The 72089-nt window shown below is 35.2% G+C and overlaps 2 protein-coding genes across 2 annotated transcripts; both read right to left on the bottom strand.

The window, feature by feature from the left end:
- Positions 1-13195: 13195 nt before the first annotated feature.
- On the bottom strand, positions 13196-19408 carry LOC114309603 (superoxide dismutase [Mn], mitochondrial). Its single transcript, XM_028255380.2, has 6 exons — positions 18893-19408; positions 16729-16775; positions 16509-16634; positions 16338-16394; positions 15728-15805; positions 13196-13556 (listed from the first exon to the last, which is right to left on the bottom strand). The coding sequence occupies exons 1-6, from the start codon at positions 19182-19184 to the stop codon at positions 13464-13466; spliced, it is 693 nt and encodes a 230-aa protein (XP_028111181.1). The 5' UTR covers positions 19185-19408; the 3' UTR covers positions 13196-13463.
- A 4576-nt stretch (positions 19409-23984) lies between these two features.
- On the bottom strand, positions 23985-33056 carry LOC114309601 (UDP-xylose transporter 2). The gene is made up of 8 exons (XM_028255378.2): positions 32652-33056; positions 32207-32370; positions 29094-29278; positions 28914-28981; positions 25616-25748; positions 25172-25333; positions 24800-25072; positions 23985-24504 (listed from the first exon to the last, which is right to left on the bottom strand). The coding sequence occupies exons 2-8, from the start codon at positions 32325-32327 to the stop codon at positions 24364-24366; spliced, it is 1083 nt and encodes a 360-aa protein (XP_028111179.1). The 5' UTR covers positions 32328-32370; positions 32652-33056; the 3' UTR covers positions 23985-24363.
- Positions 33057-72089: the final 39033 nt, after the last annotated feature.

Here is a 72089-nt window from a genome sequence, read left to right as displayed (position 1 = left end):
GCTGAAGCTCCTAGAAGTGTCTCAATATATTTCCACATATCCGTTGATTCATAGGGACTAGTCATCCATGCTTTTACTGCATCTTTTTCCCATCTTTCTATTACTTCCTGCCATATCTGAGGGTCGAATCTAGCTAAATCTAAAAGGGTTCCTTGATTATGGACTGGCTGTAATTGTATACTCATATCTAGTTGTCTACGCTTTCCATGAAACTTATAGCTTTTATTTGGGTTTGCGTGACTACGTCCTGAACTGGCTAACGGTCTTCTTCCTCCTACTGCATACTGCGTTGGTTCTATTGGATCTTCTACAGTTGGTTGCGGATTATTGGTTCCTGAGTTTCTGTATTCATATAAAAAGTATCTTCTAGGTTAGATTGTTTTGGTATTCTAAATATTTTGCTAGGATGTATATTATCTTCTATGATATCATCTACATATTCCGTATGAAATTCCTGATCCAAAAATGACACTGCTTCGTCATGGGTATCTCCTCTGGCTAAGTATTCATAATATCTAGCATCTAGTATTTTATTCATGTCTTCTAGGGTAAATTTTTCTAATTCTATCTCATCAATATTATATATCTTATTTTGTGATATAGTTTTTTCTTCTGTCATTACATAAAGCTGATTTATTTCACTACGATTCTCTTGATTTTCTTCCCTATCTATACTACTAAATTCATCATCTTCAGATTTTTCTGGTGCTACATAAGTGTACTGAGTAAATCTTACTGCATAATTTCCATCTGCTGTTTGGTATAATAAATTATCTTGAGGGGCTAATCTCTTTTGTCCTAGAAAATCTCCTAGTTTCCAATCTAGTGCTGCATTATCTTCAGAATTAAATTTTTTTGCTGGTAATGCTTTTATTCCTTTTGCGCCTAATAATTTAACTATCTGATCATTTGTAAGTCTATAGTGAGTATTGCTTTCTGAGACTGTTAAACCTAAAAATCCTATGCAAACTAATAAATTCTTTTCTCCCTTTTTTATTTTATATCCTCTACTCTTTATTCATATTTTTATCTTTTTATGAAAGGTCGAAGTTGGTAGTAAAAAATCTGGTGTAAAATAAACTATTCCTCCTTTTGAATTCATATCTAGTTCATAACTACCTAAAATACTCTGTCCGACATCATTGAACCTATCATCATAGAGACATACAAACACTTTAGTTCCTAAATTTTCTCTGGTTAAAGCCTTAACTCCTACCACTACTAATCCTAAATGAGTCATTTTAAGGTATTCATTTACTGCATATTTATAGCTTTCTCTTTCTATTAAATTTAGCTCTATTTTCTCATCTTCTTGAGTCACACTAATCATTTGTTCACCATAGTGTTTAAATAGATATTGTTTTTTATGAATCTTTCCTAGCTTATACACATATTTAGCTGGAATTAACTCTAACTTTTCTTTTTAAAATTTTTCTATCTACTGTTCTACATCTATAAATTCTTCTACTTTAACATCTTCATCATCATTACGCTTTTTACTACTACTACCTTTAATTAGCTGTTTAAACATTTTTATTTCCTGTAAATTCTACATGCTGGTTTCCTAGGTAATTTAAGCTTTTCAAAATATCTGGCTATATCTTCTTCGTTTACGTGAGATTGAGGTTTGTTGGATTGTCCTTCTATTCCTTTTCCTTTTTGAAGTACTATTTTTTCTAAAGACGCTAGACGATTTTCTAAGCTATGTAGTTGTTCCGATAGGTATTCAAATTTTTCACACAATCTTATTAAAAATAAAATCTCTATATTATTTTGTCTTACTGTTATTTTATCTGATTGACTTACACCCTGATAGCTACTGATTCCTTCTGGGTTATTATGAAAATCTTCTGCTTGTTTTAAAATAGTCTGGTAATCTCTATTAGCTTTTTTATCACTACTCATAAACTAAGACCCTACAAGTTATTCTAAAATTTCTAAATTTTGTTTTAAATTATCTTGAATTTGATTAATTTGTTCTATTTGCTTAGCTATTTGATTTGTAGCTGAAATTAATGTTTCTATTTCTAGCTTAGTAGGAAATTTTTCTAAATTTAAATCTATTCTTTTTTGTAGGATAGAACTACACTGATCTTGGATATAATCTAATTTTTTATCTTGATCTTTAATTATACTACGATTATTACGGCGATGATCTATAGATGAAATAAAAAGATTACTAATTTTATCTATGTCCTTTTTAATATTTTCTGCAAAAATTATCTGATAATCTATGATACTATTTAGCTGAGGATTATGTTTACTATGAAGCTGATGTGTAAAAGTCTCTTCAAAATTACAACGGAAATTATTTTTATTTATGCTAAGGCGACGGTTATGGAAAATAAAAGTCTTTTCTATGGCAAAAACTATTTTTAGGCAATATTTGTTTTCATTACATGTACTCCCACATTGAGACTAAGCCTCGTTCAACATAGTATATTTTTATTTTCCATTTTTTACTTTTCCCTTTCTGCCTACAATTCGCCCTCCAATGCCTAACCACGGCTCACACGGGCTCTTCAGCTAAGGTCACTCAGTAACAAAATAGAAAACTGAAGATACTACGAAGGTTCAAAGCATGTAATATTAATGAGCAAACAAGCATTCCATAAACTTAGTTTTCCCAAAAAGAAAATAAATTTTTAGAATAGAAGAGTTACCCTTTAGAAATATTTAAGGAAAAAGAGAAACTACTCACACTTCATATTAATAAGAAATATACTTACAAAGATTATATTACAGACTCTGAAACTCTGAAAAACTTAATACACTTAGAGGTTTTTGAGAGGGGTTGGAAAATTTACAACGCAGAGTGAAGTGGTGTTTTTCATTCTGCATTCTCCGTTGGCAAGCATGCCAATTTATACACAAAGTTGATACATACAAGTTGAAACAATCCAAAAACTTTCGTCAAAAGTTCTGGCAAAGAAAACAAAAAAGTCTAAAGGCTATTTTACCTAGACCATAGACTCCTACATAGACTACCTAGATTCATACAATAATATCTATGCCATAAATGCATAGATTTGGACGTAAGTTATTATTATGGATAAAATCTTATCAATAAATGATTAGGATAATGATATCGGGTACTGCTTTGGGCCCCATCGCATATCATTCAATCCTCCTTTTTTGACAAAATTTTGACACTATAATTTATTACAAGACACGTATAAAGATTTTCACAGCTTTTCTTTAATAAAGTAGGATAAGAAATATCCACTTTATTAAAGTAGTGAGTGAAGGAAAATCCTTATCACTAACAGACTCAAATAATTACAGACACAAAATATTTGCAAAATCTTTTGTCTTTTCTTGGCGTGCATTTTTCTAATATCTGAGGAGAATCCTTATCTTCTATGGATTTTGTCTTCTTTTGCTGGAGCGCCAATTATTGATGTCGACCCTTGGAGTGATTCTTCAAAGTTGGGTCTTCGTGGAAAATTTTCAAAATGTAAAGAGTCAAGAAATAATCTACTACAATATGTTCAAAGTATATTATGAGTCTTGTAGTGGGACCCCCTGTTTTTTTTTTTTTTTTGCGTTACCCATACATTCTATCTGCTAGGTCGTCCAAGTCTGCTGCTGAGAGTTGGTCGTAAAAGTCATTCTCATCTCCCGTAAGTGGTTCATCGTACCATTCTTGATCATTTTCCCCCATCACCGGTGATTCATGAGAGACGCCATGCTGATAGTTAGGGTACTGACTTTCATCGACAAATGTCTCTTTGCTGAATGGATATCCTGGGATGGCTAAATTACTATGTATCTTCTTATGTCTATCTTCACAAACTAGATGTCCATAATTTCCATTATACGCTAATAGTGAGTTGTTGGCAAATTTTCTCCATTTATTGAGCTGGTCTTTGAGTGGAAATCTTCTGCATGGCCAGGGTCTCCTATTGAGAAGTCCTGGGTATCCTGAGAATGCAGAGGTTCCTCTGAGGTACATTTTGTATTTAGCTTGATTGCACCATATTCCCTTCCACTCTGGTAATTTGCTATCTATCAAAGCTTCCACATACGGATGATGTTCTTCCATAACGCACAGTACTGCATGAGCAAGCTTATGTCCAAAGTGATCTGTCTGATCTGGATCTGTGAAAATTAGTCTGGAGACAAAGCCGTAATCTAACAATTTTGGGGCTGTTAGATAACGAATTTTGCCTCTGATTTCTATCTCCAATGGCTCGAAAGTGGCTAGATTTATCTGGCAAAGACAAATGCTGAAGTCTAGGTTACACTGACATCTACCAAAATGTTCTGACCTCTTATTGCATTTTTCTTCGTCTAAGCAGGGTTGCTCTTCATCTTCATAGGTATAGGTCCATTGATAAGCTAGGCCTGGGCAGTCAACTCTTGCTATGGAGAGATCTTGAAGAAATTGCTGAATAATGACTAACTCGTTATTTCTGCTATCTCCGGCTAAGGTATAAATATAGGGTTTTAGATCTTCCATTACTTGGCTTTTCTCACAAAAGGATCGAATGATAGAATGCCTAAAGAAATACATTCTAACACTCAATTGATCAAATTCCTCACTAGTGAGTTGTTTGATTTCTGGGCTAGGTAAGGAGATAGGTGTTCTTTCTGGAGCTAATTTTTTAAGCTGGTTGGTTAGGGTTCGAACGGTTGCTCTCAATTGTTTTTCTTCGTCTCGGAGCTGGTCTAGCTCTTCACTAACCTTCTTGCCTTTATCCATAATTTTCTTGAAATTTTTGGAAAGGCCTTCACAATGTCTGCACATTTGGAGAGGATTTTGAGAATCTATCTGAGGATTAGAACTACTGCTGCCTGTACTACTGCTTCCAATTGTTTGGCTAACTGGAACTCCACTGGTAGCAAGGATGGTAGATCTCATCTTGCTCAATGTGTCCAGGTAATCTTTAGCTATATGGCTAATAAAGTAACTGGTTCCTATTTGTCTTCGGGCATAGGTACTGGCTGACTCAAAATCATAAACTCCTTTAAACTGAGGTGTGGGAAAATATTTGACTAGAGGTTCTACTTCTGTCCAATCATGGTAAATACCAGGCTTGGTTCCTTTAGCTACTACATAGAAAGAAAAACTTTTAGACAAGGGCTTGTTTTGGATTTTTGAAAAATATATACTGAGAGAGTTTAGGGCTGAAAGGCACTTAGCTGGGTGGTTTTGACTGGTCCAAAGGTTATCTAAAAGACAATGTTGAACTGGGTCTAACTCAATCCCTATTAAAGGTCTGAACTTGGTTCTGCCTTCATGAATGGGAAGAGAAAATCCCCCAAAGTTCATGGTCTTGCTGTTTTCCATTATCTACAAAAATTAAATTGGTTATCTTCTTTTTCTAAATAAATTTTTCTACTTAACTAGTCTGTTAATCTATTATCACTTCATTTAATATGCTCAAATTCTACTTTATATCCTTGTCCTACTATACAATCTAAAAATTTTGTCCATCTTCTAGTACTTAATTTATGCTCGTTTAGTTTGTTATGAAATCTAACTATGGCTTCACAATCTGTCCTTATTGTAAAAGGTTTGTGCAAAAATAATCAAAATTTATTTATTGCATATACTACTCCTAGTATTTCAAAATCTAGGCTGGTCATAGTTGTATCTTTTTCTTTAAATTTTCCAGAACTGTATCTACAAATGCGTTCTTTATTTTTACTGTCATATTTACTGGGTTTAGCTAATAATATTGTTCCCCATCCTAATTGACTTGCGTCTGTTTCTACAACAATGTATTCTGATTCTAAGGGAAGTTGTAGGTCTGGTAGATTTTTACAAATGTCTTTTATTTTTCTAACTAGAGCTATATCTTGCTGATTGAAATATTTCTGTCCTGTGGGTGTAGTCTTACTATAAAGGGGTCCTATTATTTTACTAAGGTTAGGAATATACATTCGTGCATAATTTAGAATTCCTAAAAAAGATTGAAGTTGTTTTGTATCTTCTAATTTATCTGGATAGTCTAAAATTTTCTTGACTATATGAGGTTGTAACCTAATTTTTCCATCTCCTAGCTCCATTCCTAAAAATTCTATGTAGGGTTTATTTAATACCATCTTTTTCTTGCTGATTATTATTCCATTATTTATGAATTTTTCTAATGTTATATACAAATGATCTATGTGACTATTTTTATCTGGACTGAACACTAATATGTCATTTATATATACCAGTATAAAACTATATTTATTAAATATACTATCCATTTTACGCTGAAATATGGAAGGTGCATTTTTAATCCAAAGGGCATAACTAGCCACTCATAATGTCCTTGAGGGCAACAGAAGGCTGTCCATGGTATGCTTTCCTGTTCCATTTTTATCTGCCAAAATCCTGACTTACAATCAAATTTGCTAAATATCTTTGCTGTCTGTATTCTATTTATGCGTTGGTCTTTATCTGGTATATTATATTTATCATCTTCTGTATTATCATTTAATCTTTTATAATTTATCACCATTCTAGCTTTTCATCTTTTTATCTCTGCATGATTTCTAACCATAAATGCTGCGCTCCTGTGCGGGCTATTGCTGGGTCTAATTACTCCTAGATCTAGTAATTCCTTGATCTGTGTTCTAAATTCTTCTATGTCTGCTGGTGTATGATCTATTTGTGCTGAGGTAATCCTATAATCTTTATTTTTTATATCTAGACTAGCTAAGATTTTATTTCTTTCCCAATATTTCATGGGCTGTTCTCCTAAAATTTCTGTTGTTTCAGCTAATCTTATTATCTCATCTAAATCATTTTCGGTTCTCCTGTATATTGGTTTTTTCTTTATTTTTCCTATTTTTGTAAAAATTAATTTTAAATTGGCTGGTTGTTTAAAGTCTTCTAGGTTCCAATAATCTTCCTTATTTTCAAAATCAAATTCTTCTAAATCATAATTTTCTGTATCTAAATTTTCTAAAGACGTATTTGCTATCTCATTAGGTATATATTTTTGGGCTAGGTTGGGAAAAATATTTCTACTTGGAAATAAAAAACTAGCGGGAACTGAATCTACTCCTATGGTACCACTACGGAGGGGACTATTAGTCCGGAACAAAAATTTTCAAACAAACAATGGGCTATTAGTCCGGTGGGACTAATAATTCAATCCCACACCCTAATCCTTCAAAACAAACACACCCTAAGTATAATAAGATTGGATTATCTAGGTTGTATTGTTTATCGTAGGGTCTATTTTGATGATCAGGTTAGTTTAGTTTTTTAAGTTTTCATATAAAAAAATTAAAATAAAAAAAATGATCTGATAATTTAGTTATATGATTTCGGCCCTGTTTGGTAAGGCTTATTTCTAGCTTATTTCACATTTTAGCTTAATTTAAGCTATTTTGATGTGTTTGGTTCAGCAGAACAATACAGCTTATAGTTTTTTGTAAGTCAAAAATCAACTTATGCTTTGAGTGGGGGAGGAGAAGCTTAATTTATAAGTCAAAAATCAACTTATGTTCACAGTTATAAGTTATAAGTTGTTAAGGTATAAGGTATAATCACTTTCCCACAGCTCTACCAAACGGGGCCTTCATCACATTTAATTTTAAATAAAATAGAAGATAAGTATAAAAATGAATATAATAAAATTATATATTGAATAATTCTGCTTTTAAATCTTATTATTCCACAGTGGGAACTTGTCCTACCAGAAACCTAAAGGGACATTTCAACTAAACAGTAGTATCATATTTTTAAATTTCCTACGAATTAAAAAATAGGGCATAAGTCATTATTGTTTAATATCTATTGATCTAGTTCTCATGTTCCTATTTTTATTTTCGTTTATTTTCATTAACATCCTCTGTTCTCTGCAATTCCCAGATTCCATTTGACTAATTCAAGAATGTTGTTGTACCGGATCAAAGATTATGTTTGTTGTCATGTTTTTATTAGTTTGCCTAATAACACATTAAAATGGCCAACTCAAAGTATGATAAGAAAGAAGCTATTTTCTCATCCGAAAAAAAAGAAAAAAAGAAAAAAAAGATTCAAATATACAATCATAGGAGCACAGATTAAAAAGAAAAAAGACGTTATTTTTTCATTTTGTTGGCATAAAAGAGAATAAATTATGTAAATGCCAAGTCAGGCTTGCTCCTCTTTACCATATCAAAGTTTGAGGTCCACAATTCAATTCTGTCATTAGACTCAATAGTCATTACCAACCATAATTATTCTAATCAAGATTCCATATCTATTAGCAATTACTCCAAAGCAATGTTATTACCAAATAGCAATGCAATAATAATAACTTGAAAATAAATATGTTGTTGGAAAAGGCTGGTTTCCAAGTTCTGGTCCCATCTGATAATAATTTTTTTTTTTCAAACTCAGAATCTGGCTTGAAATGCAAATCATCTTGTTCCAATATCCATCAATGTTCATATCCTTGCAAAAACACATGAATATTTTCTTGATATACACACAATTAACTGTGTTTTTTTCCTCTCTTTCTGATGACATTGTCTCTCAAGTCCAAAGTGTTGAAAGCAGTGGCGGAGCCACGTAAGGCTCAGGGGGTCACGTGTCCCTCCGGATTTTGTGATTTTCTTTTTTACAAATATAAAGAAAATATTTTAAATAAAAAGAATTACAAAAAATATTATTAGAGTGAAATGTCAATGACATTTTAAAAATTATGAAAATAATAATAGTTGTTTTGATTGAAAATGAAGAGACTACTATAGAGGCAGGGTCGTCTTTTCTGAAGCGAGAATTCTTCTGGTCGAATCCGGAAGAGTTTTTGGGTGATTCTAAGGAGCCACTGAAAGCAGATGAGTGGCTAGAGCAGTTGGTGAAGACATCTGAGATGCTCAGCATTAAAGATAGGGGTTTGAGGGTGACCTTGGCATCCTTCCAGCTAAATGGAGATGTAGGTCAATGGTGGAAGTATGCGTGTGGACGCATTAGAGTGACTTGGGAGGCTTTCGCTGACGCCTTCCAGGACAAGTTTTTGCCTCCCACTGTTAGAGAGAAATTGAGGGATCAGTTTTCTCAGCTCAAGCAGTTGAGCACACCGGTGGCCGAGTTTGAGGCCGCATTCACTAGCCTCTTTAGGTTTGCACCAGAGTTAGTGGTTACTAAGAAGCACCGTTGTCTGGAGTTTGAGAAGAGATTAAGGACCGTGCTCATGTTTAAAGTGGCCAGGTCGATGATTAGGGATTATAAATGTCTTGTGGAGGCGACGGCTCATCTAGAGACCATGATGCAGTTAAAGGAGGAGAGGATGAGGGGCTCCAAGAGGAGCCAGTACATTCAGGGGGACAGTAAGAGGCAGAGGGGTTCTAACCCACAGCCGTCCTAAGGAGCTCAGTCGAGGTCTACTTTTCCAGTGCCGAGTTCGGGTTCTGGGAAAGGTGGTTAGGGAGACATTACTTGTTTCAAATATGGTCAGTTGGGCCACAAGTCTCTGGCTTGCCCGCAGAAGGGAGAAAGGTAACGGTCTGCACCATTTTCGGCTCGTTCTCAGAGCCAGAATCAAGAGAGAGGGTAACTGCTCACTTGTTATCAGTGTGGGCAAGCAGGGCACTATAGACACCTCATTTTTTACGACCTTTCAAGACTTCGATGTTTTTGCAAGTACATCCGATGATGAGCCTGTTTGCTCACCAAATGCTCGAAGTCCTCAGCGGAACGCTACAACTTTGAGTCTTTCAAACCTTACATCCATTTTGTTTCATTTTTGGACCATGCCTAGGTCTTCCCATCTTGCAATCTCTGGTGGCTTGTCGACCATCCCTAGAGGCTGCCGTCCATCATTTCTTGTATGCCGGCCATTAATGTGCCTTGCCGGCCATCACTGATGGCTGACCGGCCGGCTACCAGTGTTTTCAGCAGATATTTTATGCCAGTTATGCCAGCTGTTTGCACAGATGCTTACATCTGTCCACATGTGGAGGGTTGGATCTCCTTGTATAGATTTCATGTTTTCTATATATAGGGACCCCTTCTCTCATGTTTTGAGGTTAGAAAATTTTAGACTCTGCAATTTTCCTCTCTCTTTCTCTACAAATTTTCTACACTTTAGCCTACAATTCATACACTCTTGCCTATACACCCTTAACCAAATCCTCTCATTTCTGAGCTGAGGTGTTCTTGGGCTTGGTTTGAGCTCTAGAAGGTGGTATTTGCTTGGAATTGTTGCTTGGAATCACTCTTCTTTTCAAGAAGTATAATACTAGCTTTGTAAGCTTACTTTACATACTTGTATTCCTATCTTCTTCTTCTTCTTCTTCTTTTTTTTTTTTTTTTTTTTTTTTTTTTTTTTTGTTTTGGGCTGTTTTTGAGCTATAAAAAAACCTATTTTTATCGGCTGAAATTGATATTTTTGGCCATTTAAGGTTAGGGGATGGTTCATCCCTCTTTATTCCTTGTTTAAAAAGCCTTTGTACCTTTATTTCCCATTTTCAAACCATCTTTTTTTGGGCCTTTAAACACTGATTTTCAGAGTGTTTTCAGTGGTAAAAATCATGTTTTGAAGTCCAAATTTGGAAGGGTTGGCCTCCTCTCCTTGTGTCTTGTTTGATAGCCTAGTTGGTGCCGCTTTAGCTTATTTTGCTAGCTTGTTGTAGCTTAATTCTAGCATGTTTTAGCCTCTGATTTAGGCTGTTTTAACTCTTTTTTGGATTGGTTGTTGCATTTGAGTCTTGTATTGCATAGTTGTAGTGTAATAGTCCTCACAAGTTTGATATTTTAGGCTTTTAGACACCACTTGTTTGAGTGGGTTGCATGTTTTTGATGCTTTTCACACTTAATTTCAGCACTAATCATCTCTGCAACCTCCTCCTTGGCTTTTACTGTGATGATCAAGTTTAATAGTTGAAATCCGATTCTAGTATTGCTATATTTTTTTTTTTTTATCTTTATTTTCCATAAGGTATGGATAATATGGATATGAGACACATTGTATGACACATTAAGGACATGCCAGTTTAATAAATTTTGAAACAATTTGATAATACAATCTCACTATTTTCTTCTCTAAAACCAAGTATAAAAAAACTATTGTTGTATTTATCTTAACATTTGTACTCTAATACTATGCAAAAAATTTTACAATATCAACTTTATAATAGTTTGGAAATGTGATGTAGAGTATCTAAAAAGTATTTGATACTTCTCAAAATTTAAAAATATTAATTAGGTTTAGGAAGTATCGGATACGTATTCGCGAGTATCTATGGAGTATCAATATCTTATATAAGTACGACACAGATATGACTCCCTTCTAGAAGTATTTGTGATGGGTTGGGCTTGTCCTTGCTAAGAAACATGCGCCAATTGCTGGATTTGGTCCACGAATGTCGTTTAAGCTGCTAAAGAGATATTGTCCGGAAGTTGGCCTTTTTAATTCTCGCCATTTATTCTTTCAGGATTCTACTTACAAATACCTTGAGGTAATCTTGGTTGATCCTGCCCACAATGCAATCCGTAATGACCCCAGGATCAACTGGATCTGCAACCCTGTTCACAAGCACAGAGAGCTTCGAGGACTCACCTCGGCTGGGAAGAAATACAGGGGTCTTCGTGGAAAGGGACATTTGCACCACAAGGCACGACCATCGAGAAGGGGTACCTGGAAGAGGAACAACACTCTACTAGATGTGCATGTTTATGTGTCATTGACAAAATTACATAGAATGACGCATGTGACATGCCTCTTTCATGTTCTTGGTGCAAAATTAAGTCTACCATTGCATTTGCAATTGCCACCATGATTCTTGCCACGAGATGTGATAAATGGATTTTTCTATACCATTTGAAATATTCAGTGTTTACTGAATATAATAAAGGGTGAGGGTGTAAAATAGAATGTTCTTCATGTTCTCAAAAAAAAAAAAAAAAAAAGTGTTAAATATATGTCATATACAATTTATATTCTCGGATTCTTTAATTTTTTTTATGATGTTTGTAAAAATGGAAATTCACATTGCTAGTAACTAAATATTTTTAACCATGAGAGATAGAAATTTTCTATTTAATTATTACATCTAATATTTTATCATTGTGATATGTACGTGTCTATGATGCCCCCTTCTACTAATATCTATGTTTTAGGTACATAGCTCAATATTTAAAGATTTGTGTTTAATACTATAAAAATAAAGACTAGAAAGGTTTCTTTTTATCTAATTAAGAAAAATATATATATATATATATATATATATATATATGTAGCTTTTGCATTTTTGGCTAGTGTTAATTTAACTTCCAAAAGAGAGAAAAAAAAAAGTCTTTTTTACAAGACTCAATTTGTTTAGCAAATGTTAAAAAATATTTTATTTTTTTATTTTTTTCTCAAGTGAATTTTTTATTTTGAAGGTCAGTGTAGAAAGATTTTTTTAAAAAAAATTCACCCATTTGCCATCCATCAACATTTTAAGTAATAGTTTTATCTTTCTTCTTCTGTTTTTTTTAATAAAAAAAAGCACTATAGCCAATTGCTAAATAAGTTATTTAATTTCTAAATTTTTTACTGCTTGGGCACGAACTGACACCCATACTTCATGTAAGATAGCTCATGAGCTCCGCCCCCCTCCTTGTTTTGTTTGACACCCAACAACAAAACTCCATCAACTGCCCTGTGAGCCATGCTATTAAATCACGATACACTAAAATCACCAAAAAGTTTGGAATATATATGAGAGCATGGAAAAGGTGATAGTTCGTGAGATGATAACTAGAGAAACTATAGAACAGGACATGAAGCCACTTTAGTATATAACACCACACTAATTGCATCTAAACACCAAGCACTTACGACATCCAGCCAATGCGGCGGTAAATTTGATTTTGAGAATATATCATCTATTATATTAAAGACAAATCTGGCAGAATCATGCGACAACAATTGCCTGATTAATATGGAGTTTGTGCATACAAGATTAGTCAGAAAACAATACAAAGATGAACGATTAGGAACATCATGGTGGAACTTGTGAAGAATCCACAGATGATAATGTCTGCCCACCATATTTAAAACAGTTACCCTGTACTGTAACCAAATTTATAGCTCTCTTCTTGCGACTTTCGTCTTGCTACCTAAAACTCACTACTTGCTATCGTGTGGTTTATCTATCATCTCAAAGCATCTGCTAAAGCATCACCAGACCTTTCTGGACATGTTAACCTGGGCATTTTATCTTTGAAACAACTTCCAACCTCAATATCACTTACTACTTCTCATATCAGAGCCAGATGTGAACTAAAAAAACGGTGACATAATTAATCTCTGGGTGGTTTTAGATACACGAGTGAAAAAGGTGAAGTTTGCAGGATAACTTTAGAACAATAGAGGTCATATAACATGCTCATTTAGTTCCCAAACAAGGAAAACATCAGCAAGCAAACACCACAATTGAAAATGAAGGCCCCTCATCTGTGCAAACATCGTTTTATTCATTCTTAAAAACAAACAGATGTATTAACACCACCTTTGGAAGCCGGTTGTCAAGGATGAAGAGTTCCTTCAAGGGCATACCTTTTCATACACTTCACTGGCATATTTCCAGCTCACAACTTTCCATATGTTCTTCAGGTAATCTGGTCTTACATTCTTGTACTGCATTATAAAAAGGGGGGCAAAAAAGCATTCAGCACACGGAAAAGAGGAGTAAATCAGGGGGAGATTCCAATAATTGAACAGGATGAAGTGAGTTAACTATTTTTCCATATCACTTTATGGTTTCTTGATGTGAGCTACATACACTACAGTCTCTTAACTCGAGCCCATTTAGTTAGTTCTTCATATCTTATTTACAAAGTTTCCCCAGTAACCAATTTATAGCTTATTGATGCTCAAGTTTGAACATATCTATCAGAGAAGATGGACATCTCATACGGACCCTTCGATGTATGGCATTGTTGAGCATTTTCTCACTTTGGTCTTTAAAAAAAAGTTTCTCCCACTTTGCTAGCTAAAGCACCCGACTTGACCCACATTCAACCCATTTCCATGGGTAACTCAAGGAAATATTAAAACAAATTCTGACAAAAAAAGGAAGAAAAAATTGTGTGCGCTTCCATCCCCAAATCCTTGAGCACCATCCCCCATGACACTCCTGCCCTTGCAGCCCAGATCCCCTCTCTCTCTCCAAACCCAATCTTCCATTATCTCAATCGACGACATACATAGGGACTGCCCATCACACCTTGCAGCGTGACAGACCAACAAGAAGTTGATTGATACCTTCCACTAGGCACCTCTCCCCTCTCTTATCCCCCACACCAGTTCAACACCAACCCCCTGCAATTGCCACCTCCGAACCACTGTGAACCTACAAATCTGCAAAATCACATCCCCAACCATTCGCACCCTTCGTTTTCCCTCATCACAGCAAATTGCTTTAACATTGTTCACCCCTCCATCAACAAAAACCAAATCAGAGCAGAAACCTCAAAGGGTTTCACAAAATGGAGTTGTCGACACTGAGGTAGAGGCAACAATTTGATGTGGGTTTGTGCCAATAATTTTGGCGGTGGCAGCTGATAGAGACTGGTTGTGGCTGGGAGAGCAAGAGATGCAGGGTACGGAGTGGAAAAGGCACGGGGATTGGGAGGTAGAAGAGGGGTGGGTGGTGGCACATTGTGGGATGTGTTGATGGTGGTACGCCTGGTGGCACATTGGTGCGGTGGCAATGGCAAGGGTGGAAGTGGGGCTAGAAGTGTGGCGGCTGGCTGTGCTACATGGACTCTTCTATTTCTCCCAAAATACTCGTGTCCATCAAATACAACAAGGATAAGGGTGTGTGATATGGGTTTGACACCCGCACTTGGATCTCTTAATTTTACAATATTTAAAGAAGCAAAAACTCACATTTGCTAATAAATAAACATTACAAACCTCTCACATTGATGACAGGTAGAAATTTCATATTTTTCCTAACTCCTATTTAATTACAAGTATATTTTTACATAATATACATCTTATCCAAAAATATCATACAATATATAATACATACAAGTGTCCATGACATGTTTTGCATCCATATCCAACTTTTGGATACATATCTCAATATTCTAATATTATGAAGGTCTAACGCTTGGATCTACACCCAATACTCGTACCTACTCTACATAGGTGGTAGGGGTGAGTATTGCAGAGTTGGCAATAAGTGTGGTGGGGGTGGTGATGACGACATGACATGGGTGGGGGCGGCGGAGGTGGAGTGTGTGGGCGAGGTGGGGAAAGGTGGCAAGATGGGGGAGAAGGGTGGTGGAGTTGGAGGAAAAGAAAGGAAGGGGACTAATGGGTGGATTAGGATGATTGATTTAGGTTTAGGCTTTGTTTTTGTGGCTTAATTGGTATATTGTTTAAGAAAAATGCTTGAGACACAAATCAACCCTAATGATGTGTCTGACAAGAGTCAACTTTTGATTTGTCAAGCATTCCATCATGTGGGGTCTAATCTCAATGCCACATTATTAAAGGTCATTCAATGGTAATAAATTAGAGAGATGTAGCATTGTTGATTTTTTAAAATATTAAAATTGTCCCGTAACCCTAATACATGTTGGCATTTGGATCCAAGTAGAAAAAGTCATATAGTTGAGGGGTTAAAATGAGAATCTTTTCTTTAAAGACCAAAATGAGAAAATGCACATATTTTAAGGCGTGAGAGTGTAATTTACCCAAAAAAGATAGACTTGACCTCCGCATGTCTAAATTGTGATAAATCTCTACCACAATGAAACAACCAAAGGACAAACAAAACTCAAACGATAAAGAATTACCTGTAAGTAGTATGCGTGCTCCCAAACATCTAAGCCAAGCAGAGGAACTAAACTTGGTCCTTTAGTTACCAGTGGATCCTGTAACAGATAATTCAAGACATTAAAAATATGATTAAACAATAATAATTACAAAATTATAATAAATAATAAGTAACCAATTATAATAAAAAGCATAATGAGCTCTAGTTTCTCTAATGCATAAGAAGTTTTCATTATTGCAGAATTCCTCTAAAAACAAGGAAGGAATAAGACAATTAGCATTAGTCTAAAAGCAAACTTGTACTTAACACACATATATCAGTATCAGTGAGCTCTAGAAATGAAGAGTGGGAATCCATCTAAAATCAAGAGTGCTGACAACTCATATTTCAAATTTTGAAATAATTTGTGAACAGTTACTGTACTGAAACGATTAAATAACCCAAAGAGATGGTTCACAAATCCCAGGACAAGAATTTGAGCAATCCAACTAGAGTCAACAAAACAATTTAACTTTTCCCATATCAGATGGCAGGAGGGGCACAAAGAATTAGTAGAAACGATATTAAGAGAGCAAACCTAGGATTGATCATTATGAAATGACTTGATGGCAATCTCTACAGAGTGTTACCTGATTTGCCGTGGTTTCAACCACAAGCTTCTTCAGTTCTTTGTCCACACCAAGCCACTGTCATATATAAGAATGTAAATAAAAAAAATAACAACATATTTCAGAACATTTCAGAAAGTGCAACGAATGAAAAACATATTTCAGAACATTTCAAACAACTAAAGCACTTACCACCCATCCAGAGCCTTGTAAAGCTGCACCTTCAGCATTCATCTTCTGTATCAATGCTTCCAATGAACCAAAATTTGTGTCAATAGCCCAACCTAAAGAACCCTTTGGAGGCTCACCACCATCTTCCTGCAATAAGGTTTTGGCATTTTTTCAAAGTCTAGTCAAAAGAAATAGAGCAATAGGTAGGACTGTTGGAAAAGGGCTCAGGTTATAATCGTACACGAACTGGAGCAAGATTCTGCCAGAAAAGTGAGTGGTTGATATGCCCTGTTCAAAAACACCAATAAGTTTACAAACATACAAACAACTCCAAGGACAACAATTAAACAGGAATAATCATAACATTACCAAGATGGCAAACATTGAAAAAAAAAAAAAATTATTTTTTTGCATATTTTCCGGTGATTGACAATTCTAATCATAAAACACATGCTTGGTGAGGGTAAGATATAACATGAGATAAAAGGAGAGTGATTATTTTTTGACTGTTGGGTGAATGATAACTCATATCCTATGGTGGGGATATACAATACCATGGGGGGTATCGTATTGCATATCCTTTGAGACCGACATTTTTTTGTTGTCCCATTATATACCCAATCAAACAGGGCCACACCTAATAGGTGATAATCACAACAAGATTCATAAGATTAGTGAAATTGCCAGAAAGTAAAACAGCAAACAACAAGGCAGAGCAGGTAGCCCGCCGGGGGGGGGGGGGGGGGGGGGGGAATGTATTGTATTAACCAACGCTTATACTACCAATATGAGAAGTTCAACTCACATTCTTTTAATACAAGCAATGATAAGATCACTTAAGTACTGAAAGGAGCCACCATTTCACAGTATCATGTCTTCAGACAACCATAATCCCAATCCATAACAACACTTTCACGCTGTATTTGGTTGGGAGATTTAGGAAAGATTTGAAAAGGAAAAGGAAAAAGGAAAAAAGTATGCGAAATATAAATAAAATATACCAATATTTCACCTACTTTCACACACCTTTTCCCTTTTTCTTTCCAAATCCCTTCCCAAATCTTCCAACCAAACCCAGCATTAAAGATCTCTATATTAATTGTCCAATTTGAATTGGAATTTTTAAAAGGGCACTTGATAAATAAACAAATAATCAGATCTTCACATTTTTACCTCTTGGATAATGTTTGAGAACCCTAATAGAGCAATCAAGAGACCCACACTCTTAGATCCACAAGTCCACCCACAATGATGTGACAAGAGAGTTGGGCCCTCAGGCTATGACTGGTTGGGAGTAGGGCTACAAATGAACCGAGCTGTTCATGAACAAGCTCAGCTAGGCTCGGCTCGTTAAGGGCTCGGCTCGGCTCGGCTCTGTTCGTTTAGTAAACAAGCCGAGCTCGAGCTCGACTATTAGGCTCGTTTAGAAAACGAGCCGAGCTCAAGCTCGCATAAGCTCGGCTCGTCAAGCTCTGCTCGTTTATCTTTATTTAAATTATATAATAAATATATTATTTATATATTAAATAATATCAATAAATTTTTTTATTTAAATAATATAAATAATATTTTAAAAAAATTATAGACCCAAGCCGAGCTCAGCTCAAGTTTCATTAATGTTAACGAGCCGAGCTGTGCCGAGCCGAGCTCGAGCCCAGTCTCTTATCGAGCCGAGCTCGAGCTCAATAAACGAGCTCGATAAATCAATGAGTCGAGCTCAAGCTTAGCAAAGCTTGGCTCGACTCGGCTCGGCTCGGTTTGTTTGCAACCCTGGTTGAGAGATTTAAGGAGTGATTTAGAAATAAAAAGGAAAAAGGAAAAGATGTGTAAAATGTAAATATATTTTATTTATATTTCAACTTTCTTTTTCCATTCCCTTTTCATTTCCAAATCCCTTCCAAAATCTCCAATCAAACACAACCTAAGTCATTGGATGTATAACAAATCAAAAGTTGACCCATATAATACCAACAATTATGGGAATTTTTTGTGTCTTAAACATTCTCCCCTAATAAAACCCTTCGCAATGAAGTGGAATGATAGGTGTCAACTTTTGATTTGTCACACAGTCAATTATGTATTGATCATGTAGATCTCTACTTCCATAATTGTAGCGTATTTAGGGGTGTCAAATGTGGGTCTCTATCATCACTCAAATTTAGAGAGTCGAAGCAGCAAGGCAAGCATTATCACACTTGCTCTAAACACAAATCAAATCATTTCTTAAGAATGTGATACAGTCACCGAGCAATCAATCAATTGCACTTATATAGAAGAAGGAAAAACAAATAAGAAAAAAAAAAAACATGAAAAGAGCCACAAATTCATTTAAACAATTGGATTAGCAGATACTATGCGCGATTGAGTTTAAAGCTAGAGAGAGAGAGAGAGAGAGAGAGAGAAACCTCCGCCGTTGAACTTGATGGCGCTCTGCAATTTGACGGTTGTCGGTGCATCGCCCTTGGCCATGGCGTCGTCGAGCTGCTCGAGAGCCTTGTTGTAGTTGGTGACGTAAGTCTTGTGATGCTTCTGGTGATGGAGCTGCATGATCTCACCGCTGATGGCCGGCTCGAGAGCGCTATAGTCGTAAGGGAGATCCGGGAGGGAGAAGGTCTGAAATCCCCGGATGCTCTGAAACCCTAACCCTAGCCCACTTCCTGTAAGGGCTTTTCTGGTCAACAGAGTCCGAAGAGCCATTAATCAGAATCTTCTTAAAACTGTCTGTAATGTAATCAAAAGAGAGAGATGTGAGAGATAGACAGTAGAGAGTGAGGAAGAAGAAGACGGAGTTGAATTGATATATAAAGTGAGTTGAGTGAGTGCGTGAGTAAGTCTTAAAACTGTGAATCGAATCGGTGTGCGCATATGCGACCATAGTAACAACAGTGGGCCATCTTAATAAGATAAGATAAAATTTGTCTATCAGTTCTGCTGTTAGACCATAAATCTAAGGCTTGGTTTGACCTCTACTATATAATTCATTTTTTTTATCTTTTTATCTTTTTTTCATCACATCATCTCTCTACTTTTCTGCACATCTTTTTGTAAAAAGACAAAAAGTGCACTTTTTTAGGACACCCCAAACCAACCCTAATTTTAAATTGCGTAATATTAGAAATTTTAAAATATTTATTAAAATTTTGATTAAGTGTCTCATATAATATGAGATTCACACTATGTGAATTTCATGTGAATCTCACATCTATATAAGACATTTGAATTTTTAAAATTTCTTATATTTTTGTTTTAAATTTGTTGCAACAATAGTTTTAATTTTTTTTTTCCCTTTTTTGTGTGTATGTGTCATAAAAATAAAATAATTTAAAAAAAATTATATTACATTTATATATTTGTCTATTTATCTACCGTCCACCTTTTGTTCATACGTTATTTTCTTATTTATCTATGTATCACCTAGTTATCTATCAAATTTGTTGCCCTAGCAATTTTTTCAGCCATTTTCTCTCAACCTTTCCAACACTATTGAAAGGATACAAATAATAATTTGGGCGAATTACACTATTGAATTTTCAATTGTGACATATTTGACCTTACATTTTGAATCTTATTTCAAATAAAGACAATTAAAGATACCATTACTTAATTTCAAAGACAAAATCATCAATTTGATAAGATATAAACTAATTTGACAAAAATAAATGTTAAAAAATATTTTTTAATTTTTAAAAATTATTTTTACCCACCAAAGATAAAATTATGTAAAATTGATAAATCTTGTAAACATTTATTTATCTATTTATTTTACCAAATTAATTTTTATTATGTGTTTGAATGATGATAATGTAATTGATGGTTGTTAAGATTTTAATGTGTAATCAATATATTTAATATATGAAATATATTTAGTTTTGGATTTTTTTGATTTAATGGATTCGTTTAATAATGATATCAAAGTTGTTGTCATATTTGACTTTTGAACAAATAGAAACTAATTTAATGAAAATAAAAATAACCACTCATTACATGATCATCATCCAAATAAATAATAAAAATTAATTTGGTAAATAAATAAATTAATAAATGTTTAAAAGATTTATCAATTTTACATAATTTTATCTTTAGTGGGTAGAAATAATTATTAAAAATTCAAAAATATTTTTTTGACATATATTTTTTTCAAATTAGTTTATATTTTATTAAATTGACGATTTTACCCTTGAAATTAAGTAATGGTATCTTCAATTGTCCTTATTTGAAAAAATATTCAAAATTTAAGATTAAATATGTCACAATTAAAAAATTAGAGATTAAAATGATACAAGTCTCAATATAAGGATCGTTAATGTAATTCGCCCTAATAATTTTCTCACTTATGTTTTAAATAAGATTTTTGAGATAAATGGTTGCCTGATTACCAGATTTTTTTAAAAAAAATTATTTTCCATTTGGATGTTTTGTTGTGAGATGTTAATTGGGTCCTTTCGGGAGTAGGAAAAGCTTGAGTACAAAATCAAAATAATTTTTCTATTTTAGTTTCTTTTGATAGAAATATACTTATGAGACTTCTTGAATCTTAATCTCATTGTATAGACTCATAATATTTAAGATTTTATTATTTCTAACAGAAAATTTATAATTAAACCAAAATGTTGGAACAACTTTAACAAAGTAATTTATTTATCTTATTTAATTTCTGAGAAGAGTTAAGAACTATCAATCAGGTAAAATGAGATGGTGGAAATTTAAAAGAAATTGTAACAAGTTATACTTGGGGCGATTTGAAAAGTTGGTTAAAAATTGATTTTTTAATTTTAATAGCTTTTTTGTCTTTTTATGTGAGAGGTGATATAATCTAAAATAGATTAAAAGTTGACTTTTGACTTTTTAACTTGTTCCCAAATGACCCCTTGTTTGGTTAGAATATTAATTCTTCCTTTTTTAATATATGATATATTCTCACATTGATAGTGTTATGCAAATATACCCACCAGAATACAATTATGAAGTTCTGATAATTTGCTTGCATTGTAAAACAACAAACCTAAATATCTATAAATAAAAAAATAAAATTGTAAATCTACCAAGAATATGTTTTATTTTTCAGAAACTATAATATAGAAGTTTTTGATGTAATAAAATCACAAACAACAATGATTGATAACCCGAATTTTCATGAGCTGAATGGCTCAAATATCTTAAAACGACGTCGTTTTGATACATTCAAACCATACAAATTCGAGTTACGTTGTTTGACAATGTTGGCTTTTTTGTATTGGAATGACAAAATTGCCCTCCACTTGGAAATGATACTTTTTTGACTTTTTGTTTGTATATGAGTCAATTTGGTAATTTTGCATCCCAAATCAAGTGTTTTGTCATTTTGTGATTTTATATATAATTTTTTTATCCATAGGTACTTATTTAGTCCCAACATGAAAACCAAACAGGAACGAAGTATTTTTCATTCACAAATTGACAACGTGCAAAAAAACCACGAACCTCCGAGCCAACATTGACCCGAACCATTCCACACAATTTGATCATACAGGTGGGTTAGACGAAACGGGGCAAATGATAAAAATCGTTGAGTTGATTAAGTTGAGATTAAAATTTGTTAATTTGTCTACAAATTAACCCAAACTGTATGTTTACTCAATTATTTTGTATTTTGTCACACGCATTCTCTTCCTATCGGTTAGTAAGTAACATCAATCAGATGAAACTCACTCCGAATTTTTCATTCCATAATTTTTTTCTTAATATGATTATTTTATCTATTAATTTATAAAATATAATTTTGAATAACATTATACATTCAATTAATTTGGGAGTTTTAAAATCATAAAAAAATTCAAATTTGTATGTTTATTGATGTTATTTTCTATTTTATTTATATTTCTAACTCTTGTATTCTGTTCAAATCACTAGTTTGAAACTGACAAATTATTCAACCAATCAATCCATTGATTTTCAGTATCGGTGGATTAGTGACAGGTAGAAAATTTGTCAATCCATCAAAGGTGATTCGGTTGATGAATTCCCTCCAAAATGGGTCCAAACTAACCAAGGCACACCCAGTATGAATTGGAAGCAAACATAGCAAGGAAAGAAGAGTGTAAAACTCTGCCTCTTAATTTGTTTTGTTCAAATCTTAGCGGTCGTTTGTTAACATATTTATTTCTTATTTTCTGTTTTTGTTTTTATTTTTTTTTTGAAAATTAAAAACAAAATTTGTTTGGTATATTGTTTTTATTATCAAAAAAAAAAAAAAATTGATTTCAAAATTTTTAAAAACACAAAAAAGTTATTTCCACTTGTTTTTAAAACAAGTTTTCACTTTTCCTCTCACCCACCACCTTTGGGCACCACCACCACCCTCCGCCGCCAATGGGTGGCGAGCTCCGGTCAACCTTTGATGGCTCTCTAGCAGGTAGGCAGTCACAATCGTGGTCTTCGGCCACCTTTTGGCATCTTTCCAACTATCTCGTGTCCTCTAACGATATCCAACCACTACCGGCGGACACCTTTAGCTACCCGTCACTACCAGTCACCACATCCGTCCACCTTCCATCTCTAACCACCAACTTCGGCCACTCATCAAATATATTTCTCAATTTTTAGTTTTATTTGTTTTCAAAATATTTTTGCATACCAAGCTACGTTTTCTGTTTTTATTTTTTTACAAAAGTAAACGAAAACCTATTTTTATTTTTTGTACACTGCAAACTGAAAACGTTTATCCTTTCAGTTTGGGTCACATCTTTTCATTTTTGGTTTCAAATTCATAATTTGAGCATGATTTCAAACTTTTGCCTTGCAACTATCATTTTTCCAACAGTTACCATTCATTCGAAGCTATTCAAACTTGAAACTCAACTGAATTTGTTCGAACTGGATGCTGTCAAACATTACACCAACCATTTGTGATTCTCTCCTCCTTTCAATTATTTTGAAAATTCTTTACACGGAAACGAGGTATAAGTCAAATCATTTTCATGTTAACCAAGCTGAAACGCACATGCCAAATTTTACTTTGCAGTTACCGTGACGATTTGGGTTGAACATTAACCAGTAGCAGTAATGCCACACCTTAAAATGTTGCTTCTATGATCTAATCTAATAAAAAAACTTTAACCGTGAGAAGAAAACACTGCCCCTTAGGGTCCAGACTCTCTTGGGCATCAAATTCAAGATGGGTTTTGTAGAGATGTGGTTTGGGCTTTTGCTGCAGCAACAAATTTCATGTTTGTGCATGAGGGCATACAATCCAATTCACACTGCCACGGAGCACCAAGCTAAGGCCAAGGAACCAACTCAGGCTACAGAAAGAACTATTCGGAAATTTCCTTAATATGTGAATTCATGGATGTCAATAGAAAAATTTTCTTGTACTATAAGTACTTTATGGGTCAATATGTCATATTTCTCGTCCGCCAATTAAGGAACATTTAGTTTCTCAAGCAAACATATAAAAGAAGAAAACAAAGATATGAACAAAAAGTAAAGTAACATCGTGACAAAGAGGACCCCTTAATCTGAAAAATGATTCAGGGCATCAAATTATTCATTTTTTATAGATAACAAGAGAATTATATAAATGTCATCCATCTACATTCTACTAAAATCCAGGAACAATGCAAGTAATACATATTTCTTTCAAGTCACAACAATATCTGTTGGCAAATCAAGCTCACTAAGAAAACTATTAAGGAGGCACAGATATGGAAGTGTTTATTGAAACTTACAAAAATGCTTTGGTAGCAGGGAAGCTTTAATCTTTATTCCAAACCTATGCCGCTATGTGATTTGAAGATGCACACGTGGATAAACCTATCTCGCCAACTTCTTCATCATTGTAAATTGCAACATCCCAGCCACTCTTGGGTATGTGAATAACTTTAATTCAAAGAAGCCCTCACACACGCGAATACTTGTCTGAGTTCCATACAGGGGAATACGTGTCTGAGTCCCATACAGGAGCTTTTGGGACAACATCCTTTAAAACTTCAGTTCCATTTTCCACACTCATTAGAGGATCAGATTCACCTTCCTTTGCCTGAATCAGACAGAAGAAAAAAAGAGTATTTGCAAGCATGTTTCCACAACATATCACATTTACGTTGTGTTTAGATCATGGATTTGGATTTGGATTGGGATTTAGGGAAGGAAACGGAGAACAAATTTAGCTTATATTTTATTCACATTTCATTCACCTTTCCCTTTCCCTTTCCCTTTCCAAAATCTTCATCCAAATCTATGATCCAAACACAGTCTTGATGAAAACATTTTTGGGGAGTAAAGAATGTAATATTGTTTGATAAAAAGAATTTGTTAACAACACTATGTAGTACCTGGGATTTTTGTGCCAATGCTTCTGAACCTTTTTGCTGACTCTCAAGAATGCAATAGTATGAATATAGAACCATCCCAACCATTGCAACAACAATTCCAAAAATGTTTCTCCAGCTAAAAGGATCATGAAGTAAAACATAACCAAAAGCCAATACTAGGCATGTTTTGAGATGCCCCAGTACCTGATAGGTGACAGGGGATGTCTTTCCAATTACAAGGAATGTACTAAAGTTAACAGAGACAGAGATCAAGCAAGATAGAACAATGAAAACCTGCAATAGCAGTAACTGATTTAGAATTTGAAAAAAAAATAAACAATTCAAAGGAAGAAAAGAAAAATACTGCTTCAGAAAATATTATATAATTCTCACCAGTACTTGGGATGTATACTTGAAAGCAAATACATTTTGGTTGGTTAGAAGCCTATCCAGAAATGGACCAACAATAAACAAGGTCATTGCTTGGTATGGACAAGACTGATATAGAAGTTGGGTTGATGAAACCATAAACTTCTTCTGGATGGTATTGGTCATCTGAAAGGAACTAGTTAAGATAATAAACAAGAATAAAGTATGGCTGCCAAACAAGAAGAAACACGTAGCCCAAGGACGGCTTGTTCTTGCAATGCATACGAGAATACTGTATCTATTATAATTTTACACATGTATAAAGAAATGCATTGGCTACTTGGCAATATAAGTATATGGCCTTGTTTGTTCATATTAAACTTTCACTAATTTGATTTTTCTTCATTTGCCAATTGTTGATGATAAAAGGTCAATGCATGCAGGTAAGGCAACTAGACTGAAGGATACAATTTGAGCAACGCATGTTGTAACAACTGCAAGGAGGGATAAGATGGAGCCCAGAACGTTGAGTTGCAGATCAGTAACAGTTGCAATTCCAACACCCAGAAGAAGGATGACAAGAGACATCTGAATCCCACGACTGGAGAACAATATGAGTTTAAAAACTTATAATACACAGTGTTGACCAGATAAAAATCAATAGCAATCGTGATTGAAGAAATGCAACTTCAAGTAAACATTAGCTGAAAGCATGACTTTATGTTGAAACTAGTAAACAAATTGGGTGACAAAGTGCCTATAATAGAGCAGAACTGAATGCAAGCACAACTTGGGAGATAAAAATATTTAGAGATCGATTGATATATCCATAATCCAATCACCTTATTTATATGTACTGCCTAAATAATCAGAGACTAATAAAAGTCAGAATACATGCTCAAGGAATAAGATTTGGAATAACTTGATAATTTACTTGAATATTATTTATTGCTTAACAACTGTTGAAGCTCCAAATTGAACAGATCAGGTAACAGTCGAGGAAAAAAAAATTCAACTTGAAGAATAGCCCAAGATATTCTTCAGGCACTTTTCTAGATTACCACAAACATTTTCAAGAAAACTTAATTTCACTTGAATTGTCAAATTATTATTTCTTATATAATATATACATACATGTATAATTCTTGACAGTTCAATGTGCCAACTCAACTCAAGGAAACCTCATTCCCCATTTGGAATCTACCACAGAAATCTTGTTTTTCCATTCCAAATTTTCTAGGGCCATAAACTTCAATTCACCCACATGTTATCATGACTTCTTGTACTATTGTAACCCACATTGATTTTGGCATTCCTCACTAGCATTACCCCCAATGCGTGCTTAATGTAGTATTTGTTGTCTTCATTGCACAGTCTTCATTGCACAAGGACCAAAACCATTAACTCGGCTTTTTTTAATCAAGAACAGATTATGCTATCATCTTACAACAGACGTGTTCATTTCTAATTTTAGCCTTTCCTATCTCACGATACATCTTTATCAACATCTGTATTTTAGCCATGCTTATCCCATATTCATATGGACATGATATTTCTTAACTACCATGCATTTGTCCATGAAGCATGAATGGTCTTATAATGGAATATCAAATTCCACAATCACATTCATTAATCACTCACACTTATCTCCACACAAAGTTTCACTCGACCAATCCAACTTCAATTCTAAGCAACATATTCTCCAATCTCTCATTCCCTATGGAAACATCAAGACTAGATAACAAAAAATTTCACTATTTGGTATTTGCTGCTATCAACATTCACAACTTCAATTTTTCATTTCAAGTATTGCAAAAGTTACATCCTGTGTATTCATTCTAATCCTAGTTCTGTATAGCCTTTTTAATTTTAAAGCTTTTCTCGAACTTCTAATTTTGCAATTACTATTAACAAAATCATCAACCAATCACAAAAGCCAGAAATCCTCAACTTGGACATGTCTTTTTAATTCATCAATAACTAAGGCAAAAAGGCAATGATTTAGAGTTGATTTTACACAAGGGCATTATTATTATTGAGAATGCACTTGCTTCTCTCCTAGTTTTTATTTCAGTCACAGTAACATCATACATGGTCTTCAATATATTAGCTGATCTGTTTCTGACTCTTCTCTTCTCAAATCACACCATATCTTTCATATCTATCATGTGCTTTCTCCAAGTCATCAATGATCATACAAAGATCTTTCTTGTTCTTTGAACATCCTTCATCAATCTCCTTTGTAAGTAAATACTTCACTATCAATCTCCATGCATAATTCATCACTGTTTTCCCAATGTTGTTTCAAGTCTTTTAATTGCTATTCAAAGACTTCCAAAAAAGGTTTCATGACTCGTTATTGTAGTATTATGACAAATTTGCAACTTTTTAGCATTCTCCAACACAATGGGCCACCCATGCAACCACAAAAAGTTAGGAAGTAGAAGCAACCTTCTTTATGACACAATTCATAGGCATAACATGAATGAGTTACCAAGATAAATTGTTCTCCTTCTGCTTGTGAGGATCCCTAACTTCCAGATTAACAAGTAGTCAAAGCAAACAAAACATTTTATTTTTAAATTTTCAAAGATAAAGGCACTTTGTGCTAGAAAAGGACACAACCCATGTGCATAAAATAACGGTGGTTAGTAATATAAAATCCAAGGCCAGTCTATCAAAAAAATGGCACTTTATATTACCATCTTAATAAAATTAACAAAAGATCAGTATCTCATATTTACAAGTAACGGTTAAGAAACTTAACCTTGCTTGATTTTTAAATTCAAATACATTTTTTGAGCTTTTCGTTTTTCTTTTTTTTGTTTTTGTCTTCCATAATTTATTTTTTCATATTTTAGTCATCTTTTTTTTTTTTTTTTTTTTTTTTGGTGATTGGCACCACGGTGTCCGGATCAAAGCCCCTCACTAAGGAGTTTTCCGCAAGTGCACCACGGTTAATTCAAAGATTTTCCTCAGTCCGATGACCCCAAGATATTGTTAACACCTAAGATATATCTGTTTTGATATTCAAATGAAAAAAGGGCAGACATAGCAATAAAGACCTCTCTCCTGACATCTCCTAAGCAAATTTAACTTTGTCCAGGCCAAAAGATAAGGATTAAAAGTTTAACGCATTAAATGAAAATTATAAATACAAAATAAAAGAAAGCTTCATCGTAATGATCAAAAGACAACGCAATTAATAATATTATATCCAACATTAGCATGGATTGACTACTGAGGATAATAAAAAAATCTTTAATTAGATAAATAATTTACAGGCAATATGAAAAATGGCTTTTTAGTCCCAGTTCATATACCATCATGATTCATGACATAAAGGTGCAATAATCATTACAGAAGCAATCCAGAAAGAAAAAAATAATTAAATCCAATTTTGGCATCCAAAAAACATGGGACCAAGCACTTCAGCAGATTTGTGTGTTCAGCTCAAGTTTTTGGACTTCCAACCTCAAACATGTAACAGCACACATGTGAAAATGAGGATTGCAGCTAAATATGGGGAGGTAAACCACAAAAAATTAGAATGATAAATGAATCTGGTCATGTAAAGTGCCCTAGGAAAGCTTCAACATGCACAAATAAGAGAAATTCAACAAAGGTGCCAACAATACAGAAACTAGTTCCATCACCGATGCACATGATGTATGTCTGATAAGAGCATAAACTAAATCAGATGACTGAATGTGCATTTAAATGTCAACTACTATGTTGTAGAACGGTGGAGTATCTCAAGATTAACCTGAATTTCTTGCCAAGGAAAAGGGACTCCAAGAATACAGTGCAAGGTATGATTGCCAGCTTAGTCATCTACAACACAAAAGCAACAAAGCCTTAGTGCAGAAATTTCATTAAGCGAAGACCTAGCATTTGAACATGTGGAAATAGAGAATATAAAAGATTCAAAAGATATGATTTATACCTGATAAAAACCAATAGAATTGAAACCAAGGCTAAGGTTTAAAAGTCCAATTGAAATGCCATTTAAAACACCAAAGCCTATGACGGCGGTTCGATCAAAAGGTTTGTGTTCAAAAAATTTCATCCATAAAGCGATATGAAGTGAACAGAAAGTGACAAGAAGATGCCAGCTTGTCAAAGTTGTAGCTGCATAAAGACAAATGAGATGAATTATCTTTTCATAGGCTAAGAAGAAACTTACAAGAAGATCATAACTAGCACTAGTACCCATATAAAGCTAGTTAAAACTCCAAATTTTACATTAAAGAGTGCATTGCAATAGGAAAGATGAAAGCAACTAAAAAGGATTCTCACTGCACAACTTTGTTAGGCACAGCCAAATACTTAATTTCCCTTATTGCCATTGCAATCAGCAAGACATGGATCATGAATGGTTCCAGCTGGAAATAGGTTATTGAAATCAAGTGGAATATGCAATGGGGGCTCCTTCAGAACAATATAATTGTGAATTGGCCATATTCCTCAATGAGAATATCCCCATCCCATCAACTAGCATCATATTTGAATTTATATATAATAGCCATGTCTAACACAAAAAAGTATGTTAATTTCCATGCAATATCCAAATACCAGTAAGAGCTCCTTTTCAATGGACAGCTCTGCACCTTGAGAGCCACCTTTGATTACTCTATCTAATGCATAATTTGGTGTTTGCTTAAATCTTCAATTAAAGTAATACAATGACTAATTTGAGGTAAATTAGATTTGATCTAGTTGTCAGCACTTGAACCCCCATGTGGTCCACAATGTTCCTCACCATGAAAAAGCACATGAAGTCTTATTTCTAAGAACTGCACCAATATCCAATTGAAAAACCCAACCCACACTTTTCCTTAAAACCTAAGTGTTAAGGAAAGGAAAACTGTAGCCTTATAACCAGCATAGATGAGGCAACTCCAGGCGATGTGGGATACATTCCAACACACACTCCTGGACCACAACATACAGTAGCCGAACAAACGACACACCAATCACAGGCCCAACCAAGCTCGGATACCAAATTAAAAAGCTCAGCCCACACTTTTCCTTAAAACCCAGGTGTTAATGAGAGAGAAACTATAACCTTATAACCAGCACATATGGGACAACTTCAGGCGCCGTGGGACACATTACAACATATCCAACCAAGAAAAGCCATCCAAGCAGAAGAACATATCACGATAGATTTAGAATCTTCACAGTACTGTCAATTGCGTTTTATAGACTGATATTACTGTGCTAGATTCTTGTTACCTAATTGCTATTGACTAAACTAAAGAAACATGTAAAAAAAAACATGAACTACACCTTAACAATGTAGAAATTTAAAACTAAATAAAATATATATATATACTTGGGAATAAAAAAAACTCCCACACATGTATTCGTGATCAGCCTCCTGTAACTAATAAGACCCGAACACCTGTAAATTTTCCCATGTAGGGACTTGGGAGAGGAATTCTAGCCCCTTTACCAAAAAGTCCTATAGATAGAAATCGTATCATATTAAGTCCCAAAGATATTCTATAAACCCAACAAGTCTCATAGCTATACAAAAGACCAAAAAACCCAGTTTTTAGATAGTTACAAATTTGGCAACAAAATCTATTTTTACGAGAAATTCATGAGTACTTGCTCCATTTGGACTCATTCTCTGTGTATTATATTATATATAATTATGTGAATTACTGTTAGTGTGAATTTATGATAACAATAAAAGTTGTAAGGGAGAGGCTACTACGTGCACCCCAAAAACGGTGCATACGGTATTGCACCTTATACAAAAAGTGCAACTTTTACTACAAAATGTGCAACTTTTATCACAAAAAGTAACTTTTTATTCGTCAGAAAATATAATTTTTAGCTCATCACAAAAAGTATTAACTTTTATCACAAAAAAGTATAACTTTATCATTCATAACTTTAAGGGTGCACACCATAGCTTTGCCATTCATAACTGTCACCACAAAAATCATGACTTCCATCACAAAAATTTTTAACTTTCACCACAAAAATCATAATTTTTCTTACAATGTGCACTTTTTTAGGGATGCATATTATATCATTTCCAAGTTGTAATTGTCAAACACGTCCAATGAATAAAAAAGTGAGATTCTAGGAAGTGTAAAAAAGTTAAAGCATGAATAGCCAAACTTAAAACTGTAACACACAAGTTTTAAGTGTGATACTTCACACTTTCGATCAATAAATTTATTAGAACATTATCACATCTTTAAATCATTTAATTGAAAGTGAGAATATTCACACTTTTTCACATTGAAATTACAAAAATCAACTAATAAAAAAGTGTGAAATTAAATTTTTTATTCTGAAATACAAAAAAATATGGTAAAAAATTGTGAACTTTCACACTTTATTACACTACGAAAATACAAAAACCACATAGAGAAACTCTAATCCATGAAAGATAATCGTAGGTTCATCCATTGAGATGTGAATATTGATTGATCATGATGATGATCAATCATCTTTAAAAAAAGATACGGTACAGTAGTGTTGAATTTCATCAGAAAAGGCCACCATTTTTTTATTCATGAAGGTGGGAAGCACCATCCCCATTTAGATGGCAAAGTAGTTACGTTGGTTGAGGCATGATTGATTGTGGTGGCAAAATAGATTTGTGGAGATTTGATTCCATAAAAAATCTAAATATTTATGCATACAATAAATACAATGATATAAATATCATTTTAAATTAAGGGAAAAATATTCATTACAAATTGTTAAAATTAAAAAATGGGAATTCATCTCCTAATCTTCTAAGTGAAACTAAATGGGTTAATAGATTTTCCAAAGTATTTGTTATAAATCAAAATCAGTAGGACTTTGCACTAATTTTCCTTCTTTTTTTTTTTGGTGGTATTGGTCAATAGCAAGATTGAAAGTTTTGCATGTACTTCATATATTGGTTGCATAGCTCCCCCACTGAATGGTTCAGTTATAGCTTTGGAATATACAGTTCTCATATGGAGAACTTCATTAAATTTATAGTAAATACAATTAAGAAAAATATATAGAAAACATAATGTAAGCAATTGATTGTAAGCAACTCACCAAAATTAAAACCTAATGTGGTAATAAGGGCCTTATTGCAGATCACAATTGAAACTGACGAAACCACTGATAGACTCAGCGCACCAACGGTCCCGAGCTGAAACCTCTTGCTCTCAGTCATCTTCTCTCTCTCTTTTCTCCAATCACAACACCTTTATTTCAATCTAGCAACAATCCAAAAAAAAAAAAAAACCCTAAATTTCCCAGCAAATGAAAAAAGAAAATTACAAAAAAAAATCTGAAATAAATTACACAAAACTTCATAATTTGTTCCAGATATACTCGAGGAAAGCACGAATTCGAAAGTGAAACGAACTCAATTTTTCAAATTAAAACCAGACAATGAAGAAAAACAAATTAAAATCAGTACATTTCAGCCATTCATTCAAAGTACTAGATCTGATCCCTAAATGAATGAATATATGTAGAGATTGGAGAGACTTACAGTTTGAGCTTGATCAACAGAAGGAGAAAAAATCAGGGGCTTGTGATTGCGTGTTTATGTATATCTTCAGAGCCAGTGTAACCACCGAACTACAGATATATATATATATATATAGAGAGAAATAGATTGTATCAAATCACCATTGACAAGCAATATTTTAAGGTAAATCAGATCTCAGAAGAGCAGAGTAGAGAGAGAGAGAGAGAGAGGCGAAGAGTCATGGTTGCTGACTTGGTTTCTCTTTCTCTCTCTCAGCCCTTTCTACGCGGGTTGTACGGGCGGTTTGAATACCTACATAAATAAATAAAATAAAAAAATACAAGGAAAGACCGTCCAAGACACGCGCTTTCAGGGGCGTCAGAACAAAAAGCTGTAAATAAAGAAAACTTAGGGGACTTATGTACTGATACAAAAGTAGACTTTTTATTGTTTAAAAGTATCTTCAACGGTATTTGTTAAAATATTATTGTTATTATTATAATTTGGTAATAAATAGTAGTAATTTATCAAATTATAGTAATAGTGTTCCAATGGTACACATATGTTATTCTGACAAAGGAAAATGAGTGAGAGCACTAATTAGTGCTACCACTAATGATGTGGCAGTGGGTCACACCATGAATGATTTGATATTTTGGCTTTAGTGTTGTATTTTTTTTTCTTTTTTTATTGAGTGCCATGTTATTAGTGGTATTTTTAGAGTTTCAAAATTAGTGGTCTCTATCATTGTTGTTCTGACAAATCCCAATCAACTTTCTCTCTAAATTTATAAGTGTTATTTGAATATAAATTTTTTAGTAATTTTTTTTTTTGTTTATTTTATCTTTTGTGACCATTTAAAAAAAATGAAAAAATAAATTACTCTTTTTTGAAAAAAATAAATAAATTACCCACTGAGATAAAACTCATTCCAAAACCTTCATACCAAACTCTTCACCCATATGAGATTAAACCCATTAAAAAAAAACCACACTTTCATTCTGCTTTTCTAAGCTTCAAAATAGAACAACCTACAACAACCAACTCCATCTATCTCTCTCTCTCTCTCTCCTCAATCTTTCTCTCTTACCCCCATGAAAATAAAGAAGATCAAGCTGAAGTTTCAAAATGCTGAAATTATCTGAAATCCATCAAGCATCTTGAAATCTATGTATTTATTGTTTAGAATTTGCTTCAAATTTTCAGATTACTTGAGATTTGCTTCAGATTGTTTGAGATTTGTTAAGATTGCTTTAAATTTGTTTGAAATTGCTTGATTGTTGTTGTTTTTAACCTAATTCGGTCCTTTTTTTTTTTGAGTTAATGGTGAATTTTGTTTCAAAAAAAGAAAGAAAGAAAGAATTTGGCAATTGCCAAATTGTTTTAAAAAATTGGTAAACGAATTCTGTTTTTCTACGTAAATGGATTCTGTTTTGTCGATTAAATTTGGAGCCAAAAATCTGTTAATTCTTGATGATATGGCATGTTTGGCAAATGCCATTTCCGTTGTCAAATTTGGCAACAGAAATGGCATCTGCTATGTTTAGCAGGGGAAATAGCATGCCATTGGAGACCCTTTTTTTTTTCACTTTTGTCAAATTTTAGCTTTGGCAGCTCCTTTGGCAATACCATTGGAGATGCTCTAACGAGGCCTATAATAATTAATATATTTTTTTATTAAATATTATTAAAAAAATATTACTAATTATAAATTTTAGCGATAGTTTAAAAATATCACTAATTTTTAATTTTCAGTGACAGTTTAAAAATTGTTATAGAAAAACGTTACTAATTATAAGTTTTATAGACAATTTATAAAAATCGTTGAAAAAAAAATCACTAATTATCAATTTTAGCGACACATGAAAAAAAATCATTACAAAAAATTATTTTTAACAACAATTTTACTAGAACTTATTTTTCAATAGAACTTATGGGAATTAAGTCTAACTTAGGACCTATTGATAGTTTATCTGAAAAATTATTGGTTGGTCATCAGGACCACGCAGTTATGACCCCAGTCAATCACAAACTCTCATGTCCCTCATATTTCTCAATTGCCTAATACAAAATCGGGAGTCTCACATCTTCTATTAATCACAATGCATATGAAGCATTATGTGGTGTTGCCCCCAGACCAACCAATAATTTCTCGTAAATAAAAGAAGTATTTACCTGGGTAAATTACAAATACACCCTCTGAAGTTTGCTTAAAATACATATTACTTTCTGTGGTTTGAAAAATTATAAATACCCCCTTATTAGAATTTTTTATTTAACATAAATAACTAAAAAAATAAAATTCATAATTGCTCTCATATACAATAATAAAATTACCTAAATTATTAATTAAAATATATATTTAATATCATTAAAAACTGTTAATTAACTTAATAATTTATTAATAAAATGAGCGATTATTATAAAATTAGAAATCTCAATGAGTGAAATGTAATTTTCAAAATTACATAAGACAATTTGTATTTTAATCAAATCTCAAAGAATGTATTTATAATTTACTCTATTTACATAAAATCTCTAAATTATTATAAAATATCACTTTAACCCTTGAACTTAAAAAATATACAATTAGGCTCCTTTAACTATCAAAATCTATCACGTACATTCCCTTCATCTTTTAGCCATCAGTAAATCCGTCAGCTTGAAAGTCACGCGCCATAATTTTATTTATTTGATGACTAAAGTATCTTTTTGTAATTAGTTAATTATATACAAATTCCTTGTACTATCGTAAAGGGTTATTTTAAAGTTATTTTCTAACTTCTTTTTTTTTAATTTATTTTAAATCACATTATTTTTTATATTTTTTATATTTTTTATCAAAAATTAAAAAAATAAATTTTAATCATTTTTTTAAAACATTATAAAATATTATTTTATTATCTTGAGAACTATAACGAATGTCTAAATTATAAATACATATAATTAGACTCTTTTACTAATAAAATGTCGAACACTGTTAACAGAAACGATGAAATGACCAAATTACCATCATCTTTTTTATTATCTCATACACTCGTTGACTATTTGAAATTCATCAAAAACCATTCACCTTGTTTGATTAACACTGTTTTTCTAAAAGTTAAGATTTTAATTTTCTGTGTATTTTTATTTTTAATGAAATTTTTAAATATTCTATGTAAAAATTTTATTTTTTAGATACATTTAGATACACTTAAAAAATATAATATTTATAAAAAAAATAATTCACTAAATAGAAAAAAATATTTTAAAAAATAAAAAAAATTCAAAATATTTTTCTATTTTGTTGTATTCAATAATTTTTTTTTAAAATTTTTATACAAATTTTATATTTTATAAGTATATCAATATTGCGTGGATTTAAAAGTTAGAAAAGTTGGTTAAAATAATTTTTAAAAAATCAATATAAATATAAAAATATGAATTAAAATTTTAAAAAAATATTTTTGAAAATTTTAAACTAAACAAAGTGATTATATATATTTTTTTAAATTGAAGGATTTTTTTTTTTTAATGAAGTGGGGAGGTTAATGGACATGACTAGGGTTTCTCATTTTTATTATTATTATTATTTTTTTAATATTGTAGTGGTTTCTGATGTCCTTGAAAGAGAAAATAAGTGTATGAAATATAGACAAAAGTGAGTAATTTGATCATTTTATTGTTTCGTTAATGACGTCAATGTGTGTGACATTTTGATAGTATCTCATGACACGAAACCATCCTTAAAAATTTGGGTAATAATCGACCAATAACCGGTAGATTACCGAAGGTCTCAAACGATCATACAAGATATTTATGCTAATAGGACAATAAACGGAACGTATAATAAAGAGAAGTCCATTAAGTTATGCCAATCATGAGCAAAAATTATGAAGATAACCTCATAACACATTAACACATTTACATACCCAAGCAAAAATATAAGTGCCACAAGAAATTTACATATATTGTTTACAAACCCAAGACCGTAATGGCAAAAACAAAATAAGGCCAAGGTGTGGTGTGAGTTAAAGACAAAACTCCATTTCAGTGGCATGACTCGATTGGGTTACAAAATAGCTCATGAAGCTGACTCTAGGGATGTGCTCCATGCTGCTGATTACCTACATGTGCATACATAATATTTGGGTGAGCGAAGCTCAGTAAATAATAATACGATAAAATAGTGTAAATAGATGATCATAAGATTCTCACAATGTCCATAGTCATATATTCATATATTCAAAATGGCCTTAGGCCCAATTATATAACAAACGGCTTCGGGCTCAACCATATAACAAGCGGCCTCGGGTCCAAACATATAACAAGCGGCCTTGGGCCCAAACATATAACAAGCGGCCTCGGGCCCAAACATCTAACAAGCGGCCTCGGCCCCAATCATATAACAAGCGGCCTCAGGCCCAAACATATAACAAGCGGCCTCAGGCCCAATCATATAACAAGCGGCCTCAGGCCCAATCATATAACAAGCGGCTTCGGGCCCAAACATATAACAAGCAACCTCAGGCCCAATCATATAACAAGCGGCCTCAAGCCTAATTATTTAACAAGTGGCATCAAGCCTAATTATTTAACAAACAGCCTCGGGCCCAACATTTATGTATGTGTGGACCCAAAAGGTGACTCGTACGGCCTCTAGAGATGACCCATACTGGAGCACTTAGTTCCGTACAGCACTTTGTTCCATACCAGAAACCAATAGGTCATACAGACTGAGCAATTCATATCATGTCATAGCATAAACAGAACGGATAAACGAAACAGCCTTGGGCCCACCATATCATATTACAAACAATTCACATTTCTTGTTCATAACTCACTTCACATTTCTTGAAAACTCGTGCATTTTGACAAAATACGATATTTAAAAGATCATGTCGTACATAAATCAAAATAGATAATGAAAACATATCTTTACTATACTATTACTCACAGTGGTTTCCAAAAATGGTTGATTGTTCCTCGAATCATGACCTACAAACACAATGCACATGGCACAACATATCGGTACGTAGAATTACTCTATTGATCAAATTTATTTCTCTTAATCTTTTCTTAACTAAATAAATCAACCCCTTACTTTGCTCCTTAACCAATTATTTTTGTTGGTTCTAAACTCATTAGTCCTCAATGGGTCATAATCCATGTCTAGAAAAATAGGAAGAAACGAAAGAAAACTGGGTTATGAGAGGAAATAGCATGAAACGGTTAGAAAGAAAGTGAACATCCTTCACTAATTTGAACATATCTATTTGTGTACTTATAATTTGGATGTGAGACCACCTCCATTGAAAACTAGACTTCTGGGGCTTCAATTTAGGCTTAAGAATAATCTAAAAATGGAGTTCGGATGAGGGAGGTATGCATTTTTGAAGTTACTAGGTATAAGCTGAAACAAAGTTGGCCGCACGTGCGCCCACTTTGACTGTTCATGCGGTGACTGGGCCGCTCGAACGGTGGCCTTGGCCGCTCGAGCGATGGTTTAAGCTGAATACAACCCTCTATTTTTCATCATGTTTCGCTTGTGCGAAGCTCATGGTCGCTCGTGCGGCCTGGGCAAAATCAAACAGTCCAAAAATGGCCAAAAATGTCAAACCTTCCAAACTCGATTCCAAGCTCAAATGTATACAAAAACAACTCAAAAACATGATATCTAAGCATGATACAAGTGTAATTCCATATTAAACATATCAATCTTGCATCAACAACAATTCCATGGTTTCATCTTTTCACAATTTCATGGTTTACATACACAAGTTCAAAATACATATATTCATGAATGATTTTTTCACAAATCTTGTTTGTATGAACCATCTAGGGTTTGTTTCATGGATCAATCATAAAAATGAACTCAAATCAAACAATGGTGTAGAGGTTAAGGTTCAATTTCATGCCTTTAGCTCTAGTCACTACACAACTCAAAACCCTAGCTCAAAATTCCTAATCTCTTCATGATTTCTTGACAAAGATGAGTTAGAGACAAAGATTGTAAATAAATTTCCATACCTTAACTCAAATCTATGGTTTGCCCCTTGATTCCCTTCAAATCCCTCGCTTTTTTCTTTTCCTCTCTCTCTCTAACTTATACTGTAGAGCCCTCTTCCAACCAATGAAGAACAAAAGAGGCTATACATATATAACATAACTCAAAAATCTTAATTTATTCCTTACGAATCATAATTTTTCAAAATCTCACCAAAGGCTCTAAAAATCATGCTAATCATAGCTATGAAATAGGTTTTTGTTTATCGCGTCTCTACAGCCTTCAATTTCAGTTCAAAGTTTCAATTGCAACAGATATCACTACTTTCAATAGATATTTTTTCCAAATTCACATATTTCCCATACTTAAACTTGCAAATTCATATCAAATACATAATCACATACATAATTAAACATAGTATAGGTTAGGTTATCACATAGTTGAAGGCCTAATAGTACGTTTTTGTAATTCAAAGAATACAGTAATACTTCATGATAGTTTATGGGGTAAAATGATGTTTCATGATAGTTCAATGGGGTAAAATAATACAAGGGATGTGTGATACTTGGTAATTAAACATGTTCCCTTAATGTTGTTAAAAGATTTTATAATATCGGATTAATTTTTACAATTTTTTTGTTTAATTTAAGGAGTCAAAATATTACTTATTAATAATTTAGAAGTCTTCGTGTAAATGCTTCCGTTTCATTTTGATCTTGATTTTGAGAAAGGTTATGTATATTTTATCCTTTTAATACGTTGATCCTCTTTATTACATTATTATAATAAAGATCTCTATTACAACTTATTAAATGGATCCTTTTTAAAAAATATTTAATTTGTCAACTAATTAATGAAAATTTTGATTTTAACTTATATAATCCATATAAACTTCTCCAATGGAGCTAAAAAATAACATGAAGTTTGAAATTTTTCACTTTAATAGCTAACTAAAAGATAAACAAGAAATTCTAACCGTTTTCTCTCTCTCTCTCTCTCTCTTTCTTTCTCTAAGAAACCTTAGTCTCTCTCTATTTTTACATGTTCTTCTAGCCATCATCTCCCCTTCATTTCTTCCCTTGTAGTTTATCCTATTTTCTTTCTTATCCATCACTATGCTAGCCACTGCAGTTCATCTCGTCTCCATCATCGGGTTTGCCACTAACGAAACTTTCAGATCTTCACTCACATCTGATTTTTTATGGAGATTTGATATTGTTAAACGTGCTTTTATATGCTAAGCGACCACCTTAGATTCAGAATGTTTTATTTTTGTAATATAAAAGCAGGAATTAAGGTACTACAGATAACGATTGTGATGATGAACGGATCATGAAGGTGATTGGTAATGCTTGTTTGGTGGTGTTTTTTATTTTTAATTTATTTATTTTATTTATTTATTTTTTTATCTTTCTATATAGAGGTTTTCTTCTCTTTTCATGAAGGTTTATTTTTCTCCCTAAGTAGAGACTCGTATCCTCTTTACATGGAGGTTTTCTTTATTTCTTTTGAGATTTATTTTGTACGCTAATATACTTTAATTGACAACTTATTGTCAAATATACCATATATGAAACCTCGTGCTTTCCCATAAATAAATTTTAAAAAATAGCTAACTAAAAGATTTGTTATAATGCATTATAAATTTGGCACAAGATTTAATTATAAATAAATTTGCCAATTCAATAAAGTTATCCATAAACACTATATTCTAGAAATACTATTCCTTTTTTCTCAAAAGTAACAGAAATCAAAACAAAATTTCAAATCATTTCATCAAAGAAATAAAAATAAATTAAGATTTATAGCGATCCCGGTTTTCCCTTCATTTGTTTATTGTATTCTGGACTTGGTTCCGTGATTATGTTGTTGTCTTATTCTCATTTTCATCCTTTACTCTTTGAATTTGAGTCTTGGGTTGTATTGGGCAGGTTTGGAACAGGTTGGTTGTGTTTAGAAACCAAAAGTTGATGCCCAGATTTTGACTTTCACGCTCGAGCAGGGCTTTTGATGCTCGAGTGGGCCCTTTGTTGTTGCTTATCCGATCGAGCGAGCATTTTGACGCTCGAGCATGAATATTCATCTCCCAATATTTTCTCTGCAGGTCATCGTACGCTCGAGCGGGAGTTTTGACGCTCGAGCGAGCCCTTTCGTTTTTGTTCCTCTGCTCGAGCGGGGAGTCTGATGCTCGAGCGGTGACCATGGTCTGCAAAACTTTTGGAAATGTGCATTCGGCGCTCGAGCGGCGCTTTTGACGCTTGAGCGTGAGTCTGTGTCTGACGCTCGAGCGGGGAGTTCCACGCTCGAGCGGGGCGACTTTTATATCAGTCCAAAAAATGACATTTTGGATCACTTTTTGACTTTCTTTCTCTCTCCTACTTTTTCAAAACCTCCATTGAAGAGCACCTCACTCTAAAAACCCCAACTTCTTTCTAGGGTTTGATCTAGTAGGAGTGATCTTCTATCCTTGGGCCTTTGTAAAAGTGTGGAGCTTGTTTAGGGCTACATTTTGATCCGAAAAATATTAGGGTTTGGAGCACTTTCAAATTTTTTCATCTTCTCCTTTGAGCTCCGAATTTGAGGTAGGGATAACTATTCATTTTTATGGTCTTTGACATAAACTATTGGTCGTTTTGATGAAATGTTGAAGTTGGGTAAATTTGGGTGTTAGGGTTTCGAAATGAATAAAGAGGGGTTTGGTTATTTTGACTCATAAATGTGTATCTTGGGTCTTAAAATGATGGTATTGATGTTGTTGATGATATATGGGACCTTTGGGTCATTGTAGACAAAAATGAGGAGAAAGCCCTAAATTGTAGCATGAATTAATTTATATAATTAATTTGGGAATGTTATGGAAATATGGAATTGGGTTGGAAATAATGAAATTGGCTCATTATAAGAGGGAATGGTGGAGTTGGATTTATTAATCGCTCACTTATGAAATTATTGTCAATTTATCTGTTGATGCATTTATTATCTGTTTAGAAATAAATTGCTTTGGGCTATCGGTGGAGGATAGTCTTGATTGTTGTAGACAATGCATGAAGATTAGGCGAATTAAAACTAATCAATTGATTATGTCATCGAATATGACGGTTGGAATAATACATCAAATTTATGTATTGACTGCTCATGTATATGATATGTATTTATATACATTGTGTTGTATGAGAGGAGATATGGGATGCACTCCACGGTTTAGGGGAAGATAGGAGATGGACTCCTAAACTGGATTTTATTTGGAAAGAGATAGGGGATGAACTCCATTGATACAACATACCTGTGTATCATTTATGAAGTATGGAAGTATTTTAATGTGTTATTGATATAGCGAATCTGTGTATCATTTATGAAGTATGGAAGTGTTTTGATGTGGTATTGATACAGCAAGTATGTATATCTATTGTGAATTATAGAAGCGTTTTGATATGAGTTATAGTCTCATTAAATTATTGGCCAGGTTCTGAGCCTTATTCATAGATTGAGAACTGGATAAGTAATGGAAAATGAAATGAAACATGGACATATTTGTCATCGAATTGAAATGTGTTATAAGTTGGTACATATGAGTTAAACATTTATCGAATGCTAATGTTTTAGTTATTGCTCATATTATGTTTAACATATCTCTACTGGGCGTTGGCTCACTCTATATGGGACATCATTTTTCAAGTTCAGGTATTATGTCGCCTCCGAGGTCTTAGCTTGGATGGTTGTGGGAGTTGAAGGCTCTTGTTTATTTTGTGTATTACATATAAATCAAGCCAATGGCTTATTTTGTGCTTTGATTTAGTACTTTCTTTTTGTAACCAAGTGTTGATTTGGAAAGTTGTAAGCCCGTAGGGCATTTACTTTTGATATCAACATGTAATACTTTTGTAATGAATACTCTGATGAATATAATTATGCTTTATTCTCTTAAGTATATAGATGTCTTGAATGTATGATTTATGAGTTTATTTTGAGGGCGTTACAACTTGGTATCAGAGCGTACCGGATTCGAATACTTTGGGTACGCGGGAAGTGGTTAGTACCACAATGGGTTTGTCTCGTTTGTTAGAGACCTATGTATGACATTATGTATTTATTTGACAACATGTTTATGTGACTATTTGGGTATGGGATTTAATTTCTAGGGTGTTGATTGGATCCTTGGGTTTCTGTGAGTATTGTTGGAAAAACACTTGATCAATGCTGTTTCTAACCGGAACTCTAGTAACGCCTCGGGACTATCATTATCCAGAAATGAAATTCGTAGGTGCTTATATGATTATGTGCTTACGTGGAATGGATTACAATTATCCAAGGTATTAGGACGCGAGTGTTATACCTTGGGCACATTTGTGAATGTGCTAATGTTCTTCGTTACCTTTATTAGGATGTTAGGACGAGGACGTGGTGGTAGGTGAGGTAGGCCTAGGAGGCAGGAGATGCCTATACCGGATGAGATTCCAGTGTAGCAGGAGGGTGTTGGTCAGGTCTAGGAATGGCAACGGGGCGGGGCGGGGCCGGGGATCGCACTCCCCGTCCCCGATCCCCGAAGCTACAAAACTCCCCGTCCCCGTCCCCGATCCCCGACGGGGAACCCATCACCCCCCCCACCCCCGCCCCCAACGGGGATCGGGTTTCCCCGACCCCGAAAAATCCCCGTAGCTCCCTCAACATCATTTTCATCAACGGCAACATCATCAATCACCAAAAAAAAAAAAAAAATTAATAACAATATGGAGACAGACAGATTACACACTGATAATACAAACACACATATATGTATATACATAAATGGCGGAATCTGATCATCTCAGATCTGAGATGTGAGATGTAAGGGCTGCAGTGGTGTGGAGGAGATGGGATCTACTCAGATCTGTCCAGATCTGTCGTGGTGGTGGGGACCGAAGCCGGAGGAGGAGGAGGAGGAGGAGGCGGCGACGGAGGAGGGTGTGTGTACTGCTGCGGAGGAGGAGATGCACTGTCGCCACTGGAGAGAGAGAGGAGATCGCACTCTGTCGCCACTGGAGAGAATAGAGGAGATCGCACTCTGTCGCCACTGTAGAGAAGAGGAAATAAGAGAAGACAAGAGAGAGAAACAGTGAATGTGTAAGAGATAAGAGTGAGTGAGTGTAAACATATATATATATAATATATAATATTTAAAGAGTGCTGTCAACCAAACCACACCCTAACCATATATATATATATATAATATATAATTCATAATTCGGGGCTGACCGGGGCGGGGGGCGGGGCCGGGCCGGGGCCGGGGCCGGGGCCGGGGATGAAATATGTATCACCGTCCCCAGCCCGAATGTCACCGGGGATTTATTTTTAAATACCATCCCCGGCCCGTAGGGGATATTTTTCGGGGAAAAACCATTCTTATCGGGGACGGGGGGTCGGGTCCCCGTCGGGCCGGGTTCAAATTGCCATCCCTAGTCAGGTCAATGTGGCCAAGCCAGTAGGTCAGTAGGCCATGTGTGCCTTAGCCCGTGAGATGGCAGGAGCGTTGAGGGAATCTATGGGCATTCTCAGGGCTGAGAATCAAGCCCAGGCCCAGGTTGTTGATGCAGCGCCTTCTTTTCTAAAGAGGGAGTTTTTCCGGTCAAATCCGAATGAGTTTGTCGGTGATCCGGAAAAGCCACTTAAGGCTAATGAGTGGTTGGAACAGATGACTAAGACATTTGAGATGCTTGGCATCGAAGAAGGGGCATTGAAGGTGACCTTGGCATCTTTCCAGCTTAAGGGGGATGCGGGTTAGTGGTGGAAGTTCATGAGGGGTCGTATTGGTGGTACATGGGAGGCTTTTGTAGATGCTTTCCAGGAGAAGTTCTTATCTCCAGCTGTCAGGGAGAAGCTGAGGGACCAGTTTTGTCAGCTTAAGCAACTGAGTTCTTTAGTGGCCGAGTTTGAGGCCACATTTACTAGTTTATCCAGGTTTGCACCTGAGCTTGTGGCGTCTGAAGAACGCCGTTGTCTGGAATTTGAGAAGAAGTTGAGGCACAGGCTTAAGATGAGAGTTAGAGGATCCATGACCTGGGAGTATGGGCGTCTTGTGGATGCCGCGGCCCATATGGAGATTATGATGCACGAGGAGGAGAAGAGGATAAGGGGCTCCAAAAGGAGTCAGGATGGTAGGGGGATGGTAGGAGGCAGAGGGGTTCTAACTCTCAGCAGTCCCAGAGTGGTTTTGCGAGATCTACCTTTCTAGTGCCGAGTGCAGGTTCTAGGAGAGGCAGTCAGGGTGACATTACTTGTTACAAATGTGGTTAGTTGGGCCACAAGTCTTCAGCTTGCCCGCAGAAGGGAGGAGGGCAAAGAGCAGCTTCATTTTCGGTTTGACCTCAGAGCCAGAGTCAGGGCAGAGGCCAGCCGCTCTCTTGTTACCAGTGTGGTCAGGCAGGGCACCTGAAGAGGTTTTGCCGCAGTTGAGTGCTACATCGGGTGTGTCTGGTTCTAGGCAGACGTAGAGTTTTCAGCTAGCACAGTCAGTACAGGCCACGAGGGCCAATTAGGGGGTTTCATCGTCTCAGTCTGTGCAGCAGTCTTTTGCTCCTAGGGGTGAGCAGGTAGATCAAGGGCCTACAGGACGTGTGTATGCTGTTACCGCATAGGATCTAGTACCGGCTCCATCTGTTGTGAGAGGTACCTTTTTGTTTTGCAACTCGGTTGCCAATGTGTTGATTGATACAGGTACATCACATTCCTTTATATCTGCTGTATTTGCATCTCTTTTGGGGCTGGAGTTGGCACAACTAGCATCTCCTATTTGTGTAGTATCACTTGTTGGGGGTGAATTGATTTTGAAACAAGGGTGTAGAGGCTGTGATATAGAGGTCGCCGACCGTTGACTTTCATTTTCTTTTGTAGCTATGGCTATATCAGGTTTTGATGTTATTTTGGGTATGGACTGGCTATCTTCATACCGGGCTATTATTGATTGTTACCACCAGAGGGTCACTGTATGTACCTTGAGTGGGGATTGTTTCCATTTCTTGGGGGATCGGGTAAGTAGTGTGTTGCCACTGGTGTGTGATTCGTGAGGGCGGAATGAGCTTAGTGGTCTTTTTGCTAGCTTTATGAGTGGTGAGTGTGATAAGACCCGGACTGTATTGCCGAGAGTGGTTTGTGAGTACTCAGATGTCTTTCCCGAGGATCTTGTGAGTTTGCCACCACATCGAGAGATTGAGTTCTCTATTGATTTAGTGCCCAGCACGGCGCTGATTTCCATGGCACCTTATCGTTTTGCCCCAGGCGAGTTGAGTGAGCTGAAGATTCAACTCCAGGAGTTACTAGATAAGGGTTTTGTCCGCCCTAGTGTTTCGCCGTGGAGAGCACCGGCCCTCTTTGCTAAAAAGAAAGATGGTGCCTTGAGACTTTGTATCGATTACCGAAAGTTGAATTGGGCTACGGTTAAGAATAGGTACCTTATGCCCCGTATAGATGATCTGTTTGACCAGTTGAAGGGGTCCCGGTGTTTCTCTAAGATAGACTTGAGATCGGGTTACCACCAGTTGAGGGTCAGGGAGGAGGATATTCCGAAGACGGCATTCCGTACGCGGTATGGCCACTATGAGTTTCTGGTGATGCCATTTGGACTCACCAATGCACCGGCATTATTTATGGATTTGACGAATCGGATCTTCCGGGAATTCTTAGATCGTTTTGTAGTCGTTTTCGTAGACGACATTCTGATTTATTCACCGTCTGAGGAGGAGCACGAAGAACACTTGAGAGTGGTGCTTGAGTTGCTTAGAGCCTATAGGCTGTATGCCAAGTTCGGGAAGTGTGAGTTCTGGCTAAGAGAGGTTAAATTCTTAGGCCACGTGGTTTCCGGAGAAGGGGTGTCTGTTGATACATCCAAGATTGAGGCAGTGCAAGATTGGGCACAGCCTAAGAGTGTTTTTAAGATCTGTAGTTTTTTGGGATTAGCTGGGTATTATTGTCGGTTTGTGAAGGATTTCTCCAAACTAGCTTCGCCGTTGACTAGATTGATGCAGAAATGGGTCAAATTCGTATGGAGTGAGACTTGTGAAAAGTTGTTCCAAGAGTTGAAAGTTAGACTTACCACCGCTCCGGTTTTGATTATTCCGGAGAGAGGATTGGGTTATGCAGTTTATTGTGATGCCTCACGAGAGGGTTTGGGTTGTGTGTTGATGCAAGAGGGGAAAGTGGTTGCTTATGGCTCGCGGTAATTGAAAATACACGAGAGGAATTACCCTACGCATGACCTAGAATTAGCAGCAGTGATTTTTGCCTTGAAGATTTGGAGGCATTATCTGTATGGTGAGAGGTTCGAGGTGTTCTCAGACCATAAAAGTTTGAAGTATCTATTTACACAGAGAGACTTGAATTTGAGGTAGAGAATGTGGATGGAGTTTATCGAGGACTATGATTTCGAGTTGCACTATCACCCGGGAAAGGCCAATGTTGTGGCCGATGCCCTTAGTGGGAAATCCATTAGTGATGTTGCTTATATAGCCATCCGGGAATAGGAGATGTTGGGTGCACTTGGCGAGTTTGGTTTACTTCTGGGCGAATCCGTTGAGGCTGCGGCCTTGTTTTCTGTTGTTGCGCAGCCTACACTTGTGACTCGAGTGTTAGAGGCACAGAGAGGTGACCTTGAGGTAGAATCCCTCTGAGAAAAGATCTCCAGTGAAAAGGTTGAAAAGGGTTTGGCTGTGTATCCCGACCTGAGTGTGAGATACCGAGACCGTTTGTTTGTGCCAGAGTCTTGCCAAGAGGAAGTACTCCGAGAGTTTCACCATTCACGTCTTGTGGTGCATCCGGGAGGCACTAAGATGTATCATGATTTGGGTCGCCAGTTTTGGTGGCAGGGTATGAAGAAAGATGTGGCAGTGCTTGTGTCTAAGTGCCTTACTTGTCAGCAAGTGAAAGCAGGGCATCAGAGGCCAGCGGGTTTGTTATAACCCTTGTCTATTGCCGAGTGGAAGTGGGAGCATGTCACTATGGACTTCGTTGTAGGTCTTCAGAGGACTCAGTGGGGTAGTGATGCCATTTGGGTGGTTGTAGACCGGTTGACTAAGTTGGCGCACTTTATTCCTATGCGCGTGAGAGATTCGGTAGATCATCTTGCCGACTTGTATATTCGGGACATAGTGAGGTTACACGGGGTCCCAGTGTTGATCGTCTCAGATAGAGATCCACGTTTTACTGCTAAGTTGTGACAGAGTTTGCAGAGTGCTTTGGGTACTAGATTGACCTTTAGTACGGCTTATCATCCTCAGACTGACGGGCAGTCCGAGCGTACTATTCAGATCCTTGAGGATATGCTTCGAGGTTCCGTTCTTGACTTTAGCAGGTCGTGGGAAAGGCACTTGCCCTTGGTGGAGTTTGCCTACAACAACAGTTTCTAGTCGAGCATCGGTATGGCACCGTTTGAGGCCTTGTATGGCCAACCGTGTAGGTTTCCAGTATGTTGGGCCGAGGTGGATGATGCACCTTTGTTGGGCCCGGATTTGGTGAGGGAAATGACGGAGAAAGTTGAGCTTATCCGTAGGAGGCTTATTACGGCCCAGAGTCGCCAAAAGAGTTATGCCGACCGTAAGAGGAGGCCTTTGGCATTTGAGGCGGGTGATCATGTTTTTCTGAAAATATCACCTAGGCGGGGTTTGATGAGGTTTGGGAAGAGTGGGAAGTTGTCCCCTCAGTTTATCGGTCCCTTTGAGATCCTTGAGAGGATTGAGGAGGTTGCTTATCATTTTGCTTTACCGCCACAGTTGTCCGGGGTGCATGATGTGTTTCATGTTAGTATGCTTCGGAAGTACGAGTCGGATCCATCGCATGTATTGGATTGGACCGACTTAGAGGTTGATGAGGATGCCTCGTATGAGGAGAGACCAGTACGGGTCTTGAATAGGCGGGATCAAGTCTTGCGAGGCAAAACCATTCCCTTGGTGAAAGTTTTGTGGAAGCATCACGGAGTGGAAGAAGCCACTTGGGAACGTGAGTTGGAGGTCCGTGAGAAATATCCGGACTGTTTGTTAATGTGTAATCATATTTCGGTAATTTGGTAATATTGATGAACTTTAAGAGCATTGAATATGTCTTAAGTTGTAAAACATTGTAAATGTTTCGGTTTATGGAAGTTTATTTTAACATTGCATATGTTAATTCTATTTTAGAAATGCAAATATAATATTGGCATTGAATATGTTTTGAGATGCATGCTGATAAAGCATGTTGAAGATTATGTTGTAATTTACCTCTGGGATAGAGATGGGATGACCGGTGATGGGTCAGGTTATGGAATGTTGGTTGGTAATGTTATTGAGAATTGAGGAAAACTTGTTTTTGAAAACTTGTATCTAATTTCGGGGACGAAATTCCTTAAGGGGGGGAGGTTATAGCGATCTCGGTTTTCTCTTCCTTTGTTTATTGTATTCCGGACTTGGTTCCGTGGTTATGTTGTTGTCTTATTCTCATTTTTATCCTTTACTCTTTGTATTTGAGCCTTGGGTTGTGTTGGGCAGGTTTGGAACAGGTTGGTTGTGTTTAGAAACCAAAAGTTGATGCCCAGATTTTGGCCTTCACGCTCGAGCGGGGCTTTTGACGCTCGAGCGGGCCCTTTGTTGTTGCTTATCCACTCGAGCGGGTGTTTTGACGCTCGAGCGTGAATATTCATCTCCTAGTATTTTCTCTGCAGGTCATCGTACGCTCGAGCGGGCCCTTTCGTTTTTGTTCCTCCGCTTGAGCGGGGAGTTTGACGCTCGAGCGGGGACCATGGTCTGCAAAACTTCTGGAAGTGTGCATCCGGCACTCGAGCGGCGCTTTTGACGCTCGAACGTGAGTCTGTGTCTGACGCTCGAGTGGGGAGTTCCACGCTCGAGCGGGGCGACTTTTATATCAGTCCGAAAAGTGACATTTTGGATCACTTTTTGACTTTCTTTCTTTCTCCTACTTTTTCAAAGCCTCCATTGAAGAGCACCTCACTCTAAAACTCTAACTTCTCTCTAGGGTTTGATCTAGTAGGAGTGATCTTCTATCCTTGGAGCTTGTTGAGGGCTACATTTTGATCCGAAAAATATTGGGGTTTGGAGCACTTTCAAATTTCTTCATCTTCTCCTTTGAGCTCCGAATTTGAGGTAGGGATATGTCACACCCCAAACTTGCCCCTGAAATTTCGGGCATGACCTACTCAGAAACAGACACTTATCCTGCTATATATAATATCCGGGGCCTGAACGGAAGCGTTAATATAATAGAATAACATGCAGACACATCCATTGAGCCACTACAAATATACCAGGATCACGACTCACAGATAGACATATAGGGAACATACATCTGAAATAAGGTACATAAATACATATACGTTTACAAGCCCAGCCCAGAAATTGGGCACATACAAAACATTAGATACAATTCAGCTTTGGCTGACATGGAGCGTGAGCCAAAAAATTTTAGCAATACTGTACTAAGACAAGGGCTTCTCCAAGTGCCTAGTCGTACTTAGGTTGACAAAAGGTAGATGATAACGATGCTAGGACTGACCTCCAAGTTGGTTACCTACAGAATCAGACAAAAATTACAGAGTGAGACAAGCTCAGTGAATAACAGTACGTAAACAGTTTAATATTCAATTTCAATCATAATACAGAACAGTGCATACACAAAAGTGGATTCCAATTAGTTAGTCTGATGCTGTTTTATTTTCAGAACGGCCTTGGGCCTAGTTATAACAGAACGGCCTACTGGCCCAGAAATACAGAACAGCCTTTCGGCCCAAAAATATCAGAAATGTACATAATTCTGTCAACCTTACATTGCCACCAAGTTCCAATCAATACATATGTTAATGTCGTGACTAACAGAAAACAGAATGGTAATAGCGGATATTAACGGTAAATAAATGTACATTCAGTGTACTATTACTCACAATGTTGCTGTGGAGCGGTGGTTCCTCCTGTGGTGTGTCCTACACACATAGATAACACATTAGTTTCTTTCTCCTTTTAAACCATTTATTTCATTATTACATTTCAATTACATGTACAATCATCAAAAAGTATCAAACACAAATTCCGAAAAGAGCTGAGGGTTAAGCACGTAAAACGGAGCGAACAGGATTTCCGACCTGGGCCGCACGTGCAGCCATCCCCTCCGCTCGTGCGGACATGCACCGCACGTGCAGTCCCTTCTCTCCGCTCGAGCGGCCGAAAATAGTAGCCAAACCCAGTTTTTTTTCTCTTCTCCGCACGTGCGGCCACGACCTCCGCACGTGCGGCCTGGTCCCTGTTTGGCAGTTCAACCTTTAGAAAAAGCTCCATGTTTGGTGATCATTTATGAGGTCCAAAATAGAGTCTTTATATACCAAAATATGGTTCAAAAATTATGTAAACAAGAATACAAACACAACCACTTGAACATGGAGTTGATTTACTTCAATTATTCACCACCACAATCTATTTCTATCACATACACATACACACATGTATAGCCATATATTTACACAAGTATCAACATGGTAATTCAAGACATAAGTTGTAGATTTCTTTTTAGGTGACCCATATTAAGTGAAAATCATCAAATAATAGCATTATTTTTTACCAAGAGATCAACACACCCATCCAATTCTCCATTACAACTCTAGGTTACACCATATTAAGCAATTCCTTCTCCAAATTAAAAAGAAATGATGGAATTAGAGAAATTGAACTTACCTTAAGCTTCACTCCCTAAATGCCCCCCTCAAATTCTCAACTCTCTACCTTCTTGATGATCTTGTCTTTCCCCACTTCTCAAAACCCTTCTCTAGTTTTTGTCCTCCAGGAGATATTCATGGAGCTTCCAAGTCAAAGATGCCTAAGGACTTAATATAGATATATATATGTTTATAATAAGACGAAATTCTATCGTTTAATCATCCCAAATTGAAATTACATAGAAAATCTCATAATAGCTTAAAAATCATGTAGATGTCAAATGTCAAATCAATTTCAGAAAATTAAGTCTCTAAGGCGTCCAATTTGAGATTCAAATAGTTTAAGTGCGACAGATAATTTTCTTATTCAACAGATAGGAATTCATATTTCCAAGTTTCACTTAATTCAACGTAATTTCACATAGAGTTTCACAATAAGCATTCAAAAGCACAGAAGAGAGGGCTGAAAAGATACCAGAATCATGTACGAGGGTCAGGTTATTACAGGATAACTACTCATTTTTATGGTCTTTGACATAAACTATTGGTCGTTTTGATGTAATGTTGAAGTTAGGTAAATTTGAGTGTTAGGGTTTCGAAATGAATAAAGAGGGGTTTGGTTATTTTGACTCATAAATGTGTATCTTCGGTCTTAAAATGATGGTATTGATGTTGTTGATGATATATGGGACCTTTGGGTCAATGTAGAGAAAAAGGAGGAGAAAGCCCTAAATTGTTGCATGAATTAATTTATATAATTAATTTGGGAATGTTATGGAAATATGGAATTGGGTTGGAAATAATGAAATTGGCTCATTATAAGAGGGAATGGTGGAGTTGGATTTATTAATCGCTCACTTATGAAATTATTGTCAATTTATCTGTTGATGCATTTATTATCTGTTTAGAAATAAATTGCTTTGGGCTATCGGTGGAGGATAGTCTTGATTGTTGTAGACAATGCATGAAGATTAGGCGAATTAAAACTAATCAATTGATTATGTCATCGAATATGATGGTTGGAATAATACATCAAATTTATGTATTGACTGCTCATGTATATGATATGTATATATATACATTGTGTTGTATGAGAGGAGATATGGGATGCACTCCACGGTTTAGGGGAAGATAAGAGATGGACTCCTAAACTGGATTTTATTTGGGAAGAGATAGGGGATGAACTCCATTGATACAGCATACCTGTGTATCATTTATGAAGTATGGAAGTATTTTAATGTGTTATTGATACAGCGAATCTGTGTATCATTTATGAAGTATGGAAGTGTTTTGATGTGATATTGATACAGCAAGTATGTATATCTATTGTGAATTATAGAAGCGTTTTGATATGAGTTATAGTCTTATTAAATTATTGGCCAGGTTCTGAGCCTTATTCATAGATTGAGAACTGGATAAGTAATGGAAAATGAAATGAAACATGGACATATTTGTCATCGAATTGAAATGTGTTATAAGTTGGTACATATGAGTTAAACATTTATCGAATGCTAATGTTTTAGTTATTGCTCATATTATGTTTAGCATATCTCTACTGGGCGTTGGCTCATCCTATACGGGACATCATTTTTTAGGTTCAGGTATTATGTCGCCTCCGAGGTCTTAGCTTGGATGGTTGTGGGAGTTGAAGGCTCTTGTTTATTTTGTGTATTACATGTAAATCAAGCCAATGACTTATTTTGTGTTTTGAGTTAGTACTTTCTTTTTGTAACCAAGTGTTGACTTGAAAAGTTGTAAGCCCGTATGGCATTTACTTTTAATATCAACATGTAATACTTTTGTAATGAATACTCTGATGAATAGAATTATGCTTTATTCTCTTGAATATATGGATGTCTTGAATGTATGATTTATGGTTTGTTTTGAGGGCGTTACAAGATTGATATTTGCCAAACAAAAGGACACACAAAAATTAAACATAGAAACAAAAAGAATAAAATTTCACATATAGAATGGATCAAATATATAAATGATTAAAAGAAATGAACAATCAAGTATAAAAATGTCAACACCATCCAAAACAACTAAGAGTATTATGTCCTAGTTCCTCTTTTTCTATGATGATTTCATATATTATTTTATTTTGCAATATGTAACTTTAAATTATATTTTAAAAGTTTGATTTGTGGGGTGTACTATGTTATTTTAAAACGGTAAATGAAATGAAGAAAAAAGTTTATTGTGTCAAAATATTTTACATATAATAATAGTTAGCCATTTAATTATTGAACCATTAGGGCATCTCCAAACTATAGTTAAATGGACATCTTTAGAGGTTTTATCTAGCCTCTCTTTCATTTTTCTTTTTAACAAGTTAGTTATCATGATAGTAGTTTACCATTTATTCTCCGAGCTATCCATATTGGGAGAGCCATTCCATCCTAGTGAAACATAAAAATAATTTATTTATTTACGAGGCATTTAGACATAAGTTTTAATTTATGAATTTATATTCTATTAAGTCTTAACTAAGATTTTTTTAGACCTTTAAGTCCCATTAAAATTTTAAAAGTCAGAATTATCTTTCAAACAATGATTGTTCATCATTATAATTACCTATAAAGGACATGATAATTTGACATTTATTTTGATTTTCAAAACTTTAAAACATCAATTTTCAAATTGAAAAACCTTATAAAAAAAATCAATTTTTTTTTTTGAAAAAATTTAAAAAACTGAATTATTTTTTTGTGCAAAATTAAAAATTTTATATTTATAAAGGAACATGATGATGGAACATTGAAGTGCAAAACTGGAAAACAAAACTTTAAAAATGAAAAATCTGATAATGTCTCAGTTTTAAAACTGAAAAAAACTGATAATGTTCTTGCTTTTGTTGGATAGTTGAATCGAACCAATAAGTAAAAAGGCAAAAATATTTAATCTCATACTCTATTTTTTTTTTCCCATCAGTTAGTGAAACAATTATCTGGAATATTACTATGCAAAATTGATAATGTTCTTAGTTTTAAAAATTAAAAAAACTGATAATATTCTCAATTTTATTAAATAGGACTTATTAGTTCAAAAAATCTTAGATAGGACCTGAACTACCATAACATTTATAAATATGACTTTTAAGTAATTAACTCTTTATTTTATCTCCCTATTTCCTCCTATCCTTTTTCTCTTTCTCATTGGAGAATACAAATTAAAAAAAAAAATTACTTAAAATGACTAGCTAAAATAATGAATATTATTGAAGTATATTTATAATAAAAAAATAAGTAGTTAATATATATATATATATATAATGTAATTTTGTCAGGAAAGATCCGTAATAGTGTTGGAGATGCTCTCTAGTGATACTAGTAAAAATATTTAGCCAAAATCTCACTTTTATATTTTAGGTAGTTATTTATTTATTTATTTTAAATAAATTATATTAATCTCCATTGAGATTTGGAAAAAAATACACTAACCTCACAAGTTTGACATATTGCAATGTACTCTCTTAAGATTTTAATTTACTTAACACTTTAGTGTCATCTTCGACAATCATTTGTTAATTGTTTCGATAAAATAATGATTTTGTCATCTATTTTTATATTACAATATATGTTTTATCCTTGATTATCTATGTTTACACATCATTTGTATTAGTTTTAATTATTTTATACGACAACAAATTGTACTTTTGGTGACCAAATTCATTTTAGTTACCAAAGTGTTACATTTTGTGACTAAAAATTTTATTGGTTGGTAATTGTTTCAAGGTTTAGCTACTAAATTTTTTTAGTCGGGACATATTACTTTTTGATGACTAAAAGAGAAGTTAGTGTAATGAGGTTAACCTTATAAAACTTATTGCATTTTTTCAAACCTTAAGGATGGTTTGTGCAATTTACCTTTTGTAATATCCACTCTAACAATGCTTTCTATTTTAGTCATCTTTCTTTAAATTATTATTTCTTTCATTTTAAAAAAATGAAACTATCATATTTTTTTCAGCAGACATGTTTTTAATGGTCATATATTTCACCTTTTCACTATTCTAATAAATAAGTTCATCCGACCATTTATGACCAAAAGAAAGGAAAAGTTTGGTGTGAATATTTCAGTGTAATAATAATTACATTTGTATATCATAATTTACTCATCTCTATGGCACAAGAGTTTTTAAAAATGTATAAAATGTATCAAAGATATATTTAATTTAAATGATTGAGTTGAATCCTAAATGTATATTAATGGTTCAAATTAATGGATGGTTTTTGCCCAAACACTCCTCTCCCTAAGCATCACAAATTATTTGCCTATCTACTCGTCTGTCTTGCCACCTTCACTCTCTCTCTCTCTCTTTCTATTTAAACATTTTTTCCCCTTCCCTTAGCTTTTCCCTCTCATTTCTCTATCTACCCATTTCTCTCACTCCGGCAATTCGGTCATCACTCCGACTTCTCGGTTGTAAGGTTGGTTTCCTGTAAGTTTTGATCTTTTTAGGTTGGTTTCTTGTAAGGTTTGATCTTTTTGGGTTTAAAATGGGTTTGATCTTTTTGGGTTTAAAATGGGTTATGAAAGAGTTCAGAGCATTTTTTTTTTCTTTTTGTTTCACTCAAATGCATAGTACCTTGTATATATCATGGACCATGCTATGTTTTTTCAAAGAGTTTTTGTTGCTCAATAGTTCAATGGTTCACTGGTTTTGGGTTTTTAGTATTGAAATTTTTTTATTAGGTCTTACAGTTTTATAACAGTATGGTTTGAATTTTTTGTTCTTACGTTGTTGTTTAATTGTAAAATTATATATGTAGATAAGCATGATCCTAAAAGTGAATCTCATTAATTTTTAAAAATTAGTGTAAGTCAACTCATTGAACTACTATTACCAGTAAACTAGGTGGTTTCATCATATATAGTTAAATTTGTGAATGGTCTTGAGTTAGGTCCTATTAAAGTATTGTCATGATCCGAACCCGCCCCTATGGGTTAAGGACACAACCGGCCAGTAATCCTGAGATTACCTACGGCCTCAACTAAAACAAACGCAACTCAACAGAGTAAAGGGGCCAAACGGAAGCACATATTTACAACTTTGTCCACAGAGCCGTGCTTATATGCACATCAAAACAAACCACTTACATATACGTTAATAACCCACATCAAAAGTACAATACCATAAAATTCTTCACAGACAGGATCATCCAAACTGGGTCAACCCATATCAAAACTATATATAGATGTACACAAAGTCCTTGCCAACAAGACAAACTATAAATACATAACAAAATGGCAAGGATGGGTCTCATACGTGAGACACAAGGCTGACTCTCCAAAACTCATGTTGTTCATGGCAGACTTTACTGGGGCTGGGTTTGGACTTCCTTCGGCTCACCTACAAACACATGAATGAGCGTGAGCGATAGCCTAGTGAATAATATCGAATACATAAGTTACATAAGCAATGTGAAGAACAACATGCTCCGAACGGTCTTGGGCCCAATGCATATTTTTGCTTAACATATATACACTTATACAAAATTCAGATCTAATGACTGTAGTTCCAAACATACTAGTCTTTGGCCCAATCAGATTTCCATTCATGTCAAAACGGCCTTTGGCCCATTCATTTATGTCAGAATGGCCTTCGGCCCATTCATTTTTGTCAAAACGGCCTTCGGCCCATTCATTTACGTCAAAACGGCCTTCGGCCCATTCATTTTTGTCAAAACGGCCTTCGGCCCATACATTCATGTCAAAACGACCTTAGGTCCATTCATTTATGTCAAAACAGCCTTCGGCCCACTCATTCATGTCAAAACGACCTTCGGTCCATTCATTTCTATCAAAACGACTTTCGGTCCATTCATTTCTATCAAAACGACCTTCGGTCCATTCATTTCTATCAAAACGACCTTTGGTCTATTCATTTCTATCATGTCAAACTTTTGTCCACAATCCCAATTAGCAACTCATAAAGCTTATAAGGGAAATAACAATTGGTCATTGACAAGCTTTCAAATATCGATATTACTCACAGTGATCGGCTTGTGGATTTGCCCTAGAGCTTGACCCTATACATTTCATGAACACAAAAGGGTCACTAACAGTTAAATCCGTTCTTTAATTCACAGATTCCTCTTTAGGCTTTATTCTTATCTCATTAACTTATTTACAACGTTTAACACATGCCTAAGAGCGATTACAAGTGAAAGAGAACGGAAAACGAAACACAGAACACATGAACAAAATTTCAGAAAACAGGGTCCCCGCTCGAGCGTAGACTCCCCCGCTCGAGCGAACCCAAGAGGCCGACAAAAGTATTGGTTACTTCAAAATTAAGCTCGAGCGTGAGTTAGGGCGCTCGAGCGGAAGGCCTGTCTACAAAAACTCCCCGCTCGAGCGTGAGATATCCCGCTCGAGCGTACATCTAACTCTGCAAAAAGTGCTGGGAGCACGATTTCTCCGCTCGAGCGGCCCTTCTCCCTGCTCGAGCGGAAGTCAAAATTCTAGAAATTCCAAGTTGTGTTCTTGAGCTCCAAATCAATTTTCCAACTACATTACTTGCATGCAATGGCCCAAATCTCAAATATAATCATACTAACATGGCACCAATGCAAGATTATAACATTATGAGGCTCAATTTCTTGATTTATCTACATGCATGTCCCAAAATATGCCAAACTCAACACCAATATAACAAACTCATGCATTCAAGCTCATATCTTCTCAAGTTGTACATGCATGTGATGAATTAGCCACATTCTCAACTTAGATAACACAAATGGTGATCAAAACATGAGTTTCCTTTAACATTTCACATGGATTATACACAATTGTGTTCAAACATGCAATTTCAAAGTAAGTCTTTACATGCATGCACATATTAAGCTTCAATTCAACAAATCCAACACAATTTCATTTCAATCTCACTCTTGATCACCAAATTAGCTTGAACACACAAAATTACAAACTATGATCCAAGAATTACTCACCTAGAAGCTTTAATCTTCTAAGCCCTAGTCAATTCTTGAGCTAAATCTCCAAAACTTCCAAGCTTTAAGCCAAATCCTTAATCTCCTACTCTCTCTCTTCTTCCAACCGACCCTCTCTTCTCTTCTTTGAGTTTATCATCAGTCAAAATGAGGCTAGGGAGGGAGAGATTGAGTGTTTTAAAGCCTTGACAACAAAACCCACTAAGGCCAATATTAAAATAATAAAGCAGTTGGGCTCTAATTCAACAATTTAATCGATTTAATCTGACCAGAATCAATTTCTAATTAAATTTCACCATAGGCTCTAAAAAATTATGCCAATCACAATGGCGTAATCAATTTCGGGTTCCGTGGCCGATAAGGCTTTCAATTTAATTTCCGAAGCGGTAAAATCAAACAGATATTCCTACGGTGAACAGATAGAAATTCAAAACCACATATTCTCACATAATTGGCACACAAAATCATATCAAACACATAATCATATTTAAATTAAGGACCAATTAGCATATTACGGAACAGAGGTATCACAAGTATTGATCTTGATTTCATATTAATTTTATACTCGATTACATTATCCCAACATTAGTCCGCATTATGCTACAGTTGGATTTCATATTTGTTTTTTAAATGAGTTCACATTATCATCACCACTTTGTTTAATTTTAATTTTTAAATTAGTCAAAATCTGTTCAGCTTTATTTTTGTCAAATTTAAAAATAAATAAAGTCTAAAAATGAAATTGAACAATGTTAGAGTATCGACCTGTTTCACATAGGATGGGCCATGTCATTAGAGATAAAATTGATGGGACAAAATCTATATAATATTTATATTTTGTTTGTTTCAATTTTGAGTTAAGGCTTTTTTTGAATTGATATACATATTTATCAATCCATAAATTAGTAGTTTTTTACCAAAAAACATTTTGTCCTATTTGGTTGGTGATAAAGAGGGAGAAACAAAGTGAAATTTGGGCAACTATCATAAATATTTATCAGCCTCAATTTTTTTTTTCTTTTTTTCTTTTTTTTTGGGTTTTCTTTGGCTAATCTTTGATTACTGTGTAATTTTGGATTTCCTTTGGCTAATCATTAGTTTATGAAATTCTATCATTTTTTACTATTGTTGGATTAAATGGAATTAGTTTTTAGGCCTATGTTCTTTTGTCTAATCTTTTTAGGCCTATGTTTTTTTGTCTAATCTTTTGTGATTATATATGTTTTCTACCAAGTGATTTGGTTGTTAATTTTTTTAAGGTTGTTAAAAAAACATTTTCCAAATTCTCGAGATTTGGAAAAAGAATTTTTTATGGTTGTTAATTAGTATTGCTAATTTTTGTTTCTTGGTGTCTAAAATTATATAACTAAACACTTTTAGGTTGAAGTACAATAGTTATGGACAATATTACTATTTTTGGTTAAGTAAATTATTTTTATTTTTATTTTTAGTTTTTTGTCATACAAATTTAAGTACCTCTCTTATAATGTAAGGCCTATTCTTTTTTATTTATTCATTTTCTTTCTTTTTAACTTATCATATCAAATTTTCTTATAAGTGGATAGAGACTTACACCGAACTATAATGTCAACTCCCTTTACTAATTTTCTTATTTATGTGGATAAAGTTTTATTTATCACTCTAAAGCTTTTGTATATATAGGTTCGATTTCTTCAAGAAAGAAATGTTGATTTTGTTGTCGACGATGAGCGTGACCTTATTACCATTCGCATTTATGAGATAAGCCCAAAAGTCACTTTGAACACTGAACAAACATTTTCTTATCATTTATAAATATATTCTACTTATTTTTTTATAGGCAAATGCAAAGTAAAAAGACAAGGCAATATCAAAACAAATAGAAAAGGCTACTTCTTTTGGCAAAGGAAAGGAAAATGCATATTCCATGGTATGGTTCCTCAACATTTTTTAAACTTTTCTCTTTTTTATGTACATAATGAAAAAAATACATAGTGCAAATAATTTTGAAGTTTTATTCAATTCTTTTGACTGATTGTTGAATGTTTTTCTGAAGCATGTTATAGTAAGCATTTGTGTGAACATTAATCTGAATTTTTAATCTGTTTATGAACACATGCTGCATTTACAACATAGCATAATAAAAAGGAAAAAGAAATGAAAGAAGAAATAAATAATATATAATGAAAGGAGAAACTACATAAGACAGGTTTTTAATTCTTATATATTTTTTTTAACAAAAGTCAAAATGAAAGAAGAAATAAAGAAATAAAGATAACAAAATTAAAGGTATAAAATAAATAAAATAGAAAACAAGAAGGCGTAACAAAATAAGATGCAACAAAATAAGTATAAAGTGTTAGACAATAATATTCATATGTTAAGCACCAATGATAAAATATTTTCATTTTAGGCACAAAATAATAATGTAATATCAAAAGCTATATTGGCTCAACATGCACAGCGAGAGCGTTGAAAAAATGAAAAGTCATACTTTGAATTTCAATACTTGCAATGAGAACAAGGGAGATTAGAAGAATTTATTCAACCAAGACAACCTTCCTTAACATCAATTCGTCGCAATTGCACTTGCCTAGAATAGGAAACAATAACTGAAGATTCTCATTCGGTGCAAAAACGAACAATGGTTACCCATTTTATGATTACAAATAGATATCCTAATGAATATTTAAATTCATTGGATCCTCCTAAGCTACCAACTTTTAAGTTAGAGTTGCAAGTGGGTTGTCCTATAATATTGCTAAGAAATATTGCACCGAAATATGAACTCTGTAATAGTACAAGATTGATGGTTACTAGGTGCGACACTCGCATAATTGAAACACAAATTTTAATTGGAGAAAAGTTTGATAATTTGGCATTTATACCAAAGATATCTTTGACACAATTTGTAGCACTCTGTGCTTCCTATTATAATGGAACTATATTTGGCCCTTTGATTACCTTGATTGAGAACCTTCTTAGTTGTTATTTGAGCCTTGGTTAAGGTGTTATCATAGTGGTTAGGTGAGATTGAATCAGAAACTTCAAATTTGAATAAATGTTATTGAGTAGTTTTCACTCTTTCATCATTTTCTCTCTCCATACTTTGAATCTTGATGTGAGGCTAGACCCATTGGAAAGCTTCCTTCTGAGGCTTCAATTTGGGCACAAGAACGACATAAAACGGAGTCCGAACGAGAGAGTTACACCTATTTGAACTTTGAGTTTCTGTGCTGGAAGCATGCTCGCTCGAGCGAAGAGTGCGTTTTTCACAGAATCTGAATGCTTCTTTTGTACACTCGAGCCAAGCTTCCTTCGCTCGAGCGACCAGGTCGCTAACAAACATTATAAAGTGACTTTTTGGCCCAAAAATTGTATTTTTCTCCCTCTCTTCTCCTCCCATCTTCCAAACCCGAAAACCTAACCTTTCAAACTCTTGATTTCTCTTCTATTTACCCAAGATTCACCTCAAATCCTTCAAGATGGTTGAAGAGCAAGCATAGATCAAGACTTTTACCGATTGTTTTGTGATTTCATTGGAGTTTCAAGGTGGGTCTTCATCTTTAGCTTCAAATCTTGAGCTTCGAATCTTGAGGTAGGGATTTCCTTGTTCCTTTTCAATACCTTATCTATAGATAGATATGTGGTAGATTTGTATTGCATTAAGATCATATCCATTATGGATTTGTTTGAAAGTCATGAAAGGGAACCTAGGGTTTGTTATTTGGGAAAGAGATTGTTAAATTGATTGTTGTTTGGGTTAATTGGGGAGTAATCTAGCATGTTTATGTTGAAAGAAGAAAAAGCCCTAATTTAATGTTTTGACTTGGTGAATTAAAAATGGATAAAGTTGAATAATGTTTGTAAATTATTATTATGGGTTGTGTAAATGTGTTAATAGCTGAAATGGAGAATTAACTATGGCATTTGAATTATTTTGGATTGAACATATTAAATTGAGTTGGGTTATGGCTTTGATATCCATGGAATTAGTTTTGTGAAATGAAAAGAATGGATTGGGATAAAGGGTGGAGTATGTTAACTTGAAAATAAGAGAATTGATTTTTTGAAATAGAAGAATAAAATAATAACACTCTGTGAATTTCAGAAATTAACTTGAGGTTGGATTTAAAATCTCACGAGAGTTGAATTATTATAATAAGTGTGTTGAATACATACATTTGGAGGTTTTGTCCTTAGTTATCTTACTATTGTTGTTGTTGGATTTAAAATCTCACGAGAGTTGAATTATTATAATACGTGTGTTGAATACGTACATTTAGAGGTTTTGTCCTTGGTCATCGGTGGAGGATGACATTGTTGTGTTGAATTGTTGTGTATGCATTATGCTTGTGTTGGTTGTAATTTGTTGAATAGTTTATGTGTATGCATTATACTTGTTGGTTGTACGTTGTCATGTTATAATGATTGGTAACGTACACTGCGCTGAGAATGAGAGGTACCATTACCTTCCAACTAGCGCCTGAAGAATTGGCTACGCTTAGAATGAGAGGTACCAGAACTTTCCAACTAGTGCCTGGAGAACTTGACAGAGGTACCATTACCTTCCAACCGGTATATAGTAAATTGGCATTTCATTGTGAAAAGGTGTATCCTTGGCTTATGTAGACGCGCCCGCGTGGGGCCCTCGCCACAGTTCGGACTCGATTTGTGTCACGGTTCTTAATCTGAACCAAAGAGTCCAAATCTGGCAAATCGTTTTGAGAAAACAGATTTTTGAAAAGAAGTGCCAAACATGGACTGCTTTGCCAGATACAGAGTCGCCACCTAAATATTTTTTAATGGGGAAATTTAGGAAACCCTGACTCGGTGCTAAAGGCCACGTGTCCGTCATTGCCAAAGTTTCCTCGGCTCGGGAGCTTGGGTACGATCGGGGAAGGTCAGCTATGAGCACCCCCTCTCGCCCGGTCTGAAGACTGGCCTCTACTAACCGTGATATTCAATTTTGAAAACGTTATGTGTTCTCATTCCAATTATTAGCCTAGAATTACTATGTTATGCGCACAGCACACAAGTATAGACTAGATCGCCTAATTTGGAAATAAGCATTGCATATCCGTTTATTTTGGAAAAATGTTTTGGAATTTGCTACTCGCAAGTAGGCTAAATACGGATTTCAACGAGTTTTCCCAACTCAAACAACCCAACCTTCACCCACAGGCATTCAATTAGTTTATAACACATAAGCATCTAGCCACATGGTAAACATACTGTCATGATAGCACTCACACGCATGCAAGATGCTAAAGCACAAATAGTTACAATGTACTCCGTGCCAAAACAGTAAACTAGTTAGCAAACATGAGTGGTCCTAGTTCATGTCAAATTTGACTAATGCAACACATACGAGATGTACTTAGAATAGGCTCGGCTAACCTAAGCATGGCATGTGAAATGCAGTCAATTGATGCACGTATTCAATTTGGAATTGAAGTACAAATACAGTTAGCGTGATGCACCGAGCCTGATGCATGTAATACAAATGCATGAATGCACACATGCATAGCATAAGGTATGCTAATTTTAAAAATGCCCTAGTCTACCATCATAAGCAGGTAAATAAAAGGGAAGAAAGAAGTGGGGATTGGAAGACATACACGCCACTCACACACACTTATTACAAATTTGCCCTCGCTCGGAGGGACCGAAAGAATATAATACAAATTAATTAACTACGCAAGCTAATTAAATATTACAAATTGCCTAATCAGTTAACAAACTAATTTAAACTAGGAAAAACAGTAAACCGCCTCGGGAAGAGAGCCAGATGCAGCGCATGCTCGGGTCCTGCTCGGAAATGCACGGCCATGCATAGTCTGCCTCTGTTTTCCCTGCTCTGCCTCTCTGAAGACTGCCGAAGTCTCAAAGATGCTTCTCTGGATATTGGGAATCACCACCGGCTGAGTAGAATTACCACCGGCAGTGAATCGTGGTCACCGGCACAAAATGAATCCATCGGCTGGTGATTTACTGCCGGTCGGCAATGTATAATGCCGGTCGGCAAAGAATGCCTGCAAAACCTGCAACTCACAGCAGCAGAGGACAGAACTTGCATGGCAATACAATTCAAGCAATGTATGCACCAATTATGTCCCTTATCATGTTTGTGACTCAAAAGGGCATGTATCTCGATTCTCGGACCGCCAATCGCGCATTTCCATGCATGATGGCCCAAAGAATCAAGTGTGCAACTTTCATGTCAGATGAAATGCAAACCAAACAAACAAACCAAGGCCCAATTCCTATCACCAAGTCAAGGAACAAGGCATGCATGCAAGATGCAATGCAACCTAGGCATGCAAGCTAAGGATGCAACATGGCATGGCAAGACACTTATGCAAGCATACAAGCAAACATGAGGCAATGCAAACGGATGAAAAGATGGACTTATACATGATTTAGGCAACTCTAAATAGGCCCAAAACAGTGGCCAAAGTAACCAAAATAGAGGACCAAAAACACATACGCACATGCACATGTTAAAGGGCCAACACTTAGGCACAAATGAGGCAACTCTCAAGCACATTTAAAAGGGAATAATCATGGACATATGACATGCATTATAAGCCTTGAAAATCATGTTAAAAACATGGTGCCAAACCAAGCAACAAAGCAAGCTAAACATGCAACAATGGTCCAAGCATTCAAGGCTCACCAAAGAGGCAATGGACTACACTTAGTACAACCACACATGGTAGGACTTAGGCAACCAAAAACAGAGTTTTAACACATGAAACTAAGCCCAAAAGACCAACTAGATAGCATCTAGATGGTTTGAATTTAAAGGCATGCATAAATGCTAAAACATGGAGCATACAAAGCGAGTTTCCAAAGCTTCAAAGAGGCATCCAAGGCGAACATATAGGCATGCAAAGGGGACTGATATGACATGGTGGATGGTTCCAAATCACTAAATCAATGCAAAAATGTCATGCTATACATTCACACACTTAAGGCCAACAAGCCGGAATGCAAAGGGGCTATACTAAGCATGCCAAATCCGACCCAAATAACCTAGGACAGACCTTAAACATGGCAAAATACGCACAAAAGCTTCACAAGACTAAGCCTAAAACATGCTAGAGCAAAGGCTAACAACCTAAGGCATATTAAGGCAATAACAAGGCATTACATGGTAGGTATGCTAAGCATGCATGGTGTACCAAAACCAACACACAACAAGGTTATATCATGGCATAATAAGCATGGAAAACAGCCAAGACATGATCAATACACACTCTAACATGATGCTCCCTCAAGAGGCCAACAAGGGTCCCTTTCAAGGACAACAAGGAGAGGGGGTGGCCCTCCCCTTTTGGAGACTTCAAGGCACCATCTTCACCACTGAAATCCCTCAAGATTTCAGTGGTGAAGAGGCTCAAACACCAAAGTCTCGAAACTTGTACAAAATAGCACAAAATGGAGCCTTACAAGGCTTAGGAGGGGTCAAACAAACCCAAACCACAAAACACTCTTAATAAACAATCAAGAGGGCTAAAAAATAGAACTTTTTTGTCTTATACAATAAGCATGAAAACAGCTCTAAGATAGGTAGAAAAGCAATGCAAAAATGGGGAATAAAAGGGAAGTTTCTCACCCTTGTAGATCACCTTCACAAATGATGCTCCAACAGCCCTCCTTGGCTTGAATCCAGCTTCAAAACACCAAAACCAGCCCCTTAGAACCTCAGTAGCCAAAGGAAGGTGAAACACTAGGTGTTTGTGTGCAATAGTAAGAACAAGTGCACCTAGAACACTCAAGAGAGGGAAAGAGAGATAGAATATGTATCAAACCCTAACCCTAAAACCAGAGCTCTCCTCTGTGTTTTCTATCTCTAAAATGTCTAATATGTCTAACCCTAAGCAAGGGAGAGAAGGGCTCCTCTTATAGAGCTTCTTGTCTTGTAAAGCTTACAAGACAAGCTTCTAAAGAGGGAGATCCCTCCATACACGTGTATGGAGGGGAGCCAAATGCAAGACAACTGTGATAAAATATCTGCAAAAGCAGATGCACAGTAGTCGGCCGGCCAAAGATGCCATTTTGGCAAAAGGGAGTGCCGATCGGCAACAAAGAATGCCGACTGGCAATATATATTGCCGGTGGAAGCAAAAACCTGCCGGTGGCCTCTGGCCATGGCCGGTGGTGTGTGGGGATGCCTCACAAGGCATTCCCTGCCCCTCCAAGGCAAAATGCAAGTGTTTGGTGCAAAAACAGACACTAAACGGTCGAGTTCGGAGATCCTGAGGCAAGGCACGTAGCCGAGACCTCCGGGAACTCCAAACGAACACAAACATGGATGATCACCGAGTGTTCAAACGGTGACGTCCAAGTCTTGAGGACGGTAAAAAATGGGGTGTCTACAGCTTACCGTGCTTAAGGCAGGTAGAGCAAAATGTATTTATCGTTATTGTCTTAGTGTATCTGGGTATAGCATGGGTTATGATGGTTATCATTTTTGAAGGCCGTATTGCCTCGATTGTTGAAGCAGATAGTTATTGATTGCTTGTTGTTTTCTTTTTGTATTAAAGGCATACTTGTATAGTTATGAATGTGTTGGAAACGGACGTATGTATTGTGTTGAGATTGTGAAAAATGTGAAAGACTTTGAATACTTGTGAACATGTTTTGAAAAGAAAAATCAGGTATAAGTCTGGAAAAGTGAGAGAAAACGTAATGGGCTTGGTGAAATTGTTTTTCTTCAGAAATTTGTTATAGTCATATGAATATTGGAAAAAGGTAAGAAGAAAAAAGAAAAGTGAATTACTTATGTTATTGAATGAAATGAATGAATTTGAGAAAAGTTCTTATATACGTATATTTCTGTATAAATCGTCACATTATTTATACAGTATGAGACTAAGCATTCATGATCATAGCTATCTGTAAGTTGTTATTGTTTAGGATCCTGTTGAGATCCATACTAGACTTTATGTTCATCCCACATTGCTAATCCTTTTTCAGATGAACGTCGAGAAGTGTTCCAAGGTCATAGATCTTCTTTACCTGTTGGCCACGGGGCCGTTTGTTTGTAGGTGGAATGCCATTGATGTAAAAGGGTTAAACCCTTTTCTCTTCATTTAGAAGATGTAAACCTACGAGTAATTTGTTTAATTATAACTCTTGTTGCATTCATATTATATTCGGATAAGAGAATCTTTATTCATGTGTTCTTGTAAATATAAAGGGTTTCCGTATGTTTTCTCTAAAATTGAATCTATAATAATGGTTTGGTAATGGAATCCGAGTAATAAAAGGGTGGGGCGTTACACAATTTTCCTCATAAATGCCTTTCCAAATGACAAGATGTCAATTTCCAGTTCGATTAGCATATGCCTTAACCGTTAATAAATCTCAAAGACAATCTGTGAAATTTGTTAGGGTTAATTTGCGCATACCAATGTTTAGCCATTATATGTGGCATTGTCCAAATGTATATCCTTTGATCGTATAAGTATTCTCCTCCTTAAAGATAGCTCGGATTCTACTACAAATATTATTTATCCTAAAGTTTTGTTATAGCATTCCATGTAGATTGAATCATGTTTTATCAAAAGGTAACCATTTGTTAATTAATTTATTTCTTTTGATTATATAATTTTTTATAAAATTTCAATTTAATAATAATTGGAAATATGGACTTTTGTAGGATTGGATCGAAAAATCTATAGAGCTTAAAAGGAGAAATACAGCTAGCTTGCTTCGATGGGGATGTAACAAGGTAATTTCAATTTCAAAGTGTTTTGATATGTATATTTTCAACAAATGCACTAATCTATATTTTTTTGTTTTCACAAATTACCGGAATGTTGTACATGTTCCTCATTGGGGATACATACAAGTTGATACAAAGACTTTTTGAAAAGTAATAAGGAGGAAGTTTGACAAACACATGTTTGAAGACATGTTATTGACACATCTTTTGTAAAGCATACATATTTTGAAAAATTTTAACTCACTTTTGTGAAGTAAACACATATGTTGTAAAGGTTTAACCCACTCTTTTAATATATAGCTATAACATGCTCGGGGGTTACCCCGTGCGTGCTAAATAGTTCGAACCCTCGATTTCTTTGATCTAATCTCACAAGTGCAATGTAAAACATAGATAAGAGTCCAAATTTGACAATTTTTATAGAAAATCCATTTTATTACAAAATCTTTGCTAGAAATGGACTACATCACTAGATGTAACGCCCCAAAATAAATATGATAAACCCATCTCATAAGCGGAAATCAAGTTGAAACAAAGTACTTCCATTTATCAGAGTTAATATACAAAAGGTGACACATGTAATATACATTCATAAATAGCTCATCCTGAATCTACAGCATGTGTTACAAATAGTAGAAAGTAATGAAAGCTAAACAAGTATTCATATGCCCCAAAAACTTACACATTTCCAAGTCACTACTTGGTTACAACAAAATGAGACTAACTCAATGTAATCAAGCCCTTGGCTATACAAAGTAAATACAATCAAAAGAAGCTCTTGCTCCAAATCCCTCCAAGCTACTGTCTTGGCGGAAGCACATCACCAACACCTGAAAATGATTTTTTCCCAAATAAGGTGAGTCAAAGCCCAGTAGAAGCAATCTAACATAATATATGAATCTTAACAAAGATATAAGTATGAGATGCATATTCAATGTCCACGATAAAAATCATTTGTAACTCTTTTGCAAAACCATGCCATGCCAAGCTTTATATCACAATTCATGTTATCTCAATTCATTTTATCTTATTTCATGATTCATTCGCCATTTTATCTCATTTCATGAGTCATTCATCAATTCATTCAAACAACCACACTAAGGATACAACTCAATGGGTTTCTAAACAACACAACCATTGTACAAACATTTTATGGATATTTCATCCGCAAAAATCGGCACCCATGTATACACGCGGGTTTCGGAACTTTCACCCTAGACACACAAGTCAACTTAATTCAATGGAGTCCATCCCCTTTCTTCTACCAAACATGAAGTACATCCCCTTTCTCCTCCCACACATCATACATTTACAATGTATTAAAAACATAGTCATATTCAATTACAACGGATAAGAAATTAGTTTCAATTCACCTAATCCTCATGCAATTTCTACAACAATCATAGTTATCCTCCATCGATAGCCCAAAACATATATTTTTAAACAGATATACAATCTCCAAGACAGAAAAATTATCCAAATTTCCATAGGTGGGAGGTAATACATATCCAACCCCACTATTTATATAAACATCAATCCAATTTCATATTCCCAATGCCAATTTCATTTATTTGTACAAAATAACTATTTGAGACATTTAAGAGCAAAACTCCATTTTCTTCCAAAACCCATCCGGAGTATCAAAATCAACATATTTATCACAACACAACGTCATATCTAATCTCATAACCATTTTTATCACATACATTTGAAAACTCCTCTTTTGATTTCAAACCAAAACCTTAGGTTTGTTCAAAATCACCTCAAGTTCCAATTTTTCTTACACATCAACAAATAACTAAGTCAAAATTCATAGAAGAGTGTAGAAAGTCCCTACCTTAAAGTTAGAAGTCGACCAAAGCAAGGAGGAAACTTCAAAGATGCTCAAACGCAACTTTATTCGGATGAAAACGTAGTCCTTGAGATGCTATGCCTTTTTAACAAAGGCACACGGGTAGAGAACCCAATGGATCTAGGTGAGAATGTAGAGAGAAGGTAAGTTTTAGAGAGAGGGTCCCAACTTTAGGGCTTTGAGAGAAAAGATACGAAAAAGTGGTGTAGAAAGTCACTTTCATGAACTAATATACGCACAGTCCGTTCAAGCGCAAGAAGTGATGCTCGACCGCAGAATGCACACTTCCAGTAGTTTTGCAGATAACAGACTAACGCTCAAGCACAGGCCGCTCGAGTTGAGACCGCTGATTAAGGCCGAAATGTACATCATTGAGGCCGTTAATTAGAATCTCTTAATTTCACTTGTTGGTCAAACTGTATATTTTATGTGTGTTGAGTGTCAATCAGGTTGTACATCGTCGGAGCATAAAATGGGCAAAAAGACAGAATTTGGAGAGAGTTGACTTTTTCGCTCGTGCGTTGACTTTTCCCGCACGTGCGTTAACTTTTTCTGGAAAAGTCAAACCGACGTTTTAAACCTGTTTAGACGAGATTGGAAGTATAAAAAGGCAAGTAAAAGGCTGGATTAGGGTTCGGAAGTTGTTTTGACCTAAAGGGAGAGGCTAGGGTTTGGAAAGGAAGAGAAACAAAAGCTCCAAGATATCTCCCATGGTGGTTCCTTCCCCTTCTACCTCCTTCCACTCCTCCATGAGTGGCTAGTATTCTTTTCTAGGGTTTTGATGAAACCCTAGCCATGAAATTATGTAGTTTTCTTTTTGATTTTTAATTATGTAAAGGTTTGAACATTTGTATGGTGAATTAGAAGTTTGTTTTATATAATTTTCATTATTCTTTCGAATATTTGACTTTCTGTGATTGTTAAATGTTATCCATACAATTGTTTTCTTTTCCTTCACATTCAAGGTATGGGACGAACTATACTACGAGGAACGAGTCGTATCATTACCTTAGTTTAGAGTGAACGGTTCGTATTACTTGAGATGGTTCGTGCTCGTACATTGAATGTGATGATCTTCTTGTTAAATGCTTTGAGCTTGTAGTTACGAAGCATTAATCCGTTCAAACCATAGCATAATTGATTTCAATTGGAAACCCTAATTATGTGGTTAGTGGTGAATTCTCTACCCTAGGATTTTTTCCCAATTCAGTAAACCCAATTTCATTTATTATTGATAATTTAATTCCTTAGTTTAATTTACTCGTTATTAAATTAGGTTATAAACAACCAATCTTTTTATCAAAATTAATTTAGGAATTTGACAATTAAATTAGTTTAATTTCACAATAGTCCCTGTGGATCGATACCTGGACTTGCCATTATTCTGATTGAATTTGGTATAGTTTAGTATTTAATTTTGGTGTGTTCAACGACCCATCAAATTTTGGCGCCGTTGCCGGGGACTTCTGGCGAAATTAGTTAATTTAAAGTTACATTCTTATTTTAATTTTTAGTGTAGGATTTTATGCTTTTGGTGTTGCTAAGTGTGCAGAGCGTTTGAAATTGGAGCTATCACTGAAGTGCAAGCGGAGCGCAGCCGAGCTTCAAAAAAAAAAAAAAATCGCAGCGCTAAAGTGAGTAAACAGAAGCAAACACTCACAAGCAAAGCACCAAAGTGCTAAAACGGAAGTCAAAGCTCAAACAGAGGTTGGAGACAACGTTTACACGTCAAGCATCCGTAAGACGAGTAAAGTGTTTTCGTTAAACCGCTATGAGTATTTCTTCCTTTGGTATTTTGCTTTCATACTTAGTGCACAGAGTCGGAACTTGTGTGTGTGTTTGGGTAGTGTATGCACGGACGTCGTTCTTGTCGCCCTGAATTGTGGAGTTTGGACCTTGAACTAGAAAGGACCCTTAGGAGACTTAGGACCTCTGCCCGTATTCCTAGGCTTGAATATTCATACATTGAGCCATTAGAGATGGCAGATCCTAATGTCCCGAATGTGCCCAACCGGACACTTAAGGATTATTTTACACCCACTGCATATACATCACCATCATGTATCCAATTACCCAATACCACTACTGCTCATTATGAGATTAAGTCCAGCACTATACAAATGCTCCCATCATTCCATGGACTAACTCATGATGACCCTTATAAGCATTTGAATGAATTTCTGGAAATTTGCTCGACAGTGAGGATCCAGAATTTCACAAATGAGGCCTTAATGTTGCGATTGTTTCCATTCTCGTTAAAGGATAAAGCCAAACATTGGCTAAATT

This window comes from Camellia sinensis, chromosome 8 (assembly GCF_055761805.1).
Source record: "Camellia sinensis isolate YWXY chromosome 8, ASM5576180v1, whole genome shotgun sequence".
NCBI classification, from domain to species: domain Eukaryota; kingdom Viridiplantae; phylum Streptophyta; class Magnoliopsida; order Ericales; family Theaceae; genus Camellia; species Camellia sinensis.
This window is presented reverse-complemented; position numbering and strand designations above follow the sequence as displayed.

Coding starts and splice junctions, on each gene's coding strand:
- LOC114309603 (XM_028255380.2), bottom strand. CDS start 19,184: ATGGCTCTTCGGACTCTGTTGACCAGAAAAGCCCTTACAGGAAGTGGG. Junction 16,635..16,728: donor AGAATCTTGCTCCAGTTCGT/GTACGATTATAA, acceptor ACCTTATTGCAG/GAAGATGGTGGTGAGCCTCC. Junction 13,557..15,727: donor AGCACGCATACTACTTACAG/GTAATTCTTTAT, acceptor TTTATAATGCAG/TACAAGAATGTAAGACCAGA.
- LOC114309601 (XM_028255378.2), bottom strand. CDS start 32,327: ATGACTGAGAGCAAGAGGTTTCAGCTCGGGACCGTTGGTGCGCTGAGT. Junction 28,982..29,093: donor ATTCTATTGGTTTTTATCAG/GTATAAATCATA, acceptor TTTGTGTTGTAG/ATGACTAAGCTGGCAATCAT. Junction 24,505..24,799: donor CATTGGCACAAAAATCCCAG/GTACTACATAGT, acceptor TGTCTGATTCAG/GCAAAGGAAGGTGAATCTGA.